This window comes from Sardina pilchardus, chromosome 10, assembly GCF_963854185.1.
Source record: "Sardina pilchardus chromosome 10, fSarPil1.1, whole genome shotgun sequence".
Lineage (NCBI taxonomy): Eukaryota > Metazoa > Chordata > Actinopteri > Clupeiformes > Clupeidae > Sardina > Sardina pilchardus.
In genome coordinates, this window is record NC_085003.1 from 17307269 (window position 1) to 17359166 (window position 51898).

At 40.5% G+C, this 51898-nt stretch overlaps 4 protein-coding genes across 6 annotated transcripts; all 4 read right to left on the minus strand.

Moving 5' to 3' along the window:
- Positions 1-2438: 2438 nt before the first annotated feature.
- Positions 2439-6708, minus strand: si:dkey-30c15.13 (uncharacterized protein LOC558731 homolog). The gene is made up of 7 exons (XM_062548028.1): positions 6524-6708; positions 4322-4495; positions 3685-3795; positions 3230-3286; positions 3030-3131; positions 2658-2810; positions 2439-2492 (listed from the first exon to the last, which is right to left on the minus strand). The coding sequence occupies exons 2-7, from the start codon at positions 4493-4495 to the stop codon at positions 2439-2441; spliced, it is 651 nt and encodes a 216-aa protein (XP_062404012.1). The 5' UTR covers positions 6524-6708.
- A 1067-nt stretch (positions 6709-7775) lies between these two features.
- On the minus strand, positions 7776-15694 carry LOC134094282 (B-cadherin-like). Its single transcript, XM_062547759.1, has 10 exons — positions 15528-15694; positions 13307-13435; positions 12947-13132; positions 11401-11645; positions 10407-10549; positions 9672-9908; positions 9149-9367; positions 8717-8853; positions 8211-8354; positions 7776-8008 (listed from the first exon to the last, which is right to left on the minus strand). The coding sequence occupies exons 1-10, from the start codon at positions 15684-15686 to the stop codon at positions 7793-7795; spliced, it is 1815 nt and encodes a 604-aa protein (XP_062403743.1). The 5' UTR covers positions 15687-15694; the 3' UTR covers positions 7776-7792.
- A 331-nt stretch (positions 15695-16025) lies between these two features.
- LOC134094493 (cadherin-1-like) lies at positions 16026-26931 on the minus strand. The gene is made up of 6 exons (XM_062548029.1): positions 26462-26931; positions 24833-24950; positions 21782-21999; positions 20413-20553; positions 18262-18417; positions 16026-16199 (listed from the first exon to the last, which is right to left on the minus strand). Exons 1-6 carry the CDS (start codon positions 26507-26509, stop codon positions 16026-16028), a joined length of 855 nt encoding a protein of 284 aa, XP_062404013.1. The 5' UTR covers positions 26510-26931.
- Positions 26932-37829: 10898 nt separating this feature from the next.
- LOC134094406 (B-cadherin-like) lies at positions 37830-51248 on the minus strand. 3 transcript variants are annotated; one of them, XM_062547914.1, is made up of 15 exons: positions 50965-51248; positions 49716-49796; positions 49156-49326; positions 48160-48315; positions 47585-47738; positions 46319-46491; positions 45891-46019; positions 45105-45290; positions 44582-44826; positions 43056-43198; positions 40442-40666; positions 39937-40161; positions 39461-39588; positions 39089-39232; positions 37830-38883 (listed from the first exon to the last, which is right to left on the minus strand). In XM_062547914.1, the coding sequence occupies exons 1-15, from the start codon at positions 51001-51003 to the stop codon at positions 38638-38640; spliced, it is 2445 nt and encodes an 814-aa protein (XP_062403898.1). In that variant the 5' UTR covers positions 51004-51248; the 3' UTR covers positions 37830-38637. The 3 variants fall into 3 exon arrangements, with proteins under 3 accessions (XP_062403898.1, XP_062403899.1, XP_062403900.1); XM_062547915.1 differs by lacking the exons at positions 49716-49796; positions 50965-51248 and having other exon boundaries at positions 37831-38883; positions 48160-48310; positions 49156-49322; XM_062547916.1 differs by lacking the exons at positions 49156-49326; positions 49716-49796; positions 50965-51248 and having other exon boundaries at positions 37832-38883; positions 47585-47731; positions 48160-48273.
- Between the last annotated feature and the right edge of the window lie 650 nt (positions 51249-51898).

The following is a 51898-nucleotide window of genomic DNA, read 5'->3' on the forward strand; positions in this document are numbered from 1 at the left end:
CTCAGAATTAATAAGGCATGTAATGAAATCTCTCAAATTTAGTTGGATTAGTCTTGATATGGTTACATTATATGATTGTATATTGTAATAATAGTGTATGTTGTATTGTATGATCGGAAATACTGTCCAATGACTTTGAAAGTTGGCTGGGTGTTATTTGAATAATGTAAAGCACATTGACTTGTACAAAAGATAAGACTTCCTTGCTTACAACAAATAATAAAACTAGTGTTTTCAGTCACTTTGGTGCATTCCTCAAATCATCATTAATGTTTGCACAGCATTCCTCAAAACTGCACTACTTTACAGTAGGCTACATGCAAAAGCATGTATATTGGTTAAAATCCTTAGTTTATGTCTAAAAGTGAAAATGCAATCAGAGAAGTTGAGAAAAGTGAAAAGTTGTTCAATTGTTCTTGAACAAGATATAGTCAAACTGCATGGTCACTCTTAAAAATGATTCTCGGGGTGCTATATAGAACCATGCAGGCTTCAAAGAACGCTCCCCTTACACCAAATAACTTTGACGAGAATTGAAGAATCTTTCCCAAATCTTGTCAAAATTGTTTGGTGTAAGGAGGCCATTAGGGGTTCCTTTGATGAACGTGCCATGTGAAGCATTCAATAGAACCATTTTTGGTTCTACAGTAGCAACTTTTTTTCTAAGAGTGCAGAGATGTAAAGCTTTAGAAAGTAAAAGCCCTGCCATGTATTGGTTCTGCCTGCGCAATTAGCACAGGTGATTTGACTGATTAGCAGATACCTGGTTTACAGTAAGAGTTGTGTAATAAGGATTCAGCTGATTAAGTGAATGGTTGGAAAAAAAAGTGTGGCAGGACTTCTACTTTCTGAAGCTGGACTTTCACATCTCTGATTTTCAAGTTGTCAATAAAACAGTTACCTCCGTAAGTACTTTCTAATGAAACATAAATACTGTCGTGTGGATACATACTGTGCCATACTATTTCAAACTTGTTGACAGACATTGTTACAGTGTAAAGAAAACAAAGCCTTTCACAGCATTATGCAAAGGAAAAATATAATCCTTTTAGATATAATGATTTTTAAAACCTGATCATTTTAGAGGGGATTGGGAAAGTACAAAATAAACATAAGATGGCTACTTGCATTATAATTCAACAGCACCATATGGAAACCACTGATAGTCTACATCATCATGGGAAGTAGTAGGCTATATGCTGTATGGCTCAATGATATTGCTCAATGATATAAACATATTTGACTATTCAAACTCAAAGGGAAGTGACAGGCTAGGGGGCAGCGAGACGGAAAAATGGAATAAATCAATGAGCCTCTTATTTACCAGCAGATGGGGCCATTGATCGGGCAATTTGAGCACGTTGTGAATACAACAGTGAATTCAACCCAGGTTTCCATATCTGTTTAATACTGCTTGTGTCAATGTAAAGCACTTTGAGTAGCCACTGTGCTAGAACCTGAGCTACACAAACAAATGTATCTTAGGCCTACCTTGCCTTACCTATATGAAAAAACATCTATGATGTTACCCGGTAGTTTATTTGGTTTATCAAAATAATTTAAACCGACAACAAGTAATGAAAAAATAAACATCAGCTGAACGAGGAGGATGTGATGTTCTACTACTGTTCAGTGAACTGTTTTCTTTCTTTTAATGGGGTTTGACTTAGGGGACTAGCACCACCCTTAATTGCCATAAACTGCAAGGAATTCAGTTGGGACACAGGCCTAAGTTGGTTTCACTTTTAAACTCTTTCACTCTTCAGTCTTTCACACACTCTTTCACCAAAATTAACATTCAAAATGTGCATGCAATATTTGCATAGGACGTCAAATAAAACATTAATAAGAAGCGGCTGCCATCTAAGGGCTATCATTTAATGCATTTTATATACAACTAATAATAGATTTGACAAAGATTCTGGCATGTCACTTCTTCCAGCTCTGTGAAGTATACATGTTGTACTCGTCAACAAAAACTGACATCACGATAGAAAAAAAACATTTAATGATCCAAAATAATGCTATTTTTGGAGGAGTGTCTACATCCTTACAGCATGGGAATTTGATGGCAGTCAAAAATAAATAAAGAACTGGTGCACTGAGAAATACTAATACATACACACTATAAGAAGCAAACAGAAATGTATAAACGTATAAATATGCAAAATCTGTCTCTCTGTCTCACATACACACACACACTTGAATTTCCCCTTAGTGATCAATAAAGTATCTATCTATCTACACACACACACACACACACACACACACACACACACACACACACACACACACACACACACACACACACACACACACACATACACACACACACACACACACACACACACACACACACATACACACACACACACACACACAGAAAGAGGGAGCAAGAGACAGACAGATAGCTATACAAATGGGTACAAATTTCTTCTCTACAGACTGAATTCATCTCTGTCCAAGAGTGGGCCCGTAGTGTCATCGGGGTCCTGGAATAAAGAGTCATTTTAAGTCAAGAATTTCCTCTCTTTGTCATTGGGTGCTCTGTGTGTCAATTGGAGCTCCTAGGTATGTCAGCATGAAACCAAATGCTTTACAAGAGTATTTATGAAAATACAGGCAACGTTCATGCGTAGATCGGTCTGTTTGTGTACCTGCTGTAGTACACTGGTGTAGTCCTGTCTGTAGGAGGCGCTGTAGCGCTGCAGACCCCTCCATGTCAGGAAGAGTGTGTACAGCGAGGCTAACAGACACAGGAGCAGGAAGAGGATGGAGCTGCCCTTCAGCACATACAAGCCAGCAGCAGGCTGGGAGTGGGATAGGGAATGATGCAGACACAACAAGAGATGACAGAAACAGTGAGAGACATTTATCATTCTTTAGAATCACATACACTATTGTGGAAGAATTTGATGTGCTACTGTACATGGTGTAGTCACACTCAAAGCATATTCAGACACGTATGCTGAACACACACGTACATATAGCCTATATACAGACATATATATTCACATACACTCACACACCTGCTGGATGGTGGCTGATTCGGTGTGTTTGAGTGTGAAGGTGAGAAGAGCCACCAGTCCCAGTAGGAGGCAGAGAACAGTGAGGCCCATCAGAATCATCGCCTGTGCTCAGGTTACACAGACATGCCATGAATCTCAACACTTGTAACAACTCAGATCAACTCAGTTAACTTATAAGGTGAAATCTCACTGAATCTCACTTTTATTTTGGTTGGTTTCCGCTGCATTTCAATAGTAAGAAGACCGCAGAAAATGTACTGTAAGAAAAAAATATATACAAATGCACTCACTCAGCTGTAAAATCACTAAAGCAGCAACTTTTCCACAATACACTACAGTACTGACAGATGTTTGATGTAAAGGCCTCTGTTACAATGTCCTGTGAAGGTAAATTATTCCATTTGGGAATGGGCTGCAAAGACCAATCTAAGCATATGGATATTTGTCACCAGAGTCTCACAGCAATTAAAATCACAGTTTAGTAACGCAGTAACGCAGCCTGCTTGCAGGAAAGTAACGGTAATCCAGTTACTGATTTTGCAATTGTAATCCCTTACTTTACTCGTTACTTGAAAAAAGTAATCGGATTACAGTAACGTGTTACTTCTAACGCGTTACTGCCCATCACTGGATATGAGTGTATTGTGTCACTCACAAACAAGCTGGCCGCCAGCGGCGTGGTGGTGGAGATGGAGCAGTTGAAACTGAGGCAGGAGAGGGAGACGGTGGAGAGGATGCAGGCCACAGCGCCGAGCAGCATCACCACCTGAGACAGGGGTCAGAGGTCACAGAGCACCTCAGTGGTAGTCATCCCAGAGGAACACTGTGTGTGTTTAACTAAGTACTAGTTGTCATCGCAAGGCAAGACTGGGTGGGTTAACTAAGATTAAAGCAATCATGTTTCATGTTCATGAGCCCCCATGTTCAGCAACTCAAACTAGATTGCTTTTGGGGTTGTTCTTGTACAGACAGTATTCAATGACATTAAGAGAACGTGCATCTCAACTACTTAGACAATACTTACAAATGCTGTATATGTATTATGCTGTATTATGCTGATGTAAAATTTAATAACATCATTGGGTTTTATGTAATCCAATATTTTTTCAAATGTATAATTTACTGTACATAATGTTGCCTGTTTAATACTACAGATTAACCCTTCTAGATCCCTTTAAAATAGTATTTTACATACATTCAGACACAGCAAACTGAAAACATATGGTACTATTTTACAGATCTTCTGGAGAAAATCAGAGCAATTGACTTAGTATTACAAAAGTATCTCTCACCCCAGATATGAGGAGGCGGACATTAACTATGGCTCCAAACCAGCGGGCCAATCGTATCTCCTTCACCTCAGTCTGATTGGAGCTTGTCAGCAGGGGGCGGGTGCGGGGCTTGGGGCGTGGCTGTTCCTTAAAGAACACCTGATAGAGGCCTTCCTGAAACATGTTCTGGGTCATCTGGGATCACAGGAAGTGGTCAAATCAAATATGTCAGAAACTTTTCTCCAGCCATATCTTATATTCTGTTCAACTACTTTACTTCACTCTATTTGTTACTTACTTTCCATGACTTTTTGGACACTTATAGTAGTTACAGTATTTTATTTGTATTTTTTGAGAGCCCAAATACACTGTGTCAATGGCACATTACAGTATGCTTTGGGTATCTGTTCATTCGCATACTTCTCTTGTTTAATGTTCCTATGAGATCCAGTTAAAGATATTGACTTCAAATACTGTTACTGTTACTTCAAAAGTTTGAGAGATATGGTTTTAAACAGTCAGCACTAAATTGGTTAAATAGCTATCTGACAAATAGATCCCAAAAGGTATATTTTAATGGTAGTTTCTCAAGCAGTGTGAATGTAGACTGTGGGGTGCCGCAAGGCAGCTGTTTGGGACCTTTGTTGTACTCTATTTTCACAAATGATTTACCTTCAGCGATACAAAATGCAAAAGTTGTAATGTATGCAGATGATACTTCTATTTATACATCTGCAAAAACATCAGCTGAACTGACACAAGTTTTGAACAAGGTGCTAGGAACAATAGAAAGATGGGTAAAACAAAACAAACTCGTTCTCAATATATCTAAAACCAAAAGTATTGTTTTTGGCTCTAGTCACTCATTGAGTCATGACCCAGCACTTAATCTGTGTATTAACAAAGAACAAATTGAACAGGTAAAGGAAGTAAAGCTACTTGGAGTCATCATAGATTGCAGACTGTCCTGGTCTAAACAGATTGACCACATGGTTAAGAAAATGAGTAGTGGCTTGGCACTACTCAGGCATGGTGGCCAGTTTCTCACTCAAGAACTACGGAAAAGGATTGTATGCTTTTTGGTTTTAGCACAGATGGAGTACTGTACTATTGTGTGGTCAAATGCCAACAAAGATCACCTTGCTAAACTTCAGCGAGTCCAAAACAAGGCAGCACGTCTTGTTCTTAAATGTTCCTACACAACAAATATCACTTACATGCATTCCATTTTACAGTGGTTGAGAGTGGAGGAAAGGCTTCACGTCTCTTTACTAACATCAACTTGGGCAGTTTTACACAACAAAATGCCATTAAATCGCTATAATCTCCTCTGTAAAAGTTGTGATATTCATACATATAACACAAGGCATGCAACAGCAGGGAGACTGAGCATCCCAAAGAGCAATACGAATGCATTTCTACGCACTGTTGAATATAGATCAATTAAAGCATGGAACAATTTGCCAACCAAATTAACTATATTGAATAGTAAAGTGGTTTTTAAAAAACAGGTGAAAAAACATCTGAGCCTATCATATATAAACTAGGTTAGTGCAGAGGTAGAGATGTTTGTCACAAGGTCTTAAACCATTATTATAGTAATTTATGTTTATGTTTATATTAAATGTTTTTTTGTTTGTTTTTTTCTTTCTTTCTTTTCAATGTATGGTGCTTAAATGAATGTACAGATTCGTGTAGAACTTTTAACTGTGTGTGATTTTATTGTTGGACCCCAGGAAGAATAGCTGGGTTTGCGCCCAGCTAATGGGGATCCTAATAAACTAAACTAAAATACAGTGAACAAAAAGCTATGAAGCATTAAAAACATCAGACATCAGATAAGCAATTGAAATTCAAATTGAAACCTCTTTAGTCTAAGTAGCTTGCTCCAATGAAGAGTGAACACCCAGGGCAGGTCAGACGCAATGGCCATTTCAGCTCTAACAATTCTATTGTTCTTACAGCGCTTATCAGTACTCAGATTATTGCCAGCCCATACAACAAAAGGACACACACAGATGCATGCATTCACATATAAAAGCAAGAAATAAACACATTAAACACACATACACACAATCACCAACACACTGACAGAAATTACCACACGCAGAAGAATAAAAGCATACTGACATACTGTAATAGTGAAAGCATTCCCTTTAGAGTGTTCCTTCCAGTAGGCTACCATAATGGTGTTTGTACACCGTATGGGTTAAGAAGCCTCACCTTTGTGTCTGTTAACGGTAGATCCACATGCAGCTTCTTAGTAACTCTGTCTCACTCCTTAGTAAGAGCCATGGAGAATTATCAATAATCCCCAAAACCTCTATAAAACTACAGCAAACAAGAATAGACCAGCACTGAGCTGACACTCCTTTCTCAGGTCTCTCTCTTCCGTCTTCATGCGGCAAACTTCCCTGGGGTCAAAGTTCAGCCGGGCGTCTGAGTTTGATGGCGCCTACTCAGTGATAGATTGACGAGTTCAAAGCAAAAGTCCTTTGAGGTTGGCAAGAAGCTGTGGAGATCTGATATGACTCAGTTACCTCGAATACACACAGCAGGAAGAGATGTTGTAATTATATTTATTTGACACATGATGGTGCTGCACTAAAAGCAGTGCATTGTGAAATATCAATGCTATGGCGACACTTTTTCCTTTGGAATTTCAAACAACTCAAATGTAAAAGTAAAAAAAGTTTCTCATAATTTCTTATATCTTTCCATATGACACATACTTATCATTGGGCCTATGCATAAAAAAGAATGATCTAAAAACATATACATCAATTCAAATACTATTCACTTCCTCATTGTCAAAACAATTCCCTCTGATTAAAGCTTGAAAGATTAAAGCATGACATTATCATCTTAAAGCCAGATCTGACACACACAAACATAAAGAAATACACTTATCATCCTATCATGTATCTAACACAGCAATTTCAGGAATATAGCATGGGAAATACAATATACAGTGATACATTTACATGACACAATCTTTACTGTAGGCTACTTATCAATACACAGCAAATACAGGCACTGCATCAACATTATTATGGTATTGTTTTTGAAAGCAGTTCGAATTACTTAGAAGACAACACCATAAACTGTAACTGGGACTTCTAAAAGCTTGCTAGCATGCTAACTGGTGTCTTTTGGTGATATAGGCAATGTCACACTATATAAATGTTTCTTGGACTTCTCCCATCCTGTCCAGAACCACAGGACTACTCAGTACATATGGGGGCAGCTGGTGAATGTTTACCAGTGCTTCACTGTGACTGTATGCCATCAAAATTGATTTGAAGATGACACCAAAACTATTTTCCCATAAAAAACATACCTCAGAAATGTTGCTTTAGTTGTTGTAATCATGACAGCTATGTCAGTGTTGTGATAAAAAGCTAAGGTAAAGTATTTCCCAGTACACAGCAACACAACATAATGGCCCCCCACCCCACCCCACCCCAACCCCGGTCAGGCTTAGTGACGTGCTCATAGCTCGTCATCCTCGCCCCCTCCGTACATGTCGGCGAGCTTCCTGAAGCGCGGGCCCCACTGCTGCAGGTGCTCGTAGTCCTGGTCTCTGTCCGAGCTGCCGGACTGCAGGCTGCTGAGAGAGGTGCAGATGGAGTCCGCTCCCTCGTAGTCAAACACCAGCAGCGAGTCAAAGGGGGGTGCTGTTGCGTCGCCGTCTGCGGCTGCCAGGTTCTGGGGGAGAGGACAGACACAACATCAATGTCAACATACGATAGAACACGATATGCTAACCAATGTAAACACATTCTCCATCTCAAGGTCATCTACTTATCCAGACACCCCGTTGGGAATTTTGTCCCATTCTACTACAAGATAACAGCACATGCTTCATTCATTCAACTTCACTGCAGAACCAGCTTTAGAACCAGCTAACCTCAAAGATGAAGTTGCCGATATCTTCAGGGTTGGTGGGCCGGCGATACACAGGGGCGGCAGCAGTGAGAGTTGGGGCGACATCGTCTCGGTAGACCTGAGGTTTGTTGTCCAGACCCCGGTGGAGCTGGCTCAGGTCATACTCCTGAGGGAGCAAGGGAGGAAGGGGGATACATTTCTTAAAGTATCATACAATACACCATTATCTTATACTACATTTTACATTACATTCTGCATACTAAAGGTTCATATACTATAGGTCTACTATACAACAGTAGGTCTACATACTATAGGTCCCTTCAGGCTATAACAAGACCCCTCTGCAGAGCGTTGGGGTCCGGTTCGCCCTGTCGGGACGTATTTCCCGACAATGACTGCCGTTGTATACATTATCCATTACATAATTATCCTTACATAATGATTCCCATGCTTTGTTGCTCCCAAGCTTTGTTATTTCAATGATCTGTATGTGTTTTCATGGCTGTGTTGCCACTGCCACTGCCTCACCCTGTCCTCTTCTCCACCGCCCTCCTCGTCGTAGTACAAGAGTTCGTCTCTGACGTCATCATTCAGAGCTCCGTCCAGAATGTCCTTCTTCCCTCCCCTCCTCCTCCTCACCAGCAGCATCAACAGCAGCAACACCACTGCAGGAGGAACGTCAAACACACTCTAGTACGCTACACTAAACACACACTAGTACACTAAACAAACACTAATACAATAAACACACACTCGTACACCAAACAATACACTACTCCAATAAACACACTATAATACAATAAACACACACTAGAACAATTAACACACTAATACCCTAAACACACACTGGTACACTAAATACACACTAGTGCACTAAATACACATTATCACAACATTACCTAACTCACTAAAGAGTAAACAATTATACAGTCTTGAGCATAGAAAAGGATGTCCCCTTACGGAGTAAGAAGAGGATGCCACCCAGAATACCCATGATCCCTGGCAGGCCAAATGATGCGACTCGGATGTCACTGCAGAATATGTCACTTCCTGTGCAGTCACACACTTTGACTTCGAGTGTGTTCACCTGACCCAAGCCCTGATTGTCGTAGACCGTCAGCATGATGTCGTAGAGACCTTTCCTCTGAGGACTTCTCATGGAGAGCAGAATTCCAGTCTCTTAAAACACAAAACCGGAATTTAGATACAGGTTCAGCAGAGGCTAGAACAGAGACTGGATGAATAAAATAGTCTACAGTATGTACCATCACCTATAAACCTTTATTTCATATCATCTGGCCCCTCACACACACACACACACACACACACACACACACACACACACACACACACACACACACACACACACACACACACACACACACACACACACACACACACACACACACACACACACACACACACACACACACACACACACACACACACACACACACACATCCTCCCTTTGTCCCCTCCTCACTAGTGCTGTTCATCTCGGCGCGCCACTGGGTGCGGAGGCTGTCGTTGAGCACCACCCTAAAGGGGTTGGTGAAGCCAGGTCCATCTTGGTCTGTGACGGTGAGCAAGGCAGGCACAGGCTTATCATTGCACATGATTATCTCTCTCTCATGGATGACAGGGGCATTGTCATTCACATCATCCAGCTCTATCAGCAGTGTGCCTGTACCAGTTGCTGGGATGTGGCTGCTGTCTTCCGCTGCGGGGAAGGGCAAAGTGAGTATTGAGTGAGTATTTCTATTAATTCATCAAAGCAATGTAACTTTACTTTCTGATTACATTTTGATTGGAATGCTAGGAAGAAATTGAAGAAACTTTGGATTTAATCTGTAACTACCACGGTTTTGAGAAGTAAATGTAACTTAATTATACTTTTCTCAGTGACTGCAGTTAAGTACAGTTGAATTTTGAATTTGAACAGTGCATTATTTGAGATAGTTATGTAACTCTGCCTCAGTGTGTCTCTCTGTCAGATGACTGTGTGTGTGTGTGTGTGTGTGTCTGTCTGTCTGTCTGTCTGTCTGTCTGTCTGTCTGTCTGTCTGTCTGTCTGTCTGTCTGTCTGTCTCTGTGTGTGTGTGTGTGTGTCTGTGTGTGTGTGTGTGTGTGTGCATGTGTGTCAGTCAGTCAGTCGTCAGTGTCAGAGCAGTCAGTGCTTCAGAATGTGTGCCTGTCTGTGTCTGTGTTCCTCACCATACCTTGGTCAATGGCGTAAATAGTGGCTCTATATTGCTTGTTTTTCATAAAGTCTGACTCTCTGTCCAAGGGGCTCTTCACCGTGATGCGGCCATTTGAGGGGTCTATGGCTAGCCATCCACCCGGATCCTCCCCCACTCGGTACCTGAGACACACAGATGTCAGGCAGGAACAACCTCCTCCAGAGAGGGAGGACCTCTCTCACACTTACTGTACACATGTACATTCCCATAACAGCTGACTCAGCAATCAATCTGGTCATGACCTAGGCCCAGTTTCCTGGAAGTATCGTAAGCCTAAGTAGTTCATGAGGTCCATCTTATGAACGTCTTATACGGTAATTTTCGGACCATTTCCTGAAACTCGTTACTTAAAGGAACACTTCACCGTTTTTTCATATTAAACTATGTTATTCCCTTAACTAAAATGAGTTGATACATACCTCTCACGTTTCAATGCATGCATTCACTGGCTCTGGCATGCGGCGCTACTTTGATAGCACTTAGCTAGCCCAGGTCATTCCTAATGGCTGACTACAGTGCCCATACCATAACAGGGTCTATGTGCCTATGGGGACTGACCCAATCCTATCTCTCTCTCCCACTTGCTTTCTGACACTCTCTCCACTGTCCTATCAGATTACAGCCATGAAAAGCATTATTACAGAATATTAAAACATAATTGCAATGTTATAAAATGAAACATTGACCGTTAAAACACTTCTTTTGGGAAACTGGGCCCTGGTCCTAATTTGGTCATGATTTCTGTTGATCTTGATCTGCTTCTAATCCACTCCTAATCTGGCACTGATCTCACATACTGTATGTCCACAAGGTTCTACATAGATACAGTACGACTGGCTGGGTGGCTTTCAGCACTGTTTATATACTATTGCTTTACAGTGCTGGTTTTTGGTATGTATTATACTGTACGTGTATGGGGGTTGTGCTTGTCATAATAGTTTGTAATGTTCTGTTTCTGAGCTGTAATACTTACGAAATGGTTTGCTTCATTTCCACATCTGGATCCGTCGCTGTGTAGTACACTATCTCACTGCCTACTGACAGGTCCTCGGGTTTCTTAACCCGTTTCTGCACAGGTTCAAATATGGGTGCTTCATTCAGGTCATCCACGTGGATTATGACGGTAGCGGTGGCTGTGGGCAAGGGAGCCACAAAAGGAGCCTCATTTTCCACGGAAATAACTAGAGTATATTTCCGGTTCTGCTCAAAGTCAAGACCCTGAGAAATAATGAAAGATAAGAAGAAGACTTGTCAAGCAGCTGAATTTGTTCTTGATCCTATAAAAATGTGCAAAGCAAGTGTTCAAGTTCAACATTTATTGTTCAAAAGTTTGCTCATCCGGGCCCATATTCACAAAGCATTTTATCTTACCACTAAGAGTACCCCTAAATCGCGCTAAAAGATTTTAGCTAGGAGTTTTCCCTTAAAAGTTATTCACAAAGCCTCTCAGACCTACTTTTAGTAAGGAGAAAGGACAACTCTGTTGCTATGGTTGACGTCATTAGTCATGCACAAGCTTCATTAAAGTGACCACCTTGATTGGCTGATGATTATAACATGGGAATGATGGCTAAAACCGTCCCCTACGATGACGAGTTGAGTGACAGGTGTCAGGCCATAGCTGGTGAGAATGTGCGCGCTATGTCGGACTGTGAAGGATTGAAGATGATGAATAAATAGGCAGCCTAAATTAATAGTAAAGCAAATAGCCTAGGCATAAAGAAACACTATGGACTGGAGCAGTAGCCTATATTTGCAACATTGCAACATTTTAAATTAATATGTATGAAAACACGTAGCCTACATTTGCAAAGAGGAGATTGTTTAATTTAGGCACCATGAGACGTTACATTTAGTTTACATGCAATGGTGATTTTGGTTATCGGTGGCATTATTGCATTTGCATCCTTAGTTGCAATGCACAATTATTCCCTTGCATGACAGCTCCTGTAACCGCACGTTCATTTCAAAACATCCCGACGTGAAATGCCACTAAAAGCGGTTTGTGAATAGGTCTTAGTGAGTTAGAAGTCCTCTCGAGTTCTTTTAAGCTGTCCTAGACTTAGGAGCTACTTTTAGGCTTATGCTTTGTGAAAAACTTATAATGAAAAAAGTCCTAAAGTTAGGAGTGACACGCCCATTATTTTTTGGAGTTTCTCCTAAATTCGCCAGTTAGGAGCTACTTTTAGCCTTAACATTCTTTGTGAATACGGGCCCAGATAGCTTTTTTTTTTTTTAGAATTATTTTTATTTGCTTTTCAGATATTACATTGTATTCCCAGTATATATATATCAAAACAAATGATCAGATTCTAACCTGCAGGCAATATAGGCTTACACCCATACAACATACATAGATAGATAAATAGATAGATATACAGCAATACAAACACAACATTCAACAAAAACATACAAACATACATATAGTACATTTACACCCGTATCCCCATTGCCACTCTTCCAAAAATGGGATACTGAGGTGGGATGTGTATTCTATAAGAGAGAGTTACCATGGTTACCTTGACTGTTTTGATGATGCCCTGTTCTTTACTGGTGCCGGTGCTGATGCTGAAGAAGTTGCCGTCATTGCCACTAAGAATGGAGTACTTGGTGTTCCAGTTGGGTGTATTAGGTTCATCAGCATCCGTCGCCATCACCCTCACCACCTCCACATCAGCAGTGTTCTCTGGCACTCTCGCATTGTACTGTGGGTAGAAAGGTTAAACACACACACACACACACACACACACACACACACACACACACACACACACACACACACACACACACACAGAGAGGGAAATTACAGATTGCACTTTTTAATACAAGATTGATTGATCCAACTTACCAAGGCTGATTGATTGATCTTCCCCACTCACCTCGGCCGGTTTAAACTGTGGTGCATTGTCATTGCTGTCTGTGATGGTGACAAGAACAGTGCAGCTAGAAGCTCGACCCTCGCCTTTATAGTCTGCAGCCTGGATGGTGAGCTTGTAGAGGTTGTTGGTCTAAACAGAAATAACACCAACCACACATCTGAACCACACATTAACTTTTTTCAGCACCGTAACATCATGAAATGTTGACATATAGTACAATATGTTATAGCTTTCTATTGCAATATTGTAATACAGTTTTCTCAGCTACTTTGGTGCATTTCTCAAATCAGAAAAGAAACTAGATGTACCGCATGGCGGTACAAAATATGACTGCTGCTCAGTTCTGCACATTTTCTCAGCAAAAATTAATGACGCTTGTCAACTTGTCTGCATATAGATCCTACTCTTACAGCTCGTGTATTTAAATGAGAGTGTGCATCTGAGTGTGTGTGTGTGTGTGTGCTTGCGTGTCTGTGTGTGTGCATGTGCGTGTATGTGTGCATGAAGATGTCAGTGTGTGTGTGTGTGTGTGAGAGAGAGCGAAAGAGAGAGAGTATCATCCTGAACCAGCTACCCTTCACTTAACAGCACCATCTACAGGCCGATGGATATACAGTCACTAAATGTAAATGGAAGAACAAAACAGAGCATACCGCCACAATGAATATCATGCAATAGTATAATGCTATCTTGGAGACATAGGTCCTGACTGAATTTCATTTATGTTACAGCCCCCCATGGACGAAATTCCACAAAACTTGGCATACTCAGAGGATGTCAGGTTCATCATACACATTAAATCTGGTGCAGTTCATAACATATCACCTGAAGAAAGGTGCGATTAAATCGAATAGTCCCCCAAAAACATTTAGGCATTAACTCATTGTCATTATGTGCAAAAGTGTTGAACTAGTCATATGCAATCTGTCAAGTACAGTGGGCCCCATTTAGAAGTGACCATTTCACTCATGCTTTACGTGATTCACCCAACTTATCGCCACAAGGTGGCAGTACTGTCCACTGTAGCATTGCGGCAGTGTGATACATACTGTACTGTAAACTACAGAACGATAAAGATCACCTCGTTGAAGTCATACAGTAGACTAGGCTAAATCAGAGCCTACTTTTGTTTATTATCAGGCTGGGACCAAATAGCCTTTGGCGAACAGTTTAGTCCTATTCAAAATGAGTAAAAACCAAATTTGGCAAAATCTCGCACTTCTTTTCCCTTGGCGTACAGTACGTAGTCATAGACATTCATTTATGATTTGCCATGATTTTGCTGGGAATTTTACAGTGTAGTGCAGTTTGCACAAATTATCTCTTATAAGAGAGAGCATATCACACCAGTCCTGGCTCAGCTGCACTGGCTTCCTGTCAAATTTAGAATTGATTTTAAGATTTTACTTTTTGTTTTTAAAGCTCTTAATGGCTTAGCCCCCCCTTATATTGCAGGCATGCTTTCCCTGCACTCCACCCCCAGGTCGACCCGGTCATCTACTAAACAGCTCCTATCTGTCCCCCGTACTCGTCTTAAAACGAGAGGTGACCGGGCGTTCTCTGTTGCTGGCCCAAACCTGTGGAATCCCCTTCCACCTCATATTAAATCCTCTACCACCCTTGCCAGCTTTAAGTCCAACTTAAAGACATACCTTTTCACTCTTGCTTTTAATAACCCTTAACTCCCTCCCATATTCCCTACTGCTTTTCATTTTATTTTTTATCTTTTTATCTTTTTATTTATTTTAATCTTATTTCATTTATTTGCTCTTAACCTTGCTCTTATTTTTGTATACTCTTATTTTCTTGTTTTATTCCATTTTTCCTGTTTTATTCTTGTTTTATTCCATTTTACCTGTTTTATTCTATGTTGCTCTTATTTCTTTTTACTTATTTTATGAATTATTTAGTCAAGACCTGTGTATTCTTGGGCCCCCTTTTGTCAAATGTCCTGCCCAATTTCTGACTTCTTCAGTTGTAAAGCGCTTTGGGTCAACCTCTGTTGTATTTAAATGTGCTATATAAATAAAAGTGACTTGACTTGACTAGTTATGCAAATGTTAATCAGGATGCAAGAAATGCACCAAAGCAACTGAGAAAATCTGTCATATTTTATTATTTTGTTCAGCATGTATTATGCTAAACAAAATAAATAATATACAGACAGACACACACACACACACACACACACAACCTTACAGACAGACACACATCCACAAACCTCTCGGTCCAGTATTCCAGCCTTGTGGACCTGGAGTCCTCCGTTTACGGGATTGATAAAGAACAAGCCTTCATAAGGAGGAACTTGGTTGATGATTTCATACATAACGTCAGAGTTGTCATTGTTTGGTTCGTCTGCATCTGTAGCGTTCACCCGCATGATCTCAAATCCTGTGCAAACACATTACTGTAAGATACACATTTATACAATCTATTTAGTCAAACCACAGAAAGATAACATGACAAACAAAATATAACCTTATTTGAGGCATAATATACAATTCCAAGATGCAAGAACAAGGGATTCCACCAAGACTGTTAATCAATTCAAATATAACTGATAATCATAAAACAACGCCTGAATCCAACACATTCATTCTTAAATTCACCTCATCCAGACCGGTAACCGAAATTCTAACAATTACACATTCACTGTAACTATGTGTAGTACAATATGTACAACACTGTATATATTGTTACTTTGTTGACAACAGCAAAACTAACAGAGAGGTACTCTCGCTTCACCTGCGACAGCAGCCTCTTGTACCGTGGCCTCATAGGTGCCCTGAGTAAACTCTGGTGAGTTGTCGTTCTGGTCGATGACGATGACTATGATTGCTGCAGGTTCTTCTGAAATATCCGGTCTACCCCGAACATCTGCCCTGGCCGTGAGCTGACAGGATTCAGACACAAGATGAGAACATTTCACTTCCATATCATCTCTTTTGGTCAAAGTGGTAGAGGCTGATAGGCTACAGTTTCAGACGACAGTTTGTGCTTTTCTGTAGTTTGACCATTTTTAACAAAAACAACAAAACTGAAGGTCAAAACTCTAACATGCATACCACATGTAATAAGTAAACAAGTGTAAACGAGAAAAAAATTTCACACTCTTGGAGTTCTTTTAGGTTCAACACCTGGAATCGTTTTCCAACAGTTCTGAAGGAGTTCACATACAATAGCCTACATGTTGAGCACTCGCTTACTGCTTTTCTTCCACATACTGTATTAGATTTAGGCTATCTCATGGAAGTTGATTATGATGATGCCATGATCACAATAGCGTAGTAAGCAGTCAAAAGGGAAACAGCGGCTACCCTAAGGAATCTAATACTCAGGGCCAGACAGCGCTAATACCGAGTTTTTGTATGCGCAGAATGCGAGTGCCTTACTATATTCATAGACAGTAAAAGATATGGACAGAGCTATCACGTAGACGTCAGCAGAGACCAAGGAAGCAAATTTCAACGGGTTTTTTGGTCTGCTGATCTCCTGCGCAGGCTCAGGGGGACATACATGTGACGTCTTTTAGGTCTATGGTCTGACCTATGGCGACAATTCACTCTCTCTTGACACATGCGCATTACCTGGGGCAGCCGTGGTGTACTGGTTAGCGCATCGGGCTTGTAACCGGAGGGTTGCCGGTTCGATCCCTGACCAGTCCACCACGGCTGAAGTGCCCTTGAGCAAGGCACCTAACCCCTCACTGCTCCCCGAGCGCCGCTGGTTGGGCAGGCAGCTCACTGCTCTGGGTTGTGTGATTCACCTCACTGTGTGTTCACTGTGTGTTGAGTGTTCACTAATTCGGTTAAATTGGGTTAAATGCAGAGAACTGAATTTCCCTCACGGGATCAAAAAAGTATATATTCTATTCTATTCTATTCTATTCTACCTAACTGACGTCACTTTTAGCATTGATTTAGGAAGACTGTGGCCAAAAGGTACTGATGAAGGTAATTTATTAACAACATAAGGTATTAAGACATGTATTAATGAAGCTTTGCAACAGCCGCCTATGGAACTTTGGGCAAATTTCTTAGCAGCCAGCCACGCAGTAATGGCGGCGCTGCGTTACTTCCGTGTTTCGCTGGATTAGTGTATATTGCGTGGAATTTACTAAGCTGTCACTTCATTACGTAACAGCGTTCTTCACCGCCGTCCCCACCCCATCTACAACGTCAATTGTACAGTGGCCGAGAAGGGCCAAACGTGCTCAGTTAAAGAAAGCAGTTTCAAATACAAAGCGATGCAAATTAACAAAAGTACAAACTGAGAAACGTGGTACAAATGGAAAAAAATGCACTGCAAGAAACAAAGGCAAATGCATCTTCATGAAATGCGCTGCAGATAGAGAAACGCTGCAAAACACTGGACGCTGCAGAAACCAGCTACTACAACGGAAGTGCTCCAAACCTCCAGAGGGCGCTCTCACTGTGACAGCGCCATGGAGAGGCAGGCACACAGGACAGAGAGATAGAAAACGTCTCAAAAACTGTTAACAGATCGCAAGTATGCAGTTACGGCATAGCAAGGTAATGTGGCTTTTCTTTGTTGATACATAGTTTAGTTTTGTTTATAGTTTAGTCTTAGTTTTTTAGACGTTCTTCTATCTCTCTCGTCATCCTCCTATGTGCCTGCCTCTCCATTAAGCTGTCATAGTGAGAGCGCCCTCTGGAGGTTTGGAGCACTTCCGTTGTAGTAGCTGGTTTCTGGTTTCTGTACATCTGGCCCTCAGAACTTTGGGGTTTGTTGTATTTAAAAACCCTACATGATAAGAAACAATAAATTAGTATGTATGTCGAAACATTTCAATGGTACAGCAAGTACTTGCAGAAATGTGTGTTGAAGCCTTAAGAGTTAAACCAGAGATCGTCAAGAGAGCTTTCTCAACTTTCTCTGGCTAAACTGTTGAACTCTTGTGAGGTGAGTTGTGTATCAAAACCTTGCTCCCTTACGTTGTATTTATCTTGCTTTTCCCTGTCCAGTCCCTGTGTGACCTCGATCCAGCCGCTTATATGATGGATTGTAAAGAGGCCCTTAGGATCCTTGTCAGCTCCTGGACCAGTGAGGCTGTACACAATGTCAGTCTCTTTCTTCAGACTGGACTCAATCTGTCCAGCAAATAGGAATATGTGAGGATATGAATGAAATTAAATGAAACATATAGGATTACAATATTTACAGATAAAACTGATTACCTCCAAATGATTTTTGAACTAAATTCATCTAAATCAATTTAATTAAATCGAAGATATCAGTAGTAGAGCCTACAGTAAGATAAAACATTTGGTAACACTTTATAATAATGGTACATGAATTCTCATGAACTAATGCATGAATTAATGCATGAATTACGCATTAGTTAATCCATTAATATATCATGAATCATTATGACTTAACATGAATTCACTGATTGTCATTAATGAATTAATACATAAATAACTCATCATCTTAAGCATTAAGTACGGTTGGCACATCATCATGAATCATGATTAATTAAGCATGATCATGATGACTTTTTGTCAGACAAAATCTTGGACATCACCGTCATGGAGAAAAAAGAAAAGTAATTACACATGAATTCATGTTAACTAAATGTCATGAATTATCATGAGTTAATTCATTAACTCATGCATTAATTATACATGAAAATCTCATTAATAAACATGAATTAATAGTATGTCATTAATGACATCAGGTATGGACAACAAATTCATCTTGAGCATTAGGTAGTGGGTAAATCATTATGAATAATGATCAATTACACATGATCATGGTGATTTCTAGGTATTTGAAATGTGCTCCAAGGGGTAAGTAAACTATACATTAACTCATCATGAACTAATTAAGACCATTTTCAGAGAATATCGAAGAATCCACTTCTTTCGTCAGTGATAAAGAAGGGTCCATTTACCACTTTAGGTGAGGGGCCACAAACATGATGAACTCATGAGTAATTCATCATTAATTAATGTAAATTGACCATTTTTGCATGACTTCAAACTTCATGCATTTAAAGCACCACCTGTTCATCACTTTATCTGAGGGGCCACAGACATGATTAACTAATGAAAAGATAATGCTTAGCTAATGAGGACATGCCTATATTTGAACGATGTGGATTCATCAATATTCTCTGAAAATGGTCTTAATTAGTTCATGATGAGTTAATGTATAGTTTACTTACCCCTTGGAGTACATTTCAAATACCTAGAAATCACCATGATCATGTGTAATTGATCATTATTCATAATGATTTACCCACTACCTAATGCTCAAGATGAATTTGTTGTCCATACCTGATGTCATTAATGACATACTATTAATTCATGTTTATTAATGAGATTTTCATGTATAATTAATGCATGAGTTAATGAATTAACTCATGATAATTCATGACATTTAGTTAACATGAATTCATGTGTAATTACTTTTCTTTTTTCTCCATGACGGTGATGTCCAAGATTTTGTCTGACAAAAAGTCATCATGATCATGCTTAATTAATCATGATTCATGATGATGTGCCAACCGTACTTAATGCTTAAGATGATGAGTTATTTATGTATTAATTCATTAATGACAATCAGTGAATTCATGTTAAGTCATAATGATTCATGATATATTAATGGATTAACTAATGCGTAATTCATGCATTAATTCATGCATTAGTTCATGAGAATTCATGTACCATTATTATAAAGTGTTACCAAACATTTAACCAACAGTGGTAACACTTTACGGTAAGGGTACATTAAATATCATTTTAATTTTAATCTAAATGATCGCATTACATTTTTAGTTTCTCAGCAGCAGAATTAGTAGTAATGCCCAAAAAGTAAACAGAGAAGCACACTCCAGTCAGGACACCTACAGTAGGTAATATCAGTTCACCACTGCTGTAGCCTATGCCCACTATCAACTACAGGGAACAAAGTATAACTATTGCAGTGCGATGTAAGACTAGTTTTGCCTCTAACATTATTATATCAACACAGATATCTACATTGATTGTCTGACGTTATAATTTATTTGCCTTGGGTGTACTGTGGAGTGTTTTTAATGGCAGGCTAGCACGTTAGTCTTGTGCAAATGAATAGTCCTGCACCTGGACTATCCTGTGAGGGAATGGTCCTTTGTAGTTCTCTGTGACACTGATGGGAGGTATGATCCAGTCACGCTTTCTCCTGTGCAGCCCTGAGGAGGAGTGGGGGAAGTGCAGTATAAGTGGAGCGGGAGCCATGTCCGTCTGAGAGAGGAGAGAGGAGGTGGGGAGAGGAGAAGGGAGGAGGGGGAGGAGATGGGGAGAGAGGTGGAGGGAAGAGAACAGGGGAGATGAGGTGAGAAAAGAGAGAGGGGAAGAAAGGAAGGGGAGAGAAAGGGAGAGAGGAGGAGTGTGAAGAGGAGAGGAGAAAAGAACATTGACAGTCAAGTCAAAAGTCCAATTGAGTAATATTATATATGCACACATACATACTTTAGTTAGGTTTAAATCTTGTGTTTGTCTTTGTGTGTGTGTGTGTGTGTGTGTGTGTGTGTGTGTGTGTGTGTGTGTGTGTGTGTGTGTGTGTGTGTGTGTGTGTTTGTGTTTCTTTAAATTTGCAAATTGCATCATATCTTGAGATCCAATCCATCACACTACACTCTAAAAAATAAAAAATTAGGCCAATTGTTTGTAACTTGATTCTAATTGAATCAAGTAAGGAAAGTGTATATACTGGAAAATAGGGTTAGTTACGTACTAAACCATAAAACATTAAATTAAACAAAAATGTGATTGTGAAAATGAAGATGAAATATTTTTTCTTTCAAACACAATGTTATTACGATGAACTATTTGCCACAGCAATGAATTCATCCAGCAGAATAATGTAAGATCAATGTGAAGCACCTAAGTACTGAACCAGTAAGGCAAATGAGCACATGGGATGTCTTGGTGTCGCCATTTCATGGTTTCAAAGCATAACATAAGATACAACTCAGCTCCATATTCTACTGATCTCTAAGCAGAATCCTCTTTAAGAAAACTCATGTAAGAATTGTTGCCAACACCTGTGTGTGATTATCTCGTTGGTCTTGCAAAGGCTCATGGGAACACAATGAAATGGTGACACCAAGGCATCTCTTGCTGTCATTTACCTTATGGTTTAGGTCCCTCTCATTGATCTTACATGATGCTGTTGAATCAATTCATTGCTGTGGCAAAATGCGTTAGTTCAACAATAAAAAAAATAATTTTGTTTTGTTTTGTGGTTTAGTAACTGTGACAACCACTCTTTCCCTTTTTTCACAGTATATACACTTACCTTATGTAATTCAATTAGAAAAATATATTGCTTGATTGGAATGACTATTTGAACACAATAAGGTTGTGTTTCATTCAAAACTAGGCTGTTTCATGTAATTGTAACATAATGTGGTTTGTTAAATTGGACAGCCCTGACTTTTTCTTTTAACAGTGTACAGTACAAACTCACTTGTTTGTGTGGTTGGCTGAGGGGGTCATACTGCAGAGATATCTGCACAGAGCGCTTGTCGGCTCCTGACCCGGAAGTGAAGAGTGAGAGGGTGTGGCGTCGGGCGGGAAGTCTCAGGGTGTTTCTGACCCTCAGCGTTCCGTCTCCCTCCACCACCAGCCTCCCGTCAGTTGAGTTCAGGCGCAATGCCTTGCCCTGCTCACAGCCAGACACAGGCACTACAAACACACACACAAACACACACACACACACACACACACACACACACACACACACACACATACACACACACACACACACACACACAAGCTGGGTTATGAAGTAAATGTGCAATGTTTTTCATATTTGTCTTACTTCCTGAGCTTCTACCCACTCCCACCAGAAGAGTTCAAGCCAGGGCACTAAGGTACATTCAGTACCTAATAAACCGTTCACTTTTAAAATCATATCACAGTAGCTTACACTAAATGTTCTTAAATTGCATATCATGCGCATATCATGCGCACACAAGGACCAGAAGAGAGTTAGAATAATTTGTATACAGATATTTTGGCTTGGTTTTACAAAGCTGCTTTCTGCAGCAATAAACAGAAATGTGGTCGTGCGCAAACAAGATGCGTGTGAACAAGACAGGTGCCAGAACTACAACTTTCATATTCTGCTGATTACTGCAACAGAGAGGCCAGAGCTACAAGTAAAATGGACAAATCCATCTAGGGCATACAATTAACTTATGAATTCTTTAAAAAAAAAAAAAAAGAAAATCCTGATATTCATCCATAGTGTAAGCGCCTGGGGCACAATGTTCATGTTGTGTCTCTAGCGCTCAGTGTAGGATAGAAGTGTTTCTGTCCTTCATGTCTCTGGTTGCCCAGGTCAATGTTCATGTAGTAGAGCAATAAGGAAGTTGGTCATAAAAGCATAATCTACACTGAAACTGTGAAGCTGTCCTAAGTCCAGCCATAAAGGGCACCCGCGGACTTCAGTAAATAAATGACTCGCAGGAGTCTGGACTGGACTGAAGGTGTATGAGCAAGATGGACGCCAGCAGAGAGAACAAACAGACAGCATCTGAGTGAATGGCACGGACATGAGTGTTGTCCCATGGGCATGTTTTTATGTCTTGGAGTGCTTTTCATAAAAGTGTGGACAACAATGATAACCAAGAGAGTTTTTTTGTTCATAATTACAGTTTTTGTCATTTAATGATGGGTTATGTACACTGATGCTCCCAGTCTGAGAATCACACTTCTTTTTGTCTGAAGGAGTCATTTTATGCCTGAAATGAAATTGATAATGGATACTCGTGTCTGCCAAAGGAATCAGCTCAGGGAAAACAAAATGGATGCCAGCAGGCCATAAAAGTGACAGAGTGAGTCAGAAAAAATGAGAGTACCAATGTGATATAGTTTCATCAGCTGATTTGTACATGGATGGTATGCGGTCTGTTTCCTAAAATAGCCAATGATGAGTAAGGGAGAGGTAGAACTGTCATTGTTGCACAACAACGTTCCTAGTTAAAACACTATACCTGTCTGCTTCTAACTTATTAGTCACCTAAAATTAAGTCAGTAATAGTATCCCTTTGTGAATCACTCACAGATAAGAGTGTGTGTTACACTCACTCCATGGAAAGTGACTAAGGGATGGTACATCTTTTAATCTAAACATGTGTCATGTTTTATGGTACAACAGCTCAATGACAGGGTTAATAATCAGAGTGTGTTTCAGTAGTCAAACTCTAGTTTCCCATGAACGCTGTCTGGGTAGTCGAGCCCTGATTGGAGGGAATGTGCTGGCCAGGGATAGTGGTGGGGGAGTCAGACTTTGTTCTGTTAGAGGGAGCCGGCCGTAAGAGAGGGGCATGGGTAAACACTACCGAGAGCAGCAGCCTCTGTGTCATACTTACAGGGAGAACGCTTGCACTCTATATAGTGCACTGCACTCGTACAGACAAGCTCAGAACTAACTGATAATAAGCACTCCAAACTCAAATGTTCTCTTTGTGAAGTGCTGAAACTGACTGATCGCCCTTCTAAATCAAAATGCTGTCAGTTTTAGAGGCAGTCTTTACACAATTCCTCTAGTTGGTGAGAACAAAATATCAATCAAGCATAGAACTCATGAGTAACCCATGCTGGGACCTGCTACATTCTTATTACACAAAATAATTTAATTTAGATATCTGAATTATGTTCTTGCTTTGTCACAAGTTTAATTCAGGAAATGTGTGGTGTTGACGTTTTCAAACACAGTGTTTTGCATGTTCCCTCCAATCGTGCTAAACCACAAACCGACTTGTATCATAAACACACCCCTTTGAAGTTGCCCTGTACATCATCACCTTAAAAGTTTAGGGGAAAGTCCTCTTAACTTGGCAAAACCATGCATGTATCAATATTGTCAACAAATATAAATTGAGACTTTAGAATATGTCAAAAGAGAAAGTTTGCTAGTGTAATGTACTGGCCACTATTGAAAAAGCATGCTAGGTATCTACCTTTTATTAATAAATGGCCACAGCAATGAAGAGGAATGACCAAATAACTTGTTGATTTTAGCTGTTTTAGTTGCTGTTTGTTGGTATCTGCTGATGCCCACATCAATGGTTTGTAGTTTGTCTAGTTATGTTGCTCATTGATTGGATCATAAACAGTCACAGCAACAAAGAGAAATTAGCAAATAATGTGTTGGTATCTGTTGGTTCCCGAATCAGGGGCTTGTGGTACAGTATGTCTGGTAATGTTGCTGATCAGATCAAACCTCTCTCGTCTGGGGCCATGCGGAACCAGACTTCTCACGATGTCGATTGGAACCAATCAAATATATCTCAGATACTCAGACCTGATCATTGATTTGTTCTGGATGTGATGGAGCAGCCGTACTTCACTTTTTTTCACACTGCAAATATTCAAGCCTGGGAATGGATAAGGTTCTCACACTGCAGATCACACAGGCCAAGGGCCGCATGATCGAGGCAAGATCGATCCCTTGGACAGGTTAGAGCTACCTTTCACCAGCGCCTGTACAGTACCTTTACAGGAGACTCACCTTTCCCCACCACCTGGTCCTTCTGCAGGTTCCTCTGAGCCACTCTGAAAGTGTAGTCCTGGAGAAGGGGTCCAGGCAAGCACTGCTGTTCCTCTGCACTGCATCTGAAACAGACCGTCTTCGACGAGAAAAAAGAACCATTCAGGCTGGGTGCAGAATGTGATGAGTTCTGCGGCTGTCTCCGGCCTATTGTGCATTGTTGCCTTATGCACAGTGTTACTGCGCCTACACAGACTTTGGGTACGACTCTGAGCAACCCCCCCAAAGTCCCCTAGAGTCCCAAACTCTAAATGTGCCCACCCAAAATGTTTGCTTGCATAACATCTCCTTTGTCATGTTATGTATTATTTTTGGTTGTTGATCTGCCACAGCAATACCACAAAGAATTTATGTAATATTCTCTATTATAACTGAAACTACTAATCACAGGCAAAAAAAAAAAACACTCACCACACAGAAATACTAAAGATGACAATTGAAAATTGTTGAGCTCTACAAATCAAGTCTTTGCTTTAATATTCTCTTGGTGTGTGAGTGTAAAAGTATTTTGATATTCTATACATCATTTTATTCTTTTATTAATGTATTAATTAAATATGTTTTTAGGTTTAGGATTAGTTAAAATGCAATTGTCAAACCTTTTTGAACAAATAAAAAATGATAATTGAGTTTGAGTTAGAAATTGAATCAATTTCAGCCTGTTGTTTTAACTCTGAAGGTGATATCAATTAATAGTTTCCTTCTCCTTACTGTAACAATTCAGGTAGCTTTGGGTTGTCATGTCTACATACTGGTGTAATTTCTAGGAGACATATTTACTTTCTGTGTAACTCCTGGATTATAATTTATGCAGCCTAAGCATGATGTCATGATGATCTCATTTACTTTATCTCGTTTTACAACAGCAAGCTTTAAAACAAAAGCAAAGTGATGTGTGTGTCTTCAGGTTAAACAGTACAAGTAGTATATAGTAAATAATTTCACTGATGAAGAACAACACAGGTTGAACAGTACAAGTGTCAAGCATCTTTAAAATAATTTCACTAATGAAGAACAACACATTAGCTACTAACTAACTTCTGAATTGCCTTTCACATTCTTTATTTCTTTTTTATTTCATAATTGTGTTTTTTTTACCATTCTTCTAAAAGATAAAATTCCAATGAAAAAGTTTGTCTTTGGTTAGGCTACTGTTGTGATTTTTTCAAGATCAAACACCCTTAGTAATGATGATCACTTCACCTTCTGAAATGAATTTGGTGATTTGATGATTTGATGATATGCAACAGCTTCTTCTCTACTAGATAATTTCAACATGGCCTAATTTAGTAAAACTGTAGCCTAGTTTCAATGTAAATGTTTGTTCTTGTGCACAGATAACAAGCTGGATTTCAAGTGATCCCACAATTTTTACTTTTTTCATTTTGTATTGCATCTGCACTTAGAATATGCCACTATCAAATTTCAGAACTATCCCCATATCAGAAAATAATTTCAGTAAATTAAGTTGGTAAAATAGAAAGTGTTAGGTACATTTGTTTATGGCTGCCACACCTCAAGTTCAAACCTAATTAAGTAGGCCAGCAAGTGCTGAAGTACTCTAGGCTACAAAGCAAAAGTGAGACTCACCTGAACCAACAGAGCAACAAATCCAATCCTCAGTGGTCCAAATCCCATAGTGTGTATATCCAGGGTTTGTAAGTAGGTTATCTGTCAATTATCTGTAGTAGGCCTACGCTACTCCACACAGACGAGAACAAAAATGTTGATAAACCCAATTAGACACAGTCCAGCCGAAAGGAGGGAAAAAATCAAACTGAAACACACTGCCAATTAAGTCGGTGTATATCCACTTCACTCTGCCCAAGCGTTTGGATTATAACTTGATTACTAAATCTCAAATTCGTTTCATATTTTGTTGCTCGAAATCGATCTTTCTTTTAACAGAGCAATAGCGCAACGACAGAAGCATGAACAGGTAGGAAAACCTGCCGTTAACTGTTGCTCTGGCGGATATGACAGTGACGTCTCCAGTAAATGATTAGCTGTAGTTCAGCTAGTAGTTTCTATATGGCATGTTATTCCCCGTCGTAACCATCCCTACCCAGTCAGGGTCAACATTCCGCTTCCCATCACTAGCCATAGCTGAGCATGAGTGGACACAAGGGGGGTTTAACAAGCAGTTTCTGGACAGTGTAAGAGCGACTTATCTCCATGTTTCTGCCATTTGTGTCATGTTTTGAGTCCTTATCAACACAGTGTATTTCTTAGACTAATTAGCCGTGTGTTGTTGTTGGTAGAATACGAGGGCTTTCCCATTCATGACCGGAGAGGAACTGCATATTTTGGTAGTGATAAGCAGAGAGGAGACGTTCCTGATGTTTTACTGATGTCTCCGCAAACGAAACATCCCTGGTGTTTTTCTGATTTCTGACCTCTGCAGTTACAGTAAGCGTTGCATTTTGTTTTCAAGCACATACTTTTACAACTAGATTTAATCGTATTTATACTACATTACTTAGTAAATAGTTAGACTGAGAAATTACCTTTTTCTTTTGTAGCCTAGTCCACGAAGTGTAGGCCTTGTGTGTCTGACTAATTGTTTAGTGATCCCTGAATCTACAGGCGTCTCATTTAAAAGTAAACGATGTTTGAACAAATCAAGGTAGATTTTCTGCATCAGTGAATGTTCAACACATATCACCCCGCCTTCCACATCCCACTCCCAGCACCCTTACACAGTTGGCCTAATGTGAAAGAGGAAATGCATGTGCGTTTAGCTTAGCCATCATCAAACACTCTTTCTCTCTCTGGGGGACATGAACCAGGGGTTGGGTGGAACATTACTGTTAGTTTTTTTGAGGAAGAACTTCCTTCCTTTTCTTTTCAAGACAAAATTATTTAAGTATTAATTAAGATGTGTAATTTAGCTCAGTAGCCTACACACATTTTTCAAGAAGTCAAGAAGTCTCAACTTAACAGGTTTTTTTTGGATGCAACCTCATATTGGAAATTCACCTTCACAATTTCACAAAAGCTTTCCTACACATAAACACTCATAAATTGTAGGCTACATACATATTGAGCATTTAAAATAATAATAATGATAATAATAATAAAACATCTTATCTTCTAAAGGCCCTCTGAAATAGGTTAAGCATAGCTTTAGCAGCACAAACTTTGGCCCAATGTCATGACAGGACAATGTGCCTGTAGAAACTCACTCCTCCTCCTACTCAAGCGAGTAGGACGCATTTCTCGCTGCTCCTGCTTCACCTATCCCTTTAGCAATTTCTATTCTTTTTCTCTCTTTTATTTCATTTACAAACTAGGTTAGTAAAGACAGTGAAACTTTAGTAGTTAATTTTTACTTTAAACGGCAAGTCACCTTGAAGTTGGATTGAACAACATGCACTCCTCCGGCCCGAGACGCAGGAGATCATGTAGAAAATGTACTGAGCTAGAACAGAGGATTTCTGCTTTGGAATCAAAGATTGATGCCCTTTCATCAAAGACGGATGAACTACGAGAGACATCTCATGAAGTGAGTACAGCGACAACTGGAAATGCAGTGAATGTAACTCAACAGTCCAATAGCATTGAATGCATCGACCTCACAAATAGTCGGCAGGCCAACACCAGGAAATGTGCTTAGAAAACACTTTTGATGGCATTTTTTGTTAAAAGTTGGCAACCATGCTAGAAGTTATTAGAGGGCTCTGAGGTTCCAGAATCCAGTGGTTGCCAAAATCATATTCATAATTTAAGGTCAAATTTGAAGGTCAAAAGGTCAAAAACAATGCATTTTATGGTTAGTCTATTTGGGGGGCTCTATTTTCATAGCATTCTTTTTTAAAAAGTTGGCAACCATGCTAGAAGTCATCAGTAGGGTCTGAGGTTCCAGAATCCAGTGGTTGCCAAAGTCATATTTAGAATTTAAGGTCAAATTTGAAGGTCAAAAGCTCAAAAACAATAATAAATGTTATGGATTGTCTTTTTGGGGACCTCTTTTTTACATGGCATTCTTTTTTAAATGTTGGCAACCATGCTAGAAGTTTACAGTAGGGTCTGAGGTTCCAGAATCCAGTGGTTGCCAAAATCATGTTCATAATTGAAGGTCAAATTTTAAGGTCAGAACCTCAAAAACAACAAATACATGTTACGGTTTGTCTTTTTTGGGACCTTTCTTTTCCATGCCATTCTTTTTTAAAAAATGTTGGCAACCATGCTAGAAGTTATTAGAGGGCTCTGAGGTTCCAGAATCCAGTGGTTGCCAAAATCATATTAATAATTTAAGGTCAAATTTGAAGGTCAAAAGGTCAAAAACAATGCATTTTATGGTTCGTCTATTTGGGGGGCTCTATTTTCATAGCATTCCTTTTAAAAAGTTGGCAACCATGCTAGAAGTTATCAGTAGGGTCTGAGGTTCCAGAATCCAGTGGTTGCCAAAGTCATATTTAGAATTTAAGGTCAAATGTGAAGGTCAAAAGCACAAAAATAACACAACAAAAGCACAACAAATATAGGCTTTTAAGTTGGAATAATCTAGTTATGTTTAGAAATTGTTGTCTTGCATATAAAATCCGACACAGCTTAGCTCCACCACCACTCTGCAGCCTACTGCAATTTAGAACTTCTGTAACTAGTGTTACTAGAGGGGCTGCTAGAGGTGACTGTGCAGTGCCTTACAAAAAAACAACCTTTGGACAGTCAGTTTTTACTTATAAAGCAGCTGGTGAGTGGAATGCAATCCCACAAAACATAAGAGAATCCAGCTCTTATAGTTCATTTAAAATAAAATTAAACCCATTTTGGCTATAATTGGGTGCATTTACATTTTCTTTGTAAAATGTCAACTACTGTACACTGTCCCTCTATAACAAATAAAGTTAATAATAATAAAAACAATAAATAAATGTTATGGATTGGCTTTTTGGGGACCTATTTTTTTCATGGCATTCTTTTTGACATGTTGGCAACCATGTTAGAAGTTAACAGTAGGGTCTGAGGTTCCAGAATCCAGTGGTTGCCAAAATCATATTCATAATTTAAGGTCAAATTTGAAGGTCAGAACCTCAAAAACAATAAAATACATGTTATGGTTTGTCTTTTTGGGGACCTCTTTTTTCATGCCATTCTTTTTTTAAAATGTTGGCAACCATGCTAGAAGTTAACAGTAGGGTCCAGGACCAGGTCGCCGGGCTCACTGAAGAAGAGTCAACATGAGTCCACTTCAACATGAATTTGTTTTATCCACTCATGACTTTATATTGGGATGTTTGATTTAGCTTATCATAGAGCATCATAGTTCATTAGCATATTCAGACTTTTAACTTTTTCGATCTGGTCACCCAATTCGTTTCGCTTTATTATTTTGTTTTATGTGAGGCACATTGAGCTCCCCTGTATGAAATGCACAATATCAATAAAACTTGCCTTGCCACCGAATTTGCTATGGCCACCCTATTTGCAGAGAAATAATGACTTTCGTCACTCTGGTTGCTTCTGATGTGAACACACGGTTAGGTGATTAGTTACATAAAACCATCTTCAGTTTTGCGGATGACAAGAAATAATGACATCATTAGGAAATAAAAACCGAGAGTAGAGACTGCATTGCACACTTTCCATGTGGAATTATTCATGGTCTACAGGCAAACCATGAGGAGGCTGACACACGCATCATCCTACATATGCTGAAGTAATTAATGCTGGGTACGAGAACATCATTGTGAAGTGCCGTGATACAGATCTCCTCCTTCTGCCTCTTCACTTCACTAGAAACCAAGTCTGCAAGGTGTGGATGATGAGTGGGACTTCCAAGGAATATGAGTGCTACCCAGTCCACCTTATCAATGAGAACTACCTCGGGTAGTTGTGGATAATGTACTCGGCTTCCATGCCCTAACTGGTTGCGATACTGTCTCCTCATTTGCTGGACATGGGAAGAAGTCATGTTGGACTGTGTATTTGCAACACCCAGAACTGTTACATGGGGTTGGTTGGGATGGGCCTCAAGGTGACGTTGAGGAGTTTTTGTGCCACCTGTACAAAGCACCATGCACATCTTTGGGTATTGACAGGGCTAGACATGACTTGTTTCAGAAAGGCAAAAAGGCAATGGAAATGTTACCTCCAACAAGTGATGCATTGTCATTGCATCTTGCATGTGCAAATCACCAGGCAAAGGTATGGCTGCAATCTGACAAGGTAGATGTTATGGCCTGGTCAGATTACACAATATCAGTCCGATTTTGGCCATTTGTCGTGACCGACAAGTTTACAGCGTCGTATCCGATTTCAAATGAACGGGCACGACATCAAACGCGGAGGGAATCTTATAATATGACATGCTTCACGACTTGCGATTTGTCGTTCACAACGTTCTAAAACAGCCCGACCAAAAGACTGGCTTGTCAGAAATTTGACGGGAGTCGTAATGACGCGACCGATGCTTTCGGTGTATGTGGTCACTCTCCCGACCAAGACACGGAGAGGTTTTCATGGTTCTAAAATCGTATAGTGTGACATGGTGAGCGACAAAAACATTGTAGCCTATAGTCTGACCCTGCCATTAGTGAAATCCCTGAGAACCTCCTGTTCCAAGTAGTTGCTTGGAGCTGATAACTTGTGGTTGTAGAACCAAGTGCCGTACACATGCCTGCACTTGCCTTAAGAATGGACAGCCTTGCACACCTGCATGCGGTTGTGATGCTGATGGATGTCTCAACAATGTAGGGATGGAACATGATCAGGACGAGACAGCCTTTTTGTAATACAGCAACAAAAATTGCACATTGCAAAACATTGCATATATTACAAAAACATTCAGACAGTCTGAATTGACATTTGAATTGACATTGACATTTTGCCTTGAAATAAAGAAGCATTCTTGTTATTCATTAGCAATATATTCTCTAGAGAACGTTTTGTGTTATTCATAGCATAAAGGAGTAATGGCCATATCAAGTCTATATATCCAAATTATTTATCAATAAAAATAAATATTTATCAAAAAAATCTTTCAAACTTTTCTAAAAAGAATGCCATGAAAATAAAGCCCCCAAAAAGACTAACCATAAAATCTATTGTTTTTGACCTTTTGACCTTCCAATTTGACCTTGAATTATAAATATGATTTTGGCAACCACTGAACTCTGGAACCTCAGACCCTACTAATAACTTCTAGCATGGTTGCCAACTTTTTAAAAAGGATGTCAAGAAAATGGAGCCCCCCAAAAAAGACGAATCATGAAATCTATTGTTTTCGACCTTTTGACCTTCAAATTTGACCTTAAATTATAAAAATGATTTTGGCAACCACTGGATTCTGGAACCTCAGGCCCTATTAATAACTTCTAGCATGGTTGCCAACTTTTTAAAAAGAATGTCATGAAAATAGAGCCCCCCAAAAAGACGAACCATGAAATCTATTGTTTTCGACCTTTTGACCTTCAAATTTGACCTGAAATTATAAAAATTATGTTGGCAACCACTGGATTCTGGAACCTCAGACCCTACTAATAGCTTCTAGCATGGTTGCCAACTTTGAAAAAGGATGTCATGAAAATAGAGCCCCCCCAAAAGACAAACCATTAAAATCTATTGTTTCCAACTTTTTGACCTTCAAATTTGACCTTAAATTATAAATATGATTTTGGCAACCACTGGATTCTGGAACCTCAGACCCTACTAATAACTTCTAGCATGGTTGCCAACTTTTAACAAAAAATGCCATCAAAAGTTTTTTTTAGGGTCTTGGCCTGCCGACTAAAAGGAAAATGAGAGTTCCGAGCCTTGGCACAGGCCAAAAAGCAAAAAACGTAATACAAGAACTGTACGTACCTCTACACCAGTAAACTCAGATGTTAACTCCAGGCCTCCAGATAGATCAGCAAACTGCAATAGGGCCTGTGGCCCTAGGGGAGACCCAGAGCCCCTAAAACTATGGAACAGATTTGAATGCCTCCAGGAGAGAGGAGAGAGAGAGGAATTCCCCAGGGAAAAAACTCAAAGCAGGCAGCGATCAAACCACAACAATAGAAAGATGGGCACAGACAAGAAGCAACAATCGGCACCTGTTCATCCCACAACCCTCGTTCTAGGCGACTCAGCTGTGAGACTTTTAAATGGGGAAAGGATGGTTGTATGTTGTTTCCCAAATGTTTCAGTGTCTGACACAAAAAACAAACTGACAGAACTGGTGTCAAAATATGCAACTATCAAGCGCATTATTGTGCATGTTGGTGCAAATGACATTTACAAAGAACAACTGTATGTCCAAGAAGATTTCAGGGAACTTTTCACTGCCCTATTTGGGCTTGGATTACAAACTTTCATCAGTGGCCCACTCCCAGCAGAGGGAAGCTTTGTTTTTACCAGACTATTCAGTTTGAACACCTGGCTCGCAAAGACATGCTTTTCAATTGGGATGAATTTCATTGACAATTTCAACCTTTTCTGGAATCACAGGGAATATTTCAGACCAAAGAGCACAGAGCTGAGTTGGACTGGGGCCAAGATCTTAACCCAAAACTATCACCTCTCTCTCTCGCACCCAACATTTTCTCTGCCAACCTTGAGCCAAGCCTCTGATAAGCGCTCAGTAGCCACACAGACGGAACACACTGAGGACATCAACATGCAGACCTTGGAGAAACATAAACAACCAGAACAACAATGCCCAGCCATGTCGACTCGACCTGATAAGGCGGGTACTGCTGAAATGATTCATAGTCAATCACTGGCGTCAAACTCTGCGCAATCTCAGCAAACAAATGGATGTAATGGGCAGGAGGAGATAGCACCTATCAAAGCTGCTGGGGGGCTATCAGAAAGGAAGGGTCATGTACCAGTGCCTCTCCCCACCTCTGACTCCTTGCCACCACAAAGCCACAACAACATGGAATACACTGGAACACTTGCTGAAAGCAAAGAAACAACCCCCTCAGAACCTCAGAAGGACAACAACATCCCAGGACCTCCGCAGGCAGATGGAGACTCTGGACCAGATTTCACATCACCACTCACACCCATTAACCACCCCACCACAAACTCCTCAGGATCCCCTTCATACCCATCACCATCCCCATCCAAGCACATGATGTTCCCGGCAAAAATGGAGAGACTCCTACCAATAGCCAGGCTGATTTTTAGCACCCCGAGATCTTTAGCACTGAAGCGCACTGCACCTCCACACCGTAGTTCATATTCTCAGCTGGTAAATACTGATGGCAGCTGCACTGGACAATTATATGATGAATATGAGAGTTTTGTGTGATGTTCTGAGGGTCCCTGCAATAGAGATGGTAGTGATAGTACTTTTGAGAACATGCCGGGACCCAGTAAGCCTATGTCATTCTCTATTCCTGTTTTGACAAGAAATAGAAGACAAGTACATCGAGACTACAGGGTAAACCAGTCAAATCTCCTATCCGTACCACTACAGCCTCAGATTTCCCCAGTGGATCATAGCTCCCCAATCCTTACAGCAAAACTAGCGCTCCTAAATATCAGATCTCTTTCAAACAAATCATTCTTAATTAATGATCTTATTTGCACACACAAACTTGATTTTTTACTTTTAACTGAGACATGGTTAGACCAAGCAAACAGTGCTGCTACCCTCATCGAATCAGCTCCCCCAAATTTCAGTTTTTTGAGTGCTACCAGAGCAAATAAAAGAGGAGGGGGGATAGCGACAATTTTCAAGGCATCCTTTCAGTGCAATCAGTCATCATTTGGTGAATTTACTTCATTTGAATATCTATGTGCAAGCATTAAGTCTTCTCCTCAGATTTTACTACTGACTATTTACAGGCCTCCAAGACATTCAGCTAAAGTCTTTCTTGAAGAGCTAGGTGAACTGCTATCAGTCATTTGCATAGAGTTTGACTGTCTTATCATATCAGGGGATCTAAACCTGCATGTGGATAATCCTGAAAACAATTATGCCAAGGAATTCATTGCACTAATCGATACTTTCTCTCTAACACAGCATATACAGGAGCCAACACACTCTCAAGGCCATACACTCGACCTCGTTATCACAAAGGGTCTCAATGTTTCTACAGCTGTTAAAGACCTGGCGTTATCCGATCATTTCTGCGTGTTTTTTGATGTGTCTATGTCTCCACACAGTCAGAACAGATCTATGTTGGTGAAAAGGAGAGTCATAAATGAACAGACAAGTGTTCTTTTTGAGCAAGCACTCTCACAGGTGTCAAGTAATCTGTCAGACTCCGTAGAAGACTTACTGGATCACTTTAATGCAAAAATGGCAAGTATTATGGATGACATTGCTCCATTAAAATTCAAGAAAGTTAAGGAGAAACAGAAAGCACCATGGAAGCAGATTCCTGCGGTTAAACTCCTAAAAAGAGAGTGTAGGAAGACTGAAAGAAAATGGCGTAAATGCAAACTTCAGATCCACTATGAAATCCATAAAGAGATGCTCCGCACATATAACTCCGAAATATGCAAAGCAAGACAATCATTCTTTTCTAACATCATCAGTAGAAGTTCAAATAACACTCGTGTTTTATTTTCCACTGTAGAGAAGTTAACTAATCCTCCCTCACAATTAGCACCCGAACTTCTCTCAACTAATAAATGCAATGAGTTTTCATCTTTTTTTAAAGGTAAGATTGACAAAATCAGACTCAATATATCTGCTAAATTACTCATTCAACACCTGGAACTTCCAGCTACAAATAGAGGGAAACTTAACTTGATGTCAGAGTTCAATTTGATAGACTACGAAACACTTGAAAAAACAGTACAGATTCTCAGCTCCTCCACGTGTGTCTTAGACACCCTGCCTACAAATTTCTTCAAAACTGTTTTTCACCTTATAGCCGCAGATGTCCTTCACATTGTAAATGCATCACTGCTGTCTGGCTCTTTTCCTAAGTCCCTGAAAACAGCTGTTGTAAAGCCACTGCTCAAGAAGAATAACCTAGATGCCTCCAAGCTAAACAATTACAGGCCCATATCAAATCTACCTTTTATTGGCAAAATTATTGAAAAAGTAGTCTTTAATCAACTAACAACCTTCTTAACGTCAAATGGGTATTTTGATTACTTTCAGTCTGGTTTTCGGGCAAATCACAGCACTGAAACAGCTCTCATTAAGGTTTTCAATGACATACGTCTCAACACAGATTCTGGTAAAACATCAGTCCTAGTGCTATTGGACCTTAGTGCAGCATTTGACACTGTTGACCACAATATTTTACTACACAGACTAGAACACTGGGTTGGATTTACAGGCATAGTTACCAACTGGCTCAAATCATATCTACAACAGAGGAGCTTCTTTGTTGCCATTGGCAACTGTACCTCAACACCAACGTCCTTGACCTGTGGTGTTCCCCAGGGGTCGATCTTGGGGCCACTATTATTCAACCTCTATATGCTCCCACTTGGACAAATCATCCAAAATAATTTGATTTCATATCATAGCTATGCAGATGACACACAAATCTACTTAGCTCTGTCTCCTAACGACTATGGTCCCCTTGATTCTCTGTGTCAGTGTATAGAACAAATCAACACTTGGATGTCTCAAAATTTTCTTCAGCTGAACAAAGAAAAAACTGAAGTCATTGTATTTGGTAAAAAGGAGGAAAGACTTAAGGTTGCCACTCTCCTTGACACAAAAGGATTGAAAGCAAAGGATACTGTTAAAAATCTTGGTGTATTAATCGACAGTGATCTAAATTTCAACAGCCACATGAAAATGATAACTAAATCAGCTTTTTACCACCTCAAAAATATTGCCAAACTGAGAGGGCTAATGTCAAAACATGATTTAGAAAAACTCATTCATGCATTTATCTCTAGCAGGGTTGATTACTGCAATGGACTGTTCACAGGCCTTCCTAAAAAGACTATCAAACAGCTTCAGGTGATTCAAAATGCAGCAGCTAGGGTTCTCACAAAAACAAAAAGAACTGAGCACATTACTCCAATTCTCAAATCTCTGCACTGGCTTCCAGTAAGTCACAGAATTGACTTTAAAGCACTACTGCTTGTTTATAAATCAGTAAATGGAGCAGGACCTAAATACCTATCAGACATGTTTCAGCAGTACACACCTTCTCGTCCTCTCAGGTCTCAGGAGAAAAACCTGTTAGTAAAACCCGCTGTTAGAACTAAACATGGTGAAGCAGCTTTTAGCTGCTATGCAGCTCAGCTTTGGAACCAACTTCCAGATGACATTAAAAAGGCCCCAACTGCAGCCAGTTTTAAATCTAGACTTAAGACAAAATTGTTCTCAGATGCTTTCTGCTAAATGTCTTAATTATTTCACCTTGAGTCTTTTATGCTTTCTTTATAAATCTTTATTTTTAAATGATGTTATGCTGTCCTTATAAGTTTTTATTTTGTTTTGGAAATTGAAACCTGATGTGTGTGATCCCTCAACATGCCGGAGAATTGCACTCATGGTGAGTAGTACTGGTTTGTTCCTTTTAAGTACTACGTTCTGCCCCTGGTTGGGCAAAGGGAGATTCAGATGAGTAGGGCCCCCGTTTGGGGATAGTTTTTGTTGGGTGGTAGTCAGCGTCAGGGACGGCTGAGCTATCGGCCCTGGACATTAAGGTCTCCCCAGTAAGAAAGGAAATATTGTGTGCGCACACAGATGGGCCTACGTCAACGAATCTCCAAAGAGTGGCAACAGCTCTGGGTGTTTGAGAAGGATCACTATCACTGGTTTGCTAAATTAGACTCTGGCAAAGTCTATCTGTTAAAAACAGACCTGTCTTCTTTTTATTCCACCTTATGTCTTTTATGTTAATTTTTATTCTTTATTGCTTTCTTTTTATTTTTTTTTTATTTTATCATTATTACTATTATTATTATTATGATTCCTCTTTGCTCATCTATGCTTTTATCTGCTATTACTGTTTGGTTTTTGTTTATGTAAAGCACATTGAATGACCTCTGTGTATGAAATGCGCTATATAAATAAACTTGACTTGACTTGACCTGACTAGAAGTGTCCATGTCAAAACTGATTGTAATTAGCTTCTTTCAGCTGTTTGTCAACACCATCAGTTGTTTGTCAACACTGTAAGATGAAAGTTTTGACTTTTTTTAATACTAAAAAACTTTAACACCAATTTTAAATACTAAAGAAGACATCTGCGTTGCACCGGCATTCCTCCTTTCATACTGATTATACAGTATATGCTTAAGGTTGAATATGAATATACAAAATGAATGTATTTTAAAATAGGGTTTTCCAAAATAGTGTAAAATCATAACAATGAATATACATAACTTTGAATATGTTTACAATGAATATGCATAACTTCACAATCTTTATGAATTGATCAAATTAAGATAAAAACAAATATTTTTGATTTGTTTAACATCTCCACCAGACAAATGAAATTATGAAGTGAATAAATGTCCATTTTCACAAAAAAAAGCGTTTTAATATAAATCTGTTCCCTTTTATGTTGTTGTAGTCCAGACCTGTATCTATACATGAGGCAATTTTGAATTAAGTTGGATTTTGTTTTTAAAAATGAAGACTTAAAAAGTGTTTTTTTTCCCTTATCAAGAATCAGTGATTTATATCTGTTTAATATACAGATAATGCAATGACCATTGTAAGAGCCTCGGTGTAGATCACTGTAGAAACAAAGTACTACAAATTATCTATGAGTTAAAAACTCTCAGTTGCTGTTTGTTTCCAGAAACTACACTTTTTGGAAAAGCACCCATGCTGGAGTGGAAGGGGTTGGTGAGGTCTTGTTGGTCAGATGTGGTCTGGTCCACTCACATCCGATCACACCTCAGACCCACTCCTTCCTCCCGGGCAGTGTCTCTTCGTCGTCATCCTCGCCCCTTCCGTATATGTCAGCGAGCTTCCTGAAGCGCGGTCCCCACTGCTGCAGGTGCAGGTAGTCATGGTCTCTGTCCGAGCTGCTGGACTGCAGGCTGCTGAGAGAGCCGCAGGTGGACTCCTCTCCCTCGTAGTCAAACACCAGCAGCGAGTCAAAGGGGGGCGCCACTGGGTCACTGTCTGCAGCCGCCAGGTTCTAGGGGACAGGACAGACACAGAGGCCGGTGAATACAACTGAATAAAGTGAAATTGTTTACACTACATACAATCATTCACACACACACACACACACACACACACAGATGTGTTTGAAATTCAGGAGGTGTGTCGGCAATCTTTATTTGAATTTGAATTGAAACACACATACAGTACACACACACACACAGTGACAGATGACGTACATCATTAATGAAGCTCCCAATCTCCTCGTTCTCTTCTGGTCTCAGTCTATAGGGTAGAGCAGGCATGAGTGTGGGGACCACGTCAGTACACACCACCTCAGGTCGGTTATCCAGCCCACGGTGCAACTGGCTCAGGTCATATTCCTGTGGCACACACACACACACACACACGCACACACACACACACACACACACACACACACACACACACACACACACACACACAAATAGAAATACAAACACATAAAAAACCACAATGAATGGTTCCATTCCTGATAACTTCTATGACAGATTGAATACATCATATAATGTTGTAAATTGTATTGTTGTGTTTATGCTGTTGAATGTGATTGGTTGAGTCTGTAGCCTCACCTGATCATCCTCCCCTCCACCTTCCTCGTTGTAAAAGAAGAGTGTGTCTCGCACTTCCTCCTCTGGTAGAAGGACTTCCTGTTTCTCCCTCCTCCTCTTGATGAAACAGATCAACAGGAGCAGCAGCACTGGGTATTAGGGACAGAGGTCATTTGAGATCAGTTGTCACAGGGCAGCAGCTATTTATATCATCAACAGTTTGGGTACATGGTCCACTCTGTGAACACACACTGTTGTCTTCTATAAGAGAATATTTGTTTACTTGCAGTAGAAGACAGCCTGACAATAACGTCTAAACTCATCACAGAAAGACTTTAGTCATAGTAGCTTTAACTTTTGCACCTCTGTTTGTGATAATGTAGAGAGGATGTCTTAAGTATTTTAGTCATAGTAGCTTTAACTCTTGCACCTCTGTAGTAGTGTAGAGAGGATGTCTTTAGTATTTTGTCTACAGCAGTATGAACAGGGTGGCTTACATAGTAAGACAAACACGGTGCCCAGAATGGTCATGGAGAGGGAGGCTGTGTCGGGGACGTAGCGTGGCAACGGGTGGAAGCAGCTGGTGACGGCACCGCTGCACTGGCACACCTCCGCCCGCAGCGAGCTGTCCTGCGCCAGCAAATGGGCATCATACACACGCAGCCCCACAAGGTAGTCCTCCGGGAGCAGCTGCCGGCGGGGACGCACACTCACCACACCAGCTGAGAGGAGTGGAGCACAGGAAGGTTAGACAGGAGTGTGTGTGTGTGTGTGTGTGTTTACACATGGGAATCACATTCGAGGTTAGCTGTCTGCAGGAACTGTGTGTGTGTGTGTGTGTGTGTGAGAGAGATTTTATACACATAAACTTGTACACATATGAGAAAGTACCCATATGTGTCTCGACGAGTATGCTAACCAATAGCATTGTTACCGTGTAATGTACCAACAGACTGATTTAGATGTAAAGTGGCATTGACTTGTCAGTGGTTCTGGTCTTACAGCTGGAGTTGGTGATTAAGGTCCAGTTGGCCTGGCTGCCCTCCGTCAGCTGGGCCGTGAAAGGATCGGCGTTGCCGGGTCCATCTGCATCCAGAATGGTGAGCGGAACAGGAACCGGGTCGAGGGAACAGAACTGCACATGCCTCTCCTTCACCAGGGGGGCGTTGTCGTTCACATCGCCCACCTCGATCACGAGTGTCCCCGTGCCGGTGGCAGGGCTCAAATCTGATGGCCGCGGGGAGGGAGTGGGGCAGCCCAACAGGAAGAGCATCATGGGTAAATATTTTAATGTAAAACCCCTGCACAGCTGCTTATGTACTGTCTCTAGTGATAACATATGTGCTCTTGTCACTTAACTGTAAAAGCAATGGTCGTAACAACCTCTCATGGGTGTGAGTCAAAGAACAGATATACTGATGAAACATTGTCTATCTACTCTGTGAGTTGTTTTGGATAAAAGCCTCTGCCAAATGAAGGGTACATGGAGGGGTACTTGACCAAAAGAATAAATAAATAAATACTTCAACAAATCTTTTACTGTAACTTAATGTTTAGGACCCCAATTACATGAGAAGTCAACTATAGTTTACTACCCCAGAAATATAAATGTAAAGATATAAAAAACTAGATGTCTCATTATAATCGTATAGCCTTTAGCTCTTGAGGTTTCTTCACTGACTGTGTAGGCTGAACAGTACAGCTCAATTTAGTTGTGGCTGAGTAGACCAACACTGTTTCAATCCCTGTACTTCTACAGTACACTGACAACACCTCATTTGAGTGCATAAGAGCATTCAGGTATAATTATGATGCCAAGAACCAGGGCTGGACTGGGACCAAAAAACGGCCCGGGCATTTTTGGCCATAGTGGCCCACCATGATAATTTACACGATAAAACATATATGTGCACACTGTTTTGTTTGTAAACAATATTTAAGTAAACCGCAGTAGCCTGCATGGAAGCGAGTAGGCTAACCTACCCTTGCTAAAAAAATATCCATTATTATTATACTCTCTCTCACACACACACACACACACACACACACACACACACACACACACACACTAGAGTGACCTTTAAACCAGCAAGGATGTGCGAGTTTTAGCCAACAATTCACCTTAATACTATTTAGTGAAGATGTATAGGCTACACATCCCAAAACATTTTCATTGTTAATTCCATGGCCTATCACCATTCCTGTTTCATTCCATGCGTCTGACTGCATGTCTGTGTGTATGGGTGTCTGCTTGTCTGCGCAAAGAAATTTGATAGTTTGCTTGTTGTACTGCGTCAAGATTGACAACAATTTCGACCAATCGTGACTGTCTTAAGATTTCAGAAGGTTGATGGCGAGCCGCCAACTCGTTAATTTGATGGGTATCGCAATTCAAATGCATGCGAGAGGGGTAGGCCTACACAGAAACCACACAAAAAGACGCGCTCACACTATAAAACTTTGTTTTGCTTAACTGGGTGCTGAATCCTACATAGTAAGCAGGTTAATACATCTAAAAGAAGCAAGGGGAAGCAGCAGTCGCAGATTTAAAAAATGTTTGTTCATTGTGCGCCCAAAAAGTTCAGCCAACATTTCGGCTACTTCTTACCTGGCTCACAGTAGCTATTCTGACCTCCTCCTCAATCTATCCCTGCTGGGTCACGTCTCTCACCTCTTCCTCCTCCTCCGAATCAATTTGAATAGCTACTCCTTCCTCTGTGTAACTACTCTGTTGCACGCTCGCATGTGCCTCTCTGAAGCCTGCACTCGGTGCTGCTTCTGCACTGCGGCTATATGTCGACGGCCCTGTTTGAACTTGTGGTGGCAAACATTTCTGTAATTTTAGCACATTTTTGCTGCATCCACTTGTAGGCTTTTGCCTTTTATCTCGCAACTTCTCTGCGCCCCCCTTGCGCTTTTGTGGTTTGTCTTCGTACATTTTCATATGCAGACGGTCTCAAACTCCGGTCGAACTCCAGTCAAGAAGGAGATGAGGCCGGGAGGGAGATAGGGAGGGCTCTGAGATTTCATTGGACTAGCCCAATGTCCATTAAGGCAGTCAAGCAATGGGCCGCAATTCGCTACCGTTGTGGCCGTACGCTATATAAATGAGCCTAATATTTTTTTTATTATTATTAAATTGACAGCTTCGGCCCAAATAATGCGTCGGCCCACCGGGCATTGCCCGGTATGCCCTATGGCCAGTCCATGCCTGCCAAGAACTGTGCTGCAAGTGCAAGTAGATGGAGCACTCTTGCTGTAGGTCTTTTCACCCTCAACTGTTGCTATCTTGGCTACATAGTGGGAGGGACCATTTTCAAACACTTACTATGTACAAGTTATAACATTAAACTGTTCATGTTTTGACACTATATAAGTAAGCAACTATGTTGCTGTCGAATCGAGGACACTCAGTAACATTGTTTAGATATTGCAGTTGTCATTTTCATTAAGTTTTCATTTCATTTCAACAAGTGCACAGAGTTGGTGTTCGATTTGAGATTACACGTTATACAAGTTAGAATACAATGCACACAGTGTACTGCTTTAAAGTGTACTGACAGAAGTATATGGAATGGATTGGAACAGAGTGCAAGTCTATCACAGTAATACTCACCATTGTCGAAGGCAATGATGATGACAGTGTACTTTCCATCTTTGACCAGCGCGTCCTCTCTGTCCATTGCATTCCTCACACGAACCAGGCCAGAGTCCTGGCTCACCTCCAGCCAACCAGCTTGGTCTGACAACATCTTATATCTGTACATCAGATTAAACAAAATATAGTTTGTGTGTGTGTGTGTGTGTACACAGTACATTAAATTAAAATACAGAGATATAAACAATTGTAGTTTGCGTTTACCTGATATATACCGGTTATTTATCTATCTTTTTAATTTTACTTTCTGACTTATAGTAGGGGAGACCGGGGATGGTTGTAAGACAGGTTAGTTGTAACACATCCGATTTCTCCAATCAGGAACAAGTTAGAAATCTCATTACTCACTTCAAACATGCTCAATAAAGTCCTTATTGTGCTAATATTAATATATTAATATATATGTTTTTTTTTATCTAAATTTGTTTTTGTGATAACATTGCCTGATCTGCACGTTACAGTAGATTGTGTTTTTGTGTGTCTGTGTAGATATTTCTCATGCAGGTCACTAATGTTTTAACTAGGCCTATTAGGTGTAAGGCAAGCTAATTCATAAAGACAAGACTCTGGGTTAGTTGTAACATCCATTCTGTTCAATTTTATTATGCCAGTGAATAATAAACCACTATTGCTGACAATAACATTACACACACTGAGTGTTCAATTCTTGATGCTGGTGAACACTTGCACTTGTTATTCAGTTCTATTGTCATCATGTTAATTTACCATTGGCCTAAAGACACAGATTGAGTTAATGGTTGAAGCTGGTGCACATTTGCACACTCTATTAAGATACACACACACACACATTGTACACTAATTTAGTTGAAAGGTCAGTGTTCATTAAACAACTTTTAAACTAAAGTTTTTGTCATTATCATAATTTCTTAATGCTACATTTCACCCTATGGGAACATACTATGTTACACCTCACCCCAGGACTTGTTACAACTAACCCAGACTATGGGGTAGACCGTAATATCTCATTTCTTGTATTTGAAGCTACATATTTTCTGTCTGTGTTGAAAAGATACCATGTAATTTTATAGCAAACACATGTAGCTACTTTGAATATCAATTTGAATGCACAGGCTTAAAATAGCTTGAGGATACAGACTGTAATGTAAAATGTAAATGTACAACCATCCCCAGTGGCCCCTATTACATTTTATTTTTTTTGTACTCTGTACTCTGTACTAATCTGTTTTACAATTTTTATAAAGCCTTTCAAATGAACTTTAAGTCTGAGAAATCGCTAAATACATATGGACCTACACTTTCTCTGCCTTTCTTTACTGCAGGGGAAAAGTTGTTATGATGGAAGAGGGTCTATTTGTACTGTGGATGTGCATTCATGTATCAATCTGAGTGTGTGTGTGTGTGTGTGTGTGTGTGTGTGTGTGTGTGTGTGTGTGTGAGAGAGAGAGAGAGAGAGAGAGTGCGTGCGTGCGTGCGTGCGTGCGTGCGCACGCGCACATTCACACCTCACTGTTTGTTCTCTAGCGGTGTCAGGGTCTTTAGCTTTGTACTCAGCTATCACAGCACCAACAGACATGTCCTCTGCTCCTTTGACGAGCTTTTGTTCAGGCACAAACTCAGGCGCCTCGTTCACGTCCTCCACCTCTACAATGACAGTAGCTGTGGATGTGCGCAGAGGCACTGCAAAAGGAACCTCATTCTCCACGGTAACAAGAAGTGTGTGTTTACGCTTCTGTTCAAAGTCCAGACCCTTAAAAGAGACAGATTTATAATCTGTTTATATTTCAAGGTAAAATTATATATCAACAAGTGAGGGATACTTTTTTATTGTCCCTTCTTCCAAACAATAGTCTAGCTAAAAGTGAGTGAATTCTGAAGTTGTTTACTCTTACTAAAGATTACTAAAGTTGAGAAGATTGTGGTTTCACCTTTACCGTGGCGGCCATAGCAGGCAATAACCATAGCCAGGAACTGAGTGGACTGCTTCCTGTTGTTAAAGGCCAAAGGGTGAGGGGATGGCACTATTACCTTGGCAGAAGTGATGATGCCCTCCATCTTGCTGGGTCCGGTACTGATTTTGAAGAGGCCGTTCTCATTTCCCCTGACGATGGCATAGGTGGTGGCTGAGGCCGGACTCAGAGCCTGGTCCAGGTCTGTCACAGGGAGCCTCACCACAACACCACCCTCAACATTCTCCCTTATGGAGCCAGTGTACTACACACACACACACACACACACACACACATACACACACACACACACACACACACACATAGAGTTGTATCATCAGTGTGTGACCTCACAAATGTGTTTCTGGAAGAATGGTCAAAAATTCCCATAAACACAATCCTAAACCTTGTTGAAAGCTTTCCCAGAAGAGTTGAAGCTGTTACAGCTGCAAGGGGTGGACTGACGTCATACAATACAATTGGCAATATAGTGTGTTTGATGTAAAATGACTTCAGTTAAAGTAAATGTGAAAGTAATCTACAAACACACACACTACAAACCACTAAAGTAAAAGTCTTTGGGTAACAAATATTTACAGTAACATGTTCAGTGGAAACTGTGGCTGTGGCATTTGCACATTATTTTAGCCTACTCTCGCTGGTGTACCACAGGACAGGACACACAATATATTTGTCAACCCCACACTCTCACACACATACAGTACACACAAGCAGGACCTACTCGTGAAATCGAACATTGCGTAGACAGGTGGCTATGAAGACTGTGGTCAGCATCAGCGATGAAGACTGTGGTTGTGTGTGTGTGTGTGTGTGTGGTTGTGTGTGAGAGTGTGCATGTACTCACAGTGGTATGACTGAACTTGGGAGCGTGGTCGTTGCTGTCAGTGATGGAGATGGTGGCGTTGCAGGTAGTCTTCAACCCTTGACCCTCCATATCAGATGCCTCTACAGTCAGCCTGTAGCTTTGGTGAGTCTAAGGAGGACCACAGACAAGCTTCATAGTCTTTAAGCAATATACCACAAGTGTATAATACAAATGATAATATAAAATAAAGCATACAGCACGCAAAAATGTTTGTCTTGTGCATGAGATAATTAGTTGTCCAGCTACATGGAGGCACTGTGTGTGTGTGTGTGTGTGTGTGTGTGTGTGAGACTGTGTGTGTGTGTGTGCTTGCGTGCGTGTGTGCGTTCGTGCGTATGTGATACAGCTTGAGTGTGTATGTGTACGCCTCTTTGTGAGTGTGTGCACACATGCTTAAGTGTGCTTACCTCGCTATCAAGCCCCACGGAGGCCACACTAACGAGGCCACTGACTTCGTTGATGGAGAACATCTCAGTGTTGGGCTGGGGTGGATCCTGCCTTAAGATTTTGTACCTCACTATGGCGTTCTCCGTCTCTGGATCATCCTTATCGTCGGCCCTGATCCGCAGAATCGGCTGACCTGAGAACAGATAAATCAGTTTAGGACAGCTGCTTCTAAGGGGTACGTGAGATGAGAAGGGCTATGCTGGAAAGGTGTTACATTAAAAATGAACGTTTCAAGTTTTTGCCTGTAACTAATTCATGAATAACTAAATAATTTTAATGATAATGAAACATCATGACATTAAAGGAAATCATTTGTAAACTCCATAGTAGGAGTGAGGGGACAAGTTGGAGAACCGCTGGTTTAGGAGATCAGCTAGAACAGGTGGCATCATCGCTTTACCATCAATGGCAAATGTCAGAGTTGTGCCCTGATGGCATCATTGTCTTAATGACATGTGTCAGAGTTGTGCCCTTATGGCACCTAATGACATGTGTCAGAGTTGTGCCCTTATGGTACCATTGCTTTAGCCTGGAGACCATGACTCTCTGAAACGTGGGGATTTTCTAGGACACAGTGATATCACGCACTACTACTGATTGTTGCCTAAGGGGACTTTTTTCAGGTGCTACGTGATATCACTGTGCCCATGGTGTAAGTCCGCAACGTTCCTTGATTATTACACCAGAATGAGAGTATAGTTCCATGTCAAGTCAGTTGAATCATGTTTCTCTAAATAGATTTAGTGAATGAGTGTTGCTTGTGAAGGTTTCAATATTTTAACAAAGAATCAGGCGTCCGTTACTCTGCCCGCCTCTCTTATCTCTCCTGACAACTATTCCTGCTGCATCCTGCTCTTCCTGGTACTGTAGCCTACATGCACTTTGTGTTAAGACAGAGACAGAGAGGGGGCAGCCGTGGTGTACTGGTTAGCACATCGGGCTTGTAACCGGAGGGTTTGCCGGTTCGATCCCCGACCAGTCCACCACGGCTGAAGTGCCCTTGAGCAAGGCACCTAACCCCTCACTGCTCCCCGAGCGCCGCTGGTTGGGCAGGCAGCTCACTGCTCTGGGTTGTGTGATTCACCTCACTGTGTGTTCACTGTGTGCTGTGTGTTCACTAATTCGGTTAAATTGGGTTAAATGCAGAGAACTGAATTTCCCTCACGGGATCAAAAAAGTATATATTCTATTCTATTCTTGAGACAGTAAATCAGCATCTTTCTCACCTAAGGGGGCTACTTCACTCACGTTGCCCTGGAACATGTCCATGGTACAGGTTGGACGGTTGTCGTTCTGGTCAAGCACTTTGATTATGATGTCCATGGGCGCTTCGGCACGGCGGTCTCCTTCAGTGCCCACTACTATGGCATGAGCTGTGAGCTAAACGCAAATGCGCACACACACACACACACACACAAACATATCCACACACGCACACACACAAACAATTTTGCTATTACTATATTCATGTATTCCTTGTATGAGTTATGGTTATTATAACCCTGGCACCAAACTGTGGAGTGGATCTGGCATGTGAAGACTTCCTATATTGATTTTGGCTTGGATAATGATCAATAATAGGATGTTTATTCAATTTCACTCTAAACATAATTTAGATTTAGTTTAACAGAAAATGGTGGCAGTCAGTGTGGTCACAAACATGAGTGCAAGCCACATCAGATCTTACTGATGGCTGGCTCGCATGGCTTGCAGTCATGAGAGGTGAGGTAAGTATGGCTCCATGCAGGGTCAGAGGACAGGGTCTCTGCTGCCCCCTACAGGTTGTAATGTGGTGCTGCACCTTGTATTCCTTTGTTATCTCCCTGTCCAGGATCTTGGTGACAAACAGCATGCCTGAGCGCTTTTCAATGGTGAAAAGGCCCTCCGGAGGCTGGTCCGCACCTGGTCCCACCAACTGGTAACTGATGGCCACCTCACGGGCATGGCTGGACCTGATCTACCAGGGGACATTCCACTGGTCAGGCCACTGTAGCTGGAGGTGGACATTCATTCATCCATTCATCCATCCATCCAGTCAGCCATTCATTAATTTGTTCATCCACCTTCCTGATCATTCATTTATTCATCCATTCATCCTTTGAGTCATTGATTCATTCAGATGATAATTGATGGCCACCTCATGGGTAAAGATGAACCTAATCTAGGGAGCACAAAGTCAGGCCAGACTCACTGCTGTACACAAGAAGGCAAGCTGATATAGACAAATACAGGTAGCTTTTCTTGCAATTGTGAAGTCTGAACACAGAGAATGTTTCTGTCAAATCCTCTGGATTTACTGGCACCTGTACCCATTGTCTAAAACTATACTTTTTGGAGATCGTAATGTCTTAATGAAAACAACAAGGACACATTCAACCTTGAAGGGAAGCAAATTTCTTCTGAGAAAAAAGAGTTTAAAATATTTTAACAAAAACACGTGCGACAACTACTGGAAACCCATGGAGATTTTAAAACAAAATGTAACAGAAGTTTTTTTTATTAAATTAAAATTCAACTTACTGCACCTCATTGGAAAATGAAAAAAAAAGTTTCAATTCAGTGCGTACAATCCATAGTGATCACTGTTGATCCGAGACAATATAATGGAAGGGGCTGTATATCCCAGTCATATTTTGTGTAACTTTTAACCACATTTGTTCATTTCACTGTCCATCAGTACACTCATCCTTTTATTCATGCAATTATTCATTCACTCACTCACTCACTCACTCACTCGCTCATTAATTCATTCATTCACTCATTCATTCATTCTCTTTTAGGTGCATGTTCTTCATACCTGCACCACAGATTTGGGGTATGGGCCTCTGTCATTCTCTGAAATACTGATTGGTGGAATCACCCAATCTCTCCGCCTCCTGGCCAGCCCTGGTCGTAATGCTGGGAATTCCAAGATTGGAATACTGGGATTGTCCTGGTTTATCTCACTCTGGGGAGGAAAAGACCAGATCTAGAATAGAAGAGACCAGATTTAGAATAAAAGCAAAAACTATTGAAGCTGAGATTTATTTGAATCCATCAATCAAATTTCGTACGGAAAGGATTCAAATATTCTCAGAGATGATACAATTGACACTCAAAGTACTGTACATAAAGCATCACCTATGCCACACTGTAAGACTGCCTACAGTATATCACAGCTGATATGGAGCGGAATTCTGTTTAAATTTGTGTTTTTAATAGCCTTGCCAGTTGAAGCCCACTGACAGTCAGTTTATGGACTTGTCCCAGGCTGCCAAATATCAATGCTTCTGTACATATGTACAACATAGCCTACGTCACTTATTATTGCAAGAGGGGTTGGTGGTTTTTCAAAAAAGGCAATAAAACTTTCCACACCTGTCTGGCATCAAAGTCTCCATATGTGTCTGTGTTGACTTCTGCTTTCTGTAATGGCTGACTTTCACAGCACACACGGCCCTACAGGTACAGAAAGAAAAATCAATTTTGAGAGGTTACTTATGAGAGTTATGAGACAATACTTCGGAACTGTTTTTTACTAACATTTAACTAATGCATCCTATCAATTTCAAAGGTATTTAAACATAATGTCTCGAAGTGCTGACCTGTAGAAAGATGAATGTGTGAATGTGAATTGCACAATTTCCTAAACATGCCTTTCAAACTCAACACCATATCTAATGAAAGAGGGGTGTGTGCAACAGTGTGTACATGATGTAAAATCTAAAATGTCATATTGTGTGTCTGTGTGTGTGTGTGTGTGTGTGTGTGTGTGTGTGTGTGTGTGTGTGTGTGTGTGAGTGTGTGTGTGTGTGTGTGTGTATGTGTGTGTGTGTGTGTGTGTGTGTGTGTGTGTGTGTGTGTGTGTGTGTGTGTGTGTGTGTGTGTGTGTAGAATGCAATGTGTAGGCCTATATAAAGCATTTATTCTGATAAGAATGGTGGAACAAGTCATGAGAAAACAAACCAGTTTAGTGTCTGTGTTTACGTGTTTACTGTAAATATGGACATGAGTAACTGAGTAAGCTGTGTCTGGTAAGCTTGGCCTGTTTGCAGTTAAACAACTCTATTACAGGTTTTTTTTTTTTCTTTTTTACAAATTTGATTAACTTGATATTTATTAACTGTAAATGTTATGGAACTAAATGAAGAATTCTGAAATGTTTCGATATGCTTTATGAAAGCTGTGTGCTACATTTTTTGTGATATACTGTATCTATAGTGCAAAGCACAAAGTGTACCATATGACCAATTTTGGATAAATAGTGGCAAGCTAAAGCCAGAATACTTATTATTCTTAAGTGTCTTATTAGATAACATTTCAAGTTTATAATTTTGTCTGTCTAAAAGCAGCATATTTTTATCTAAAGTGTCAAAATATGGAAATATCTGCTATATAGTAGCTTGGATCAGTGAACGTTGTATTGAGAAGTGTCTAACCAAATATACAAAAAAATGCAATCAAAAATATTAATCACTTCAAATGAATGACAATCATGAAATGTAAACACCAATTCAATTTCCCTAAATATCACAGATATGCAAATTAGAACAACAGAGAATCACAATTAATGCCAAACATGGTGATAATCAGAGGTAATAAGCTAAATAACCAAATCCTACTTTACCTGAAGAAAGAGGATGGAAAACAGAAAACATTTATCCATGGCGCTGTTGTCCACACCTCAAACACAATGTCCACTCTATAGAGTGAACATGAATGTCCTCCAACTCTTGCTTTCTTCTTTTCTAATTCTCACTGGTGTCTTTATCTTTGTTTTCTCTCTCTGTCGTTCTTTATTTTCCCATCTAATGTGCCATTATAGTGTTCTGTTTCTTTCTAGTCTCTGTATATTTCTCCATAGTCCCTCTCGTTTGATCTCTCTTTGCCGCGCTGTAGAGAAGCTCAATCACTGGGCACCTTCTCCCTGCCCTGTTTCTGTTGTGTGTGTGTGTGTGTGTGTGTGTGTGTGTGTGTGTGTGTGTGTGTGTGTGTGTGTGTGTGTGTGTGTGTGAGAGAGAGTGAGAGAGAGAGAGAGAGAGAGAGAGAGAGAGGTACAGAGTCTGGAAAATTCGGACAGGAATATCAGTGAGAATTGGCTCCTCAAACACAGTCCAAAGCACACGTGGCCTCACACAATGACAGACACACAGGTGTTTACTGTGAGTCCACAGCTGCACCTGTCTGATATGCAAACAACATCACAGATAATAGGAGATTCTCTCTCTCTTTCACTCTCTCTACTCTCTCCACACACACACACACACACACACACACACACGCGCACACACGCACACACACACACGCACACAGTGCCAATCTAATAAGAAACAGATCAAGATACACACTCATCAGACACAGCAGTACCTGCCAAACATTGTTTTGCTTAGCCTACATGATGCATTTAGTGAAACTGATACAAGGTGCGGTGGTATGGTACGGTATGGTATGGTATGGTAAATAATATCCTCTCCTGTCCTCAGGGGAATGGCCTTCTATGAGACTGATAAGGTGTCCTGCATGCTGCCTGTTTACAAAACAAAGGCTTTCAGAGATAAGAA

Bases quoted from the DNA above. Each gene is read 5' to 3' on its own strand.
- si:dkey-30c15.13 (XM_062548028.1), bottom strand. From the start codon at position 4,495: ATGACCCAGAACATGTTTCAGGAAGGCCTCTATCAGGTGTTCTTTAAG. The intron at 3,287-3,684 runs GTGAGTGACACA...TTTTTCTTACAG, and splicing joins CGCTGGCGGCCAGCTTGTTT to TACATTTTCTGCGGTCTTCT. The intron at 3,132-3,229 runs GTGAGATTCAGT...ACCTGAGCACAG, and splicing joins GGAAACCAACCAAAATAAAA to GCGATGATTCTGATGGGCCT.
- LOC134094282 (XM_062547759.1), bottom strand. From the start codon at position 15,686: ATGCGGGTGAACGCTACAGATGCAGACGAACCAAACAATGACAACTCT. The intron at 9,909-10,406 runs GTATGGTGAGGA...CCTTCCCCGCAG, and splicing joins TATTTACGCCATTGACCAAG to CGGAAGACAGCAGCCACATC. The intron at 9,368-9,671 runs GTGAGGAGGGGA...TTGTGTTTTAAG, and splicing joins CGCCGAGATGAACAGCACTA to AGACTGGAATTCTGCTCTCC.
- LOC134094493 (XM_062548029.1), bottom strand. From the start codon at position 26,509: ATGGGATTTGGACCACTGAGGATTGGATTTGTTGCTCTGTTGGTTCAG. The intron at 22,000-24,832 runs GTGAGTCTCCTG...GTGTGTTTGTAG, and splicing joins GGACCAGGTGGTGGGGAAAG to TGCCTGTGTCTGGCTGTGAG. The intron at 18,418-20,412 runs GTGCAGGACTAT...TTTGCTGGACAG, and splicing joins TCCCTCACAGGATAGTCCAG to ATTGAGTCCAGTCTGAAGAA.
- LOC134094406 (XM_062547914.1), bottom strand. From the start codon at position 51,003: ATGGATAAATGTTTTCTGTTTTCCATCCTCTTTCTTCAG. The intron at 40,667-43,055 runs GTGAGTATTACT...CGCGGCCATCAG, and splicing joins CATCATTGCCTTCGACAATG to ATTTGAGCCCTGCCACCGGC. The intron at 39,233-39,460 runs GTGAGGCTACAG...TGTGTGCCACAG, and splicing joins GTGGAGGGGAGGATGATCAG to GAATATGACCTGAGCCAGTT.